This window comes from Lactuca saligna, chromosome 6 (assembly GCF_052625555.1).
Source record: "Lactuca saligna cultivar CGN05327 chromosome 6, ASM5262555v1, whole genome shotgun sequence".
Lineage (NCBI taxonomy): Eukaryota > Viridiplantae > Streptophyta > Magnoliopsida > Asterales > Asteraceae > Lactuca > Lactuca saligna.
The window spans coordinates 180,978,963-181,051,051 of record NC_136422.1 but is presented as its reverse complement, the minus strand read 5'-3'; the positions used below and the strand labels follow the sequence as shown (position 1 = coordinate 181,051,051).

General features: G+C 34.4%; 4 protein-coding genes and 1 long non-coding RNA gene across 6 annotated transcripts; 2 read left to right on the top strand and 3 right to left on the bottom strand.

Moving 5' to 3' along the window:
• The first annotated feature begins 6,991 nt into the window (after positions 1–6,991).
• LOC145000944 (tropinone reductase homolog) lies at positions 6,992–8,604 on the top strand. Its single transcript, XM_078960247.1, has 5 exons — positions 6,992–7,242; positions 7,381–7,588; positions 7,692–7,908; positions 7,992–8,098; positions 8,311–8,604. The coding sequence occupies exons 1-5, from the start codon at positions 7,166–7,168 to the stop codon at positions 8,497–8,499; spliced, it is 798 nt and encodes a 265-aa protein (XP_078816373.1). The 5' UTR covers positions 6,992–7,165; the 3' UTR covers positions 8,500–8,604.
• Positions 8,605–18,161: 9,557 nt separating this feature from the next.
• On the bottom strand, positions 18,162–20,484 carry LOC145001928 (AP-2 complex subunit alpha-1-like). The gene is made up of 8 exons (XM_078961255.1): positions 20,134–20,484; positions 19,658–19,755; positions 19,485–19,547; positions 19,298–19,395; positions 18,925–19,204; positions 18,747–18,839; positions 18,536–18,637; positions 18,162–18,424 (listed from the first exon to the last, which is right to left on the bottom strand). The coding sequence occupies exons 2-8, from the start codon at positions 19,721–19,723 to the stop codon at positions 18,377–18,379; spliced, it is 750 nt and encodes a 249-aa protein (XP_078817381.1). The 5' UTR covers positions 19,724–19,755; positions 20,134–20,484; the 3' UTR covers positions 18,162–18,376.
• A 9,202-nt stretch (positions 20,485–29,686) lies between these two features.
• LOC145001882 (AP-2 complex subunit alpha-1-like) lies at positions 29,687–32,207 on the bottom strand. Its single transcript, XM_078961213.1, has 8 exons — positions 31,655–32,207; positions 31,183–31,280; positions 31,010–31,072; positions 30,823–30,920; positions 30,450–30,729; positions 30,272–30,364; positions 30,061–30,162; positions 29,687–29,949 (listed from the first exon to the last, which is right to left on the bottom strand). Exons 2-8 carry the CDS (start codon positions 31,246–31,248, stop codon positions 29,902–29,904), a joined length of 750 nt encoding a protein of 249 aa, XP_078817339.1. The 5' UTR covers positions 31,249–31,280; positions 31,655–32,207; the 3' UTR covers positions 29,687–29,901.
• Positions 32,208–33,564: 1,357 nt separating this feature from the next.
• On the bottom strand, positions 33,565–34,195 carry LOC144999925 (uncharacterized). The gene is made up of 2 exons (XR_013661051.1): positions 33,880–34,195; positions 33,565–33,790 (listed from the first exon to the last, which is right to left on the bottom strand). It is a non-coding gene; the product is annotated as an uncharacterized LOC144999925 (long non-coding RNA).
• A 12,246-nt stretch (positions 34,196–46,441) lies between these two features.
• Positions 46,442–68,712, top strand: LOC145000635 (uncharacterized). 2 transcript variants are annotated; one of them, XR_013661322.1, is made up of 18 exons: positions 46,442–47,432; positions 47,662–47,688; positions 47,798–47,824; positions 47,933–47,959; positions 48,072–48,098; positions 48,200–48,226; positions 48,431–48,457; positions 48,562–48,588; positions 48,689–48,715; positions 48,806–48,832; positions 52,984–53,103; positions 60,255–60,361; positions 60,612–60,963; positions 61,430–61,651; positions 65,754–65,869; positions 67,861–68,047; positions 68,118–68,241; positions 68,332–68,461. XR_013661322.1 is itself a non-coding variant. In XM_078959897.1 (17 exons), the coding sequence occupies exons 1-17, from the start codon at positions 46,521–46,523 to the stop codon at positions 68,534–68,536; spliced, it is 2,658 nt and encodes an 885-aa protein (XP_078816023.1). In that variant the 5' UTR covers positions 46,446–46,520; the 3' UTR covers positions 68,537–68,712. The 2 variants fall into 2 exon arrangements, 1 of the variants encoding a protein (XP_078816023.1); XM_078959897.1 differs by having other exon boundaries at positions 46,446–47,432; positions 67,861–68,241; positions 68,332–68,712.
• The last annotated feature ends 3,377 nt before the right edge of the window (positions 68,713–72,089 follow it).

The window sequence follows — 72,089 nt, the reverse complement described above, 5'->3', positions numbered from 1 at the left end:
CAGGGTCGACCTACATACAAGGAGTAGCACCAACGCGTACTCATAAAATCCTACTACCAAGACGGGAGAATAGCAACAAGTTCTAATCACTACGACCCTTCTTTGACGGAGGCTGCGATGATGTCGATGCGCCCTGTAGTTCCGCCAATTTGCGTTCTGCTGCAACCATTCTCTCTTCGAGTGCCATGTATCTTTCCCGATACTCTCTTGTTTCTGCTTGAGCCGCGAGAAGGTCTCGAATGAGTTGGTCTCGGTGGTGGGAGTCTCGTTCCAGGTTTCTGGTGCGATCCGTAGTAGACTGTACAATGGCACTTAACTCCCGGACCTGATCTGTCGTTGTCCTACCACGATCATCCATTCTTGCCATTCGTTGTATCGTGACGGGGAGAGCCCTGTCAGCCGGTCCACCATGAGTGAGATCATAGTAACCTCGTTGGTAGCCATATGGTGACCGTTGGCGTTGTTGTCGGCTCCATCTTTCGATCGTTGTTACCCAAGGGGGTTCAGGTCCATTGTAACCAAAACGGTGCGCAGGTACCCTCGCGATGTAGGGAGGGTTGAATACTTCTGGTGGTTCCTCCGCTTCGTTCCCAACCATGACTACCTCATCACCTTCCTCTTCTTCCTCTTCTTCCTCTTCTCCCTCTTCTTCTTGGTCGTCTTCCTCTTCTTCCTCTTGTTCGTCTTCCTCCTCGGGCTCCTCCTCGGGATCCTCTTCGGGATCCTCCTCGGGTTCCTCTTCGGGATTCTCCTCGGGCTCGTCTTCGATCCATCCCGCGTTTCCCTGATTGGGAAAGTAGGGGTCCCCAGGTATGTGAAATCCTGCCATGTCGTCTGCACGAGAAACGGGGTTAAGAAGTACGTATCGGAAAATAATAATTTGGCGCTATAGAAACGTACAAATACTCCTATAATATATATATTTTTTAAATGTTTATATTTGGTTCTTAGCGTGTTCTTTATGGAGTGGTATTAGGTTTTCAGATTTGTCGCTCATTACGACTATTCCTTAGTGTGCGTAAGTTACTTCTTGGACGGATATAGTTGATCAGGCTATATCCTTCCCAGAACTGATTTCACATGCTAAGGCGTATTAATAATGTTCGACTCCTCCTCTTTCAATTTATGTTCTCCTAAGTTATGACACCATGCTAGTATAGAATGCATGCAAGTATACTTTAAAACAAGAAATTATTTGTTTTCTAAAAGTACAACTCTTTAAATCACTTTAAGAATCAGAGACTTTTAGTCCCAAATGTGTTTATAGTTTGTATATCTTATGTGGTTGACATACTTAATTCACTATAAACCGTGCTCTGATACCAATCTGTCACACCCCCAAACCAAGGATGGCGGAAACGTCCGGGGGTGGAGGACTTCATGTATAGCATCATAACCACAATTTTAATAGTAATTTAAGCAAACACAACCAACATATATATAATTGAAAAAGTTACATCACTTGTATGAATTACATGTTTCAAAATCAATTACAATATGTTGTCAAAATGTGAAAAGTTTGACGCCTTAACGTCCCATCCTCAAAAGCACTTGATAACTTGATTAGTGTTTTCCTGTGAATACAAGTTGTTTGAAAAGTGTCAACACAAAGGTTGGTGAGTTCATAAGCTTTTATTAATAAACTTAGTAGAAGTATTTCACATGTAAATGTCGCATTTGTTTCAGAAAAATCCGATATTTCCCTTGAAATCCGAGAAATGTAGCCTTATAACCAAAGACTAGAGTGTATGAGAAATCATCGTTTCTTAGTAAAAATGTTGTGAGTTTAAAATGTTGTGGAAAGTAAATTTCTTTTATCAACCTAAAACCTACTTCGGTTTTATGAAACCCCGTAAACTTCACGAATTGTTATCCCCCTAAGTGAGTCGCTATAATCATACTGTGACTATGTGAACCTGCCACAACGTTTCTCAGGCGTCGCGAAAATGAAATGACATTTGTCACCCGTAGACCTGCAGGTCCCACTGTAGCTAGCAGCAAGGTGTGGGGTGTCAAACCCAATATAGATCTATATACAAGTATCACGTTCTCCCTCAAGGAGATTCTGATTATAACTACCAGGAATTATATCCCGCACTCGGACGTACGGGGAGAGAGAGAGAGAGAGTCTCACAACATAGGTTAACAAGTTTACTTGAAATGTGTGTGAATATAAATCTTTCTTGTATGAATGTACCCTTTTTGTACGAGTGCGTTGAGTGATGTATCACAAACTATACCTATTATAGTTTATCTAAAGTGTATGTAATATGTATGAACTCTTTTATGGAAATGTATTAGTGTTATGAATTTATCAAACTATACTTTTTATAGTTAAATAATCCGTGTTCTAAAATGAATGAATAATATTTAATATGAATGTCTTAGTTTCAGTTCATAATGATAAACTAACATGGAAACACATTCAAATATTAGAACTTATGATTATACACTTTGCTCAACATAATACAAAGTGTTATGATGTTTACATGCTGCTGGCTAAATTTAGCCATTCTGCCCTGTTTTTGGAAAAATCATAGAAAAATCATACGAAGTCAAAAACTAGATCCGTAAATTCTGAGAGTTCACAAAATGTGTCTAGTTTACTCATAATTTTTATCACAATTTTTAATGACCTCCAACTTGGGTGAAAAAGTCCAAAATCACAGACTGGTCCGGATTGTTGTTTGAAATGATAGGCAGTTTTGTAAAAATCACCATAAATTGTAGAAAGATCGTATGGAGATGTGCAAGTAGCCATTTTAAAGCTAAAAACTTGAACTATTTGCACCTTGTACAGTTTTGAAAACAAAAATGTTTAAGATGCCCAAAACAGTCCGTGAATGGAGTTGAACTTTTCTGATGTAAGCTGTTAGCAAAATTTAGTTATGTTCTTAGTGTTTTAACTTGTATTCCCCCCCCCCCCCCCTAAAAACTTGAGAAAACATGAAAATGTAGGGGTATGAACTCACCTTGAGTGATTTCAGTAGATGATGGTTGAAGAATGGAAGTGTTTAATTCAAGAACACTTGGAGATGATTTGGGAGAGATTTCACATTCTTGAAGAGATTTCCCATACAAAGAGATATTTGAGAGAGGTTTCACATACTTGGAGAGATTTAGGAGAGATTTGACATTCTTGGAGAGATTTCTCATACAGAGAGATATTCGAGAGAGATTTCACATACTTGGAGAGATTTAGGAGAGATTTGACATTCTTGGAGAGATTTCTCATACAGAGAGATATTTGAGAGAGATTTCACATACTTGGAGAGATTTGACATTCTTGGAGAGATTTCTCATACAGAGAGATATTTGAGAGAGATTTCACATACTTGGAGAGATTTAGGAGAGATTTGACATTCTTGGAGAGGTTTCTCATACAGAGAGATATTCGAGAGAGATTTCACATACTTGGAGAGATTTAGGAGAGATTTGACATTCTTGGAGAGATTTCTCATACAGAGAGATATTTGAGAGAGATTTCACATACTTGGAGAGATTTAGGAGAGATTTGACATTCTTGGAGAGATTTCTCATACAGAGAGATATTTGAGAGAGATTTCACATACTTGGAGAGATTTAGGAGAGATTTGACATTCTTGGAGAGGTTTCTCATACAGATAGATATTTCGGTTGTTTTTAGATGAAAACTTTTATCATTTGTGGGTTAGGGTTTGAGCTTAATCTCTTTAGGAAGGGTATTAATGGGTAAAGTTGGAAACTTTAGCCTTTTAGAGGCATTTCCAGTTAGGATATTGAGTATAGAGTTTAGATCTAAAGAATAAGGAAATAATGCATTAAGAAGGGACTAACATACTATAGAACTGGATGAGTTCATGGAGGGACTCGACGATTTAATTTGAAATTTCCCGATTTTGTTGAAAAGGAAGAACTTGACGAGTTGGAGGAAAACTCGACGAGTTGGACTGTGATTTCACGATTCCGTGATTCTTCAGAACTCGATGAGTTGAAGGGTAAACTCAACAAGTTGAGTCAAACCCAGAGTGTTGACTTTGAATTTGACTTTGACTTGGACCAAATTTGACACTTAAGGGGTTATGACTATGAAAGGGTTACTTAAGGAAATCTTTTATGTGTAGGGAATTGAGTTGGGTTGATATTCGGAGCCAGAGAATGTTTAACTACTTCCAGTTTTTGAGGTGAGTTACCTTCCCAGTATGAGTGAGTCAAAGGCACTAATGCCGTCTTACTAGTAGTTGTTTACAGTAGAGTTGATTATCTTTGTGATAATTGTCTGGTATGACACTATCGGTTGAGGTTTATGTGCCAGTATGCTAGGATATTATGTGGTAGTGGTAGGGGTGAAATAGACCCTATAACCGGTTGAAAGAGACCGAAGGGGTAAGCCAACACCCATATATGCTAGGCAGTAACTGGTTGAAAGAGACCGAAGAGGTAGGTCAACACCCAAATATGCTAGGAAGTGTGTGATTTATATGCTTATATGCTAGGATATTATGTGGTAGTGGTAGGGGTGAAATAGATCCCGTAACCGGTTGAAAGTGACTAAAGGGGTAGGCCAACACCCATATATGCTAGGCAGTTACTGGTTGAAAGAGACCGAAATGGTATGCCAACACCTGGTTATGATAGACAGTACCGGTTGAAAGGGACCGAAGGGCTAGGGCAACACCCAGATATGCTAGCCAATGACCGGTTAAAAGAGACTGAATGGGTAGGCCAACACTCGGATATGCTAGGTAGTATGTTGATTGTATGGTATGTGGTATGATGGGGGAATTCACTAAGCTTCGTGCTTATGATTTTTAGTATTGGTTTCAGGTACTTCTATTTCGAAAGGAAAGGATCCGACATGATCACAACGCATCACACTATGATTTTCTGCACATGAGATCTTTGGGAGTTGACTCTGATGATGTTTTCTTATAACATGTTTTGGTTATTGACATAATGGTTCTGCTTATGATATGAGATGACACTATTGATGTTTTTAGATTACTGGTTTTTATAATTACATAATTAAAAATGAAATTTTTTATCATGAATTTTGGGATATTACATCCGACCATAATGTACACCAGCCACCTTTTTCTCAGCTCCAACAACCACCACCTGTTATCATCGACATCTCCCCCTTTCACCTCTAGCAAGCACCACCAGGTAGATCTACAAACGGAAAAGATAGAGTTTTTTTTTATTTTATTTTTTTATTTTATTTTTTTTTAATTTTTTTTATGGAATGTAGTTCTACAAACCCCAGATGATGTGGCAACGATAGTCAAACAGAGAAGGTCTCTGACTTTCAAATCAAAGAAGATATCTGAGAAGATAATCTGAATAATGGCGGTGTAAATCTTAAAAGATTGAGCCGTTTTCGAAGTGCAGATCCAAATCCATAGTGGTGAGAGGGACCTTGCGATGAAGGTGGGGATACAAAAATGTGCAGGTGGAGATGGCCAACAGTGTGTAGGTGAAGATGACAACAAATATGCGACGAGGACGATGTCGAGTGGTATGAAGGTGAGTGAAGCGATGTTCTTTTATTTTTTTTCTCTGTCGGGGTAGCTTCGACGACGACTGTCGTGGAGATGTGGGTGGTGGCTCCGGCCCCCCGTATCTCTCAAGCTCCAACGACCCAAGTGAAGAAGAGGAACTAATGAATGATTGGAGTCTATGGGTAGGGCTAGGTTAAGGATAAGTGTTTGGGGTAGTAGGTCTTTTTACTATTATATTTTATTTATTTTATTATTTTTATTTTTTTACTTTTTTAAAATTATTAATAACAAATAAATAAATAAAATATATCAAAAAATAAAAAGGGTAAGTTAGTCGTTTTATGTTTGTCAGGGAAGGTCCGTATGAGAAAAAAGATTATAAGAAGAGTCTGGGTTAATTTTTGAAATTAAAGACTAAACGTATAATTTGACATTTAAACGAGTGATCAATCGTGTAATTTACTCTGTAACTTTCCAACTAGTGTGATAAATGCCTCCAAAATAGATCAATAATAATATTATAAAGTCATTATTCTAATTATCATCTTAATTTTTGAAATATAAGAATGTATTATTTAATATATAATTTTATTAATAATTAGAGTACATAATTAGTAACTTGTGGTTTAAGTGATACATATGGACAACTTTTAGCATTCAAAGCCAAAAGAAAATTCACGGTTTTTGTTTCTGAAAAAATTATAAAATATGCGTCATTATTTTTTATGATTTTAAATATCTGCTTTTTTTCTAAGAAAATCATAACTGTTATAGTTGAGTATTTTAATTAAAATATATTAAAATTTCTGAATTTGTACATATACTAATATTCTCGTAAGAATATTATATATAATTATATTATTTTAAATAATTTTCTGATTAAATTATTATTAAGATTTATAAAACTGTACGGCAAACCAATATTCATTGTTATGAATAATACTCTAATACCAAAGTTCTTCTAATCTAGACTAATGTTAACCGGTGTTGCTCTCTCTTATTGAGGTTGGGGTTTTTGTTTTAAGTTCCCTTGTGGAGATATATAGGTGGATTTACGGAGTAGTTTTGCTGTTTTGAAAAAAATAATAGTAATAAAAAGCTAGATTATATATAACTAAGACCATGATTTTTGTTTTTTGAATGCTAAAAACGACCAAATCAATCTCGAATATTTCTTTTTGTTAATTTTTTAAAAAAATCTGAATTATTGATCATACGTGTGGCTGGTAATCGTTCTCTCCATTTTTTGATCAACCAGATATAAAATTTAAAATTTTGCGGCATCAGACTTTTTGTATGTTATTTATGAAATTTACATTAAGATGAGAGATGCTTGGACTCCTTGGCGTATCAATCAAGCTTATAAGAACCAGACAAAAACGCTATAGTTAATTAACATTTTGTCGAACTTTGAGAGTTATGTTATCAATATTATTTAAGATTAATAATATTATAAGTTTTTATTACTTAAAATATAATAGACGAGCGGACTGCGGAGTAGACCTAACCGACTAAGCTAGTTCTTCACTTCCCAACTTCATATCATGACCAAATAATTGTCATTATTATTTAATTAATTGAATTCTATACGGCTTGATTTTGACCTCAATTGGGGATTGGTTATGAATATGTACCACACAACATGGTTAAGTTGAAAGAAAACTAATTCGTCGGAAATTCCGAGGATGGCTAGTACCCGAGAGCAGAAATGGTCTCTTAAGGGCATGACTGCTCTTGTCACAGGTGGCACCAGAGGCATAGGGTTAGTCATCTTTCTTGCCATCGATATGTTTCTAATATGAACTTATTTACTTTTCAAACAACTGTTGTTGAGAGCTTCTATAATCATGTTATATATGGTAATTGTATTTGTGTTTTAATTCATTTTTGTTTGCTGTAGTTATTCAATTGTGGAGGAATTAGCAGGATTCGGTGCATCTATACATACGTGTTCAAGAAATCAAAAAGAGATCAATGAAAGGCTGGAAGAATGGAAAGGCAAAGGGTATCATGTTACCGGTTCGGTTTGTGATTTGTCTTCTAAAGAACAAAGGGAGGAACTCATGAACACCGTTTCTTCCATTTTTGATGCCAAACTCAACATCCTTGTAAGTCAGCTTGTAACTAAATCAAACTTTTAAAAAAGAAACGAATAGAAAACACATGTTTTTTTTTTAATTAACATGTATTATGTGTGTGTGTGTGTATTAGATAAACAATGCTGCAGTATCTCGACTTAGAGATGCAACAGAATATACAACCGAGGATTGTTCATATATAATGGGGACAAACTTCGAATCTCCTTTCCATTTGACTCAACTCGCACACCCACTGCTCAAGTCATCAGGGAATGCAAGCATCGTGTTCATCTCTTCTGTTGCTGGTGTCACGGGTCTTCCTTCCATATCTGTATATGCAGCTTCTAAAGGTCTTTTATCAAACTCCGAATAGGTTTTTCAAAATAAAAGATGAGCTAAAGATCATATCGTTTATGCCATGATTCATGCGCAGGTGCAATCAATCAATTGACCAAGAACCTGGCTTGCGAGTGGGCTAAAGACAATATTCGCACCAATACTGTTGCACCATGGGGTGTCAGAACCACCATTATGAACTTCGTAAGATCCTTAAAAATTTCCCAACACTCTTACAAGACCATTTCTGAATATATTTACATTTGAATTTTTTCCATGGGCGTTTTGGCTTTACCTGAAACATAACAAAGGGATGCATGCTTTGAACTTGCTGTGGTTCATTATGGAAGTTAGAGAATTTAATGTTAGGAATGCACTTTTGATCTGATCGTTTAATGTAACATATTATGGAACAGGAGAAGGTGGATGATAAAATTATTGAAGCATATGCCCCATTAATGGCTCGAACTCCAGGCCGTCCAATAGCAGAACCTGATGAAATATCACCTTTGGTGGCATTCCTTTGCCTCCCAGCAGCATCATATATTACTGGACAAGTTATTGTTGTCGATGCCGGATACACAGCCGGAGGTTTTAAATTCTAGAACCATGAGGCTGATGTTACATTAATTTCTCAAAACTAATGTATTTGTTTATGAATTTCTTAAAGTCTATCATTATCAAGAAAGTATTATGCAACATTAATATCACCATCTTCTTGTCCTTTTCCTTGTATTTTCTTTCCCTAACCTCACGATCTTGGGCGGATAAAATACCATTTTTATAATAACATTGTATTATTGCTGGTTAAGATATTACTAGAAAGAAAGAGACCGACAGATTAATTAGGTCGCTAATGTCCATCATCATCCGATTACCTATTCCATATTCCATGTAGGAAGTAGGATACATTATTCTGATTTTCTAACATTGCAGGCATACATAATATATTCTTAATGCATTTCACATTTAATTATGGTAATACTTTTCATAATTAATAGTTTTTATATACATATTAAAAAATCTATAGGTTATTATCACTACTTATTTTCGTGCATTCGTATTTTACCAACAACCTTTTTTTTAAAAGGAAGAATTAAGGTTTTTATGAAATGGTTCAGAAAAACCTACACAAATAGTAATTTCAGTTTTCTTCAAAAATAATCATAGACTATCTAACAAAAAAATGATCAAAAAAGGTAACTTGTCCGTAAAATTTAAGACCAAAATGTAAATATAGTAAATCAGCTATATAATTTTGCCAAACACCCTTTTAGACCTAGCATTCTTTTGCGATCCCTTTAAATCATGCATTCAAATATTACAAATATGTTTAGGCCTATATAGTAACAAAAAACCTTGTTTTTTCCTCCTTTGCGAGACAAAGCTAAAACAAGAAAAACATTACTTTATTTAACAAAGTGATAAATACTACCTTTCCTCAAACAATCCTCTGATTAGGATTTATTGCTACTATCAGACTAATCATGCTTAGATTAAGATAGTTTATGCTTTGAACTTTAAATAAATGTAAAAATCTCTTATAGTAATGATTGGCAACTTAAACCATTTAACTCATGATTCCACAAGTTAGAATCGAAGAAATAGTAGATATGTCAAGTCAATCTATTCTCATGAGCAAAAGAGCACTTTTATGGTCATGTGCTCGTTCTAATTTTATAAACATCTATAAAAGCAAAGGAGATATTTGCATACTCTAGAACGGAACCGGTCCTTATGTCTACATAAGTGAAACTGGAAAATGGTTTTCCAGAATTGATCAGCTGAAGATTTAATGGGGTCAAAGATATGGATTTTGAGGAACACCATACGCCACGACGTGGTAAACGGATGACCACGATGTGGCATGACATGTATTAGGTGGATCTATAAATGGACACCACAATGTGGCAAGAGGGATGCCATGATGTAGTGGTTGTTGCAGCTCAAACCCATGACTTTTAGGGTTTTTCCCATATTTAAGCACCTTAATTCTTGGATTAGATCTCCTCCACCATCCTCCATTTCCTCATTTCGAAACCTAGCCATCATTCCATGATTATAAGCTTAGTGGCTTCATTTTGAAGTCGTTTTCTTGAATTGGCGATGCAACACCCGGTTTTGAAAGTGTTCGATTGTGTCTTTGGAGGCAAAGGGTATAAGTGTAATATGATGATTCGGTCTTTTATGGGTCTTAGGTTTTATTCGAAAGGTTTTAAGGCTTGGGGTGTAGCTAGGAGCATAGGCCTTCTTGCTACATTTTCGTGGATATAAAGCTCGTCGGAAATGGACTTAGAACGCAGAAGTTATAGTACTTTGAAGTTGTAGGCAGAATTGGTCCCTGAATTGAAAAGCTTGCATTTCAGCCCATGCATGCAAGGTGGCAGCCAGGTGAGTACGCCCAATGTAAGCTGGGGTACGCCCAACGTAGTGTTGGATAATGAAACGCGGGTGCTGAAGACGTACGCCCAACATACATGGATTATACCTTGTGTACGTCCAGGATCTCCAAAGCCCTAATTTTTAGCGTTGGCTCACTATTTAAAGCACCTTAAGTCCAAGGGGGTGCGCCTCCCTTTCATTCTAAGAGCCTTAAACCCTAATTTCGAGTGGTAGCTTCATCCAAGAGTGTTGTGAGCTTTGTGGGTGCATTTTGGGTGGGTTTTGGTGCATTTCAAGAAGATGGGAATCAAGGAGGAACTTATGGATCTGGCTTTTGGGACTTATTCTCAGCTTGATGAAGGTATAAAGCTTTGAACTTGATCATTCATCTCTTAGATCTACCAGTGTGAGTTTTAGTTCATTTTGGTCCCAAGGATGAAACTTTATGGTTGAAACCCGATTCTTAGGCTAAGAGTTGCCACTCTCTGTGTTAAATGAGTCCATAAGGTAGAAAGTTTCCATCTTGAAGGTCTTAATGGGTTCATGTGTAACACTTTAACAATCCAAGCCAATTTAAACTTTTCAAAAACAACCCAATTTCATTAAGTTATTACAAAAAGGTTTCAATACATTTATTATCAAGCTATTCCCAGAACCATATCATAAAACAAGAACATGAGGAACGGTACGATCACGCCTTCGCCTTGCCACGGTCTCCTGAAGTACCTGAAAACATTAAACCACAACTGTAAGCCCGAAAGCTTAGTGAGATACCCCTAAAATACCAATTACATATACCATACACATAACATATCATAATAGAATAGAACAACAATGCACTACGGGTCCACTGTGTAACTGGTCCGTCGTACCGGGCCTTCAGTCCACCTTGTCCACCCTCCGAGTCTAGCCAAATCCATTGAGTCTGCAGCGTGGTTGGTTCGCCCACATCGGGCCTTCAACCCACCTGGTCTACTCTCTGAGTCTACAGTATGACTGGTCCGCCCTCCGGGCCTTCAGTCGGCCTGGTCCACTCTCTGAGCCTCGGCACATTTGGTCTGCCCTCGAGTGGCCTATAGCCTATCCGGACCACTCGCTGGGCCTTCGGGATATCCGGTCCGCCCTGGGTATGTTGGCCTACAGCACAAAGTAGAACCCGCCTCAACCTAACCCCAGTCAACCAACCATGTGCACATAAACATGTAACCATATAACAATTAATCATCAATCAACCGATCTAGCAGATCACATACATAACATACTCTAAACAGGATACTGACCTAACCGGTTACTAATATAGCCTCATCCTACGTACTAGGATACCGACATTAACCAGGTCTTTAACATATACCATCCTAACTACCAGGATGCAAACATAGCAAAGCAATAACATAACAATACCCGGATTACAATCCGATAAAGGGCCGGCCTTGGTGCCTTAGACCCTGTCGATATAGTGAGGATAACTCACCTCGCAACTGCTGGCTGGAAACATAAGATCACGCTGCTCCAACCTCCGACATGAACTCCACCAATGATAATACCAAAAGACTGAACTCAATAAATACCAATAATTACCAAATTACCCCTGGAAGTCAACTGGTCAACTCTTGGTCAAAGTCAAAGTCCTCAGTTAAAGTCAACCTGCCTTACTGACTCTACTCGCCGAGTCAGCCCGCTGACTCATCGAGTCCCTATGTTCTGAAAACTCCCACATCGCGACCCAACTCGCCGAGTCCCACGAACTCTGAGTCACTTCCTGCTCAACTCACCGAGTCATCCATCGACACACTTATTCACAGCTCAACCAAAAAGGTTAGGACTTCGCGACCAGACTCGCCGAGTCCAAGAACAGACTCGCCGAGTCCAAGGCAATCTTCAACAGACTCGCCGAGTTGTTCTTCCAACTTGTCGAGTCCGTGCCTATCTTTATCCAACTCTCCGAGTACAACCATGTGACTCGCCGAGTACCTCTAGTTCTTAATCCATACAGTGGCCTTCCAAGCCATGCCGGGGATCCAATCCATAGATCTATCCTTCTACAAGCTATTCTTCACGTAAAGTTGCAAACTTTACGTGAATCCAAAGAGATCTAAGCATAATACACTCTTGAGCTAAGGCTAGGGACAAAAGAACTTCACCTACATCTCTTGATCATAGACTTTATGGCTCCTAGGGTCTTTACAAGCCTAGATCCGAGGTAGCAACCTCAAATCTTACACCAAACTCGAGATGGACCTCATTTATGCTCCAAAAACCCCACTATTGATAAATCTAGATGCACAAAAAGCTCAAGAACATATCTCTTACCTCCAATACAAGCTCCCACTGAAGAATGAACCAAATCTCTGCAAAGCCCCTTGCTCCAAATCTTCTTGCTCTTCAATTCCCCTCCAAGATTCCCTTCTACAAGGCTCTAATTTCTCACAAAGGAAAGCTCACACGAATCTATGGCTTCTGGAACTCAAATGGAAGGTAAAGAGGATGGGGAAAAGGTGTTATGTTCTTTATATAAGGCACAACCCCCGGGATTAGGGTTTTCTCTCTTCAGCACCAACTCGCCGAGTACAGCCTCCGACTCGTCGAGTTGGTCACTTAACGTGTGACCAGAATCGCGACTTGACTCGCTGAGTCTATCCATCGACTCGCCGAGTCAGCCTTCCTTATTTACACTAAGAACCCTGAACTTGCACTTCTGAACTCGGCGTGTTACAATTCTCCCCCACTTAAATTAGGCTTCGTCCTCGAAACCTGCATCTCTATCCCCGCCCCCCCCCCCAGTTTCTAAACTTTATTTTACCAAAACCACCTAGAACAACTATTGAATCGGCCCTAAAAACCATCTTAAACATCGGCCGGAATATGATCACCTTTCCATCTCCGTTGTCGATGGAGAAGATTTGGGTTCGATCTGAACCCGCTTCTTTGATCTGAATCTCCATCATCTTTGATTTATAAGTTTAGGGTTTAGTTTGGTTTCATTTGTAGGTTTAGGGTTCATTTTTTGAGGTTAGAGTGATGACTAGTGTTGATTGCAGGAGGTGCTGGCGGTTTGTGAGACACAGTGAGAAAGATGACCAATTTAATTCAAAGAAGAAGAAAGGAAATTGGGGAAAGGATAAATCGTAGATTACTTCTCTCTTTTTGATCTTCTAATTTGCTGCAAATCGAGAACAGTAAAAACGAGAGGCGACTTATGGTTGAGTGGAGATATGAGATGGTGGTGGTGATTGTTGTGTTGTTGATGATTCCACCGGAGATGGTGGTGCTGTTGATGATTCCATGTACAGTTCGTTCTTGAGTTCTAAGGTTTGATAGAGGCGATTGGAGGAGGATGAAGATCGATTGGTCCGATTTTGGTTTATCGCTTTGGGGTGAAGGTGAAGGTGGCGGTAATTGGGCTTCGCCATCGTTGGAAGTGGCTGAGAATGGGGGGACAAAGGTAGCGGAATACGTAGGAGGGGGAAGTGGGGAGGGGTGGCCTCATGTATGTACATTTTTTTTTTAAATCTAAAAATAATAAACAAATAAAAAGAAAATTAAAAAAGAAATAAATAAGGGCAAAATGGTCTTTTACGCCTAAAGGGATGAAACATGCAAGTTTTATATGAACGAGGGACGGTCCGAGTTAATTTTTGAAAATAAGGACTAAACACGCTTTCTGGCATTTGCACGAGGGACGAATGTTGTAATTTACCCTAATAAATAAGAAACTTGTAGACTTGAGATGTTTAAGTGTAAACAGTTGAAAGTTAAATATTAAAGATAATTACCAAACTTATGGTTAATCACCTAGTGACCAAATAGTTATTCCATAAGGCTTTCTAAACCCCCGACAAATAGATGAGTGCTATGGATGAATTTTATATGAATGATTTTTAGATGATTAAAATTGTAGAAATTTCTTTTTCCTCTCCAACTCTCTCAATATCCTGAAAACCATTCCATTGCGACACAACATTTCTTCGCTTGCGCTGCAATTTACGATTAGAACTCTATTTGTTAAGGGTTTAGTGTTTTGCGGTTTTGGAGCTTGTGAAGGTTGCTACATATGCTTCTTGGGCATCACTACAAAAGAGGAGTTTTGTATTGCACTCTTAACAATCCTATTTATGTCAAGATCTAAAAAGGTTTTAAAGGGCAACAAAGGTATGTTTTCTTATTTCTTCTTTTTATATTTTGTTGCTTTAGATCTTGCTGAGCATTGATCTGTCATTTGGCTTATGAGGGTACTTGTTGAGTGTTTCCGTTGTGCACCATTATGGCTTTGTAAGATCCTACATAACCCAACAATCATCACCAATGTACTAATAATTATGCAGTTCCACATACATAATTGGTCGCTATACTTTGTTTTCATTTTCGACAACACTATGATATTGAGATTCACTAGGAGTGATAAAAGTGCATATTTGGTTGTTGCTCCCTTTTCCGCTAGATATGTTCGCATCATACGTTTTTCTTCAATCGTTGACTTAGTTAGCACCATCACATTCATCAACCACAACAAACACATACAAAATTTTACCTCCAACCACATTGATTACCTTGATCGATTGTTTAATATCACCACCATTAAATATGGCACAATAACATTGTTTTTCATGATGTCAGTAAGAAAGACTAACAATTGATTTATCTTCCAAACCTATTTTACTTTTCACCAAATGCATAAATTCATTAAATTTGGTGTTCTCATAAAATGTTCATTCTAATTAAACTTTTTGAAATATAACCCGGTGACCATATATATGGTAGTTAGGAACCATCTAACTATCATATCCCATCAATGATAATCAAAACGAAATATTCATTACAACTCTTACTTTGATACTCGAGAAACAAATAACACTACCATTTCATTTTTTGAAAATAGTCTCGTTATACTTGTACTAGTAAGGATATGTATGAAATGGTAGTCAAAATGTCACAATCGTAGTCAACTTGTACGGAACCTTAGTAAAAAAATAAAAAATAAAAATATATATATTTCGTAAAACTTTAGCGAATGCGTGAAACCGCTGTTGGCCTAAGGCTAACACTACAAGGAAAAAGATCAATAGCGGCGACTTTTGTCGCCGCTAAATGGTCAAGTTGTCACCGGTAATAGTAATAGCGGCGACGCATCGCCGGAAATAAGTCGTCGCTACTGCTTCGTCGCTATTGATCAACATGTCGCCAGTAATGAGAATTGTCGCCGCTAAAAACCAAAGTAGATTGAGACCAATGCCTCTAATATGGCCACGTCGCACTCCTAATACTTTCTCAAACTCAACTCTTTCTTGAGCGGGTGTTAACTCACTTTCACATTGAGTATGTTCTAACAGCTCTTCAACCAACCGATTAGGTAACTCCCAAAAGTGAGTAACAATTAAGTATAAATAAACATTTAATTATATGATAAGATTATAATTAAATACTTACATATTGTTGTTCCGCCTCAGCAGTAACAAACACACCATTCTTATCGATATGAGCTTTGCGAAACGTTTCCACTCTTTTAAGGTTCTGTTTAACTTTAAAAATTAGATTATATTTTAAATAAATAGTTACATGTATCGTACGTTACCTTTTTATAGCAAGTACTGCTATACGAGCTCGACCCCCATGATTCACATTTGTTTGCATTTCACGTACTTTTTTGTTCCTTTCTGAAGCAATTTTGTGTTCGTTCGTTTGGAAATACTCAACTGCTTTCTTCCAGTTATCAACTTCCATACCCTCTGGAGGGTTGACTAATGGTCCCGGGATATCTTCATACCCTCCTACTAACTTAAAATATTCTTTTGCGTCAGCTTTACGTTCTCGATAACCTTTTAACAAAGCTGCTTGAAAACTCTCTGTCAACATATTAGCTTGTACATCCTGGTACATGTGATCCAAATCAAACATTGTCTACAAAAAAAAATTAACCAAGTAAAAACCAGCTATAGTTAATCATATAAAATATTTTTAAATAAATAATTACCGTTAAATGTTGTAATACAGTGTCCTTTATTGCAGGAGAAACTTTTTTCCAAGTCCATTTATCAAAATGGACCATTTACCACATTGTTTTCCCAATTTCTTGTGAAAACATGTCTTTAAGCTCTCCTACAGGATCAAATGTGATATCCCTATCATATTTCATGCTAATCGGTTTGCTCTGATTCCGTAAGATCACTTTTTCAAGGTTTATATTTTTGTCTTTGCCTCGAACTTTCCTACGTGCACGTTGCTCAACTACAAATGTAATAAAATCATTAGAAACGGTATTTAATTTATAATAATTGAATAAAAATAGTAAATAAAAATTCAGAATAAGACTTACCGTCCTGCTTGTGATGACCAGCACCTCTACCACCTGGGAGAGGTGGGTCCTCAGCTCTATCACCCTCGTGTCCACGACCCATAAGAGCAACCATGATATACTTTCCTACGTGCACGTTGCTCAACTACACGTTTGTTTTATTTATACTAGATGTACAAATATACTCATGATTATTGAAAAAAAATTGTTTGTTTCTTTTAATATGTTTAGCAATTAGTTTTTAATAAATAAAATATTAAATAAAAAAAATTAATAATTTGATATATCCATAAAAAACATTTCTTACTATTGTACCTTTTTATATATATTTTTTTATTTATTACATTTTTTGTTTTTTTTTCAATTATACCATTGTACTTTAAATAATTATATTATGTTGTAGTGTTATTCTTTTTTACCATCGAGATTAATATATATATATATATATATATATATATATATATATATATTATTTATAACTTTGTATAAATATGTTGCAAATAAAAATTTTAAAAAACTAAAAAAGACATGAAAATATAAATATGAAACTATAGAAATATAACATTATAAGTTAATTTGAAGATTATAAGTTAACTATAGAATTTATTGGTTAATTTGGGGTTAGCTTGGGAAGAAACTAGAAACTTTCTAGTATTTGTATATAAGTTTTTAAACAATTTTATAACATTTTTTGTGTTTTTTTTTCCAATTTTAAAACAGTTTTATAACAATTTTTTTTTTCAATTATAGCATCCTACTTATACCAAAACCACATACTTTTACATAATACATAAGAGCATGAAATTCACATACTTTCACATACATATACCATATATACACCAAATACAAATACATTCACATACACACATAATAACATCCTACTTAAACCAATACACATACTTTCACACACACACACACACATATATATATATAATATCTTATTTATACCAAATACACAAATTTCACATTCATATACGACATTTACAACAAACATACATACATTCACATATGTACACAATAACATCCTACTTATAACAAACACATATACTACAAGAAATGAGACCTATAGGGATGACATTTGTCGTCCCTAAAGGTACTAAAGTCGTCCCTATAGATGGTGGCGACGACAAGTCGTCCCTATAGTGTTCGTCCTTATAGCCCCGTCGCAATAGATGTTTTTTATCGTCGCTAAAAATATCGTCGCAATAGCTTCCCTATAGAGACGACATATCGTCTCTAAAGGATTCGTCGCTATATGATTCCAATTACCATAGATGAAGCTATAGAGAGGACTTGTCGTCTCTATAGAAGCAACTATAAAGACAACATGTCGTCCCTATAGATAAAGTTATACACGACATACCACAACCTATAGAAACAACAAATCATGGTAGTAATGCACCTATAGAGACGATTTGGCGTCCTTATACATTCACCTATAGAGACGACATGTCGTCTCTATAGGTATGCCCACAGGTTTACACCCTGTTCTTTTTTCTGTTTATTTTCCTAGTTTTCACAGTTCCAAAATAGCTAAAGCAGTATATTTACAAAATAGCTACAACAATAAATTTAATTGCAACAAATCGTGCTAAATGATTTTATTACATGTTTTAAAATGGTACAAATTGAATGAAAATTCTCAAGCATTACATGTTTTAAAACTATACCAATTCAGATTTACCAAACTTTGCATCAAATTCTTCAGAGAGCAGCTTCCTGAAATTTGGAAAATATTGTAACTGCTGCAGCATTATCATAACAACTTCACTGTTACACTTGTAAAGAAAAATGATCATTTTGTCCTTTTTCTATTTGATCTTTTCATCTGTAACCATCAACATTCGAGTCATATTCTCCTGCATAAGCCATTTTTATTAACATCATATTCACCAATAAAGATAAAACATTATATACTGCAAGTCTTCAAGGGCAAAAAGGGCAAAAAGGGAAAAAAGATTGTAACTTACCAGACCTAAATACCGGATATTAGGTTCACGCACAACTATGAATTTTCCAAGAAGAGCCACACATTGTGACATCATCTCTTTCTCAGAGTCAATATGCATGACCTGTATTAGTCCCAATTTGTTTGTTAGATTTGATAATGACAAGTTTTAATAAATTGTGTTACTCCAAATCTGTTTGTTAATTTGATGAGAAAAACTTGTATAAACTTACAAGAGCAAGAGCTTCAAATAACACAGCATGAGAAGCATTGTTCTTGTTAACATTTTTCACCACATCTGTTCCCATGAGTATCCATTGTAAAACCTAACCACAATTAATAAGCTTTATATTAGTGTTTCTTATGTAAAGAGAGAGGATTTTTTATTTATTTTTTAATAAAATATATAACCTCAAAGAGTGCTCTTCTTGTGGTTGGATCTTCAACAGTTGGGAAATACTGAAGGGCTCTCATTGTTTTGACTTGAAGCCATGGAGAAGGGATACCATAGTATGTGTATTCTTGAGGAACATCTTGATTTCTAGAAAGTCTTTCTAAAATTTGAACACATTTTGGAAGACAACTTGAGTATGCTTCATGGTTGTTGGCTACTAAAGCAACAAAAAGACTCATTGATGATGTCAAAACACCAAGATCACATTCATCTAATAGTTGTGCCATTCTATCTGACCTGAAAGTTTGACCGAACAATAAAAAGTCAAAAGTGTAGATTAAAAAAAAATAAAAGGGAAATAGTAAAATGTAAAGGTGGAAACAAACATACCAGCCATCTACATTCACAATATCAGAATTTTTCCTAAAGAGTCTTAATAGACATAGTGCAACTTTCTTTCTCACTAGTGGTCTGCAACTACTTGAAAGCTGAGGTAAATAAAGTAAGTAGAAAGTAGCAATTGAAATTATAATTGAAAAACAATTAAATTATATTCCATGTGTATTTTTGAACTTACAAGCAACTTCTGAACATCAGGTGCTAGTGATTCAGCAAATTCTCTGCCACCAATATTCCCCACCTGTATATTAACTAGTTATTATTTATCGAGTGATAAGGATTACCATTGTTTGTTGTTATTTTCCATAAAACCTTTAAATTCACAATCAAGAAACCAAATATATTAATCACCATGTGTGATGTGTGATGTTGATTACATCCTCTAGCTCTACCAAAATCCTCCTCTATCATGAACATGTCTGAGAAAACATTAGCACAATTTTTGCAGCCTATCATAAAAAACAATAATTAATTAATTAATTAATTAATTAATTAATTAATTAATTATATTCTTCACAAGCAAAATTAATTGTTTCTGTAGAGATGTTAATCTACTCAGAAATAAAAGGAATTAGAATATATGAACAGCATTACAGCTCTGTCTCGAAGAAATTATTAGATAAGTGACACCATTATCATAAACAACTCGACCTTGAGAATCTTATTCAAACCCTCTCGATTTACCAATACCTAACTCGAAATACAAACATCTTTGCTTAATCAACCTACTTTATGAGCACATATTGTTTTACTTATCGTGTTTTGGTTTCTAACCAAGACAAACAACATAAAAAAGCTATCTGAAAGAAAGGAAAACATGAAAATACCTTTTTTCAATCAGTTTGGTGAAGAAACGTTCGGCCTGATCAACTGCAGACACGTCGCCACGGTAGTCGCACCACACCAGAACACGACCTTTGATATCGAGGAGGAACAGCGCAGAGGCCTCCCCTGCCATCAATTATCCGGAGCCACGTAGATTAGATCTGTGTTGATTCCGAATTAAGATCTGGTTTCTGGTCGATCGATAAAGAACCAGAGGTGAAAATGAAGCCAATAGTTAGAATCGTCAGTGTTGAAGCTAATCGTCGTGGTCTTCGACAACTAGCATGAGGATCGAGAGAGAGGAAGAAGATTTGCCGGGAGTGGGAGGTGAGGAAGTCGCCAGGGGAGAATTAAGGTTTTTATGAAATGGTTCAGAAAAACCTACACAAATAGTAATTTCAGTTTTCTTCAAAAATAATCATAGACTATCTAACAAAAAATGATCAAAAAAGGTAACTTGTCCGTAAAATTTAAGACCAAAATGTAAATATAGTAAATCAGCTATATAATTTTGCCAAACACCCTTTTAGACCTAGCATTCTTTTGCGATCCCTTTAAATCATGCATTCAAATATTACAAATATGTTTAGGCCTATATAGTAACAAAAAACCTTGTTTTTTCCTCCTTTGCGAGACAAAGCTAAAACAAGAAAAACATTACTTTATTTAACAAAGTGATAAATACTACCTTTCCTCAAACAATCCTCTGATTAGGATTTATTGCTACTATCAGACTAATCATGCTTAGATTAAGATAGTTTATGCTTTGAACTATAAATAAATGTAAAAATCTCTTATAGTAATGATTGGCAACTTAAACCATTTAACTCATGATTCCACAAGTTAGAATCGAAGAAATAGTAGATATGTCAAGTCAATCTATTCTCATGAGCAAAAGAGCACTTTTATGGTCATGTGCTCGTTCTAATTTTATAAACATCTATAAAAGCAAAGGAGATATTTGCATACTCTAGAACGGAACCGGTCCTTATGTCTACATAAGTGAAACTGGAAAACGGTTTTCCAGAATTGATCAGCTGAAGATTTAATGGGGTCAAAGATATGGATTTTGAGGAACACCATACGCCACGACGTGGTAAACGGATGACCACGATGTGGCATGACATGTATTAGGTGGATCTATAAATGGACACCACAATGTGGCAAGAGGGATGCCATGACGTAGTGGTTGTTGCAACTCAAACCCATGACTTTTAGGGTTTTTCCCATATTTAAGCACCTTAATTCTTGGATTAGATCTCCTCCACCATCCTCCATTTCCTCATTTCGAAACCTAGCCATCATTCCATGATTATAAGCTTAGTGGCTTCATTTTGAAGTCGTTTTCTTGAATTGGCGATACAACACCCGGTTTTGAAAGTGTTCGATTGTGTCTTTGGAAGCAAAGGGTATAAGTGTAATATGATGATTCGGTATTTTATGGGTCTTAGGTTTTATTCGAAAGGTTTTAAGGCTTGGGGTGTAGCTAGGAGCATAGGCCTTCTTGCTACATTTTCGTGGATATAAAGCTCGTCGGAAATGGACTTAGAACGCAGAAGTTATAGTACTTTGAAGTTGTAGGCAGAATTGGTCCCTGAATTGAAAAGCTTGCATTTCAGCCCATGCATGCAAGGTGGCAGCCAGGTGAGTACGCCCAATGTAAGCTGGGGTACGCCCAACGTAGTGTTGGATAATGAAACGCGGGTGCTGAAGACGTACGCCCAACATACATGGATTATACCTTGCGTACGTCCAGGATCTCCAAAGCCCTAATTTTTAGCGTTGGCTCACTATTTAAAGCACCTTAAGTCCAAGGGGGTGCGCCTCCCTTTCATTCTAAGAGCCTTAAACCCTAATTTCGAGTGGTAGCTTCATCCAACAGTGTTGTGAGCTTTGTGGGTGCATTTTGGGTGGGTTTTGGTGCATTTCAAGAAGATGGGAATCAAGGAGGAACTTATGGATCTGGCTTTTGGGACTTATTCTCAGCTTGATGAAGGTATAAAGCTTTGAACTTGATCATTCATCTCTTAGATCTACCAGTGTGAGTTTTAGTTCATTTTGGTCCCAAGGATGAAACTTTATGGTTGAAACCCGATTCTTAGGCTAAGAGTTGCCACTCTCTGTGTTAAATGAGTCCATAAGGTAGAAAGTTTCCATCTTGAAGGTCTTAATGGGTTCATGTGTAACACTTTAACAATCCAAGCCAATTTAAACTTTTCAAAAACAACCCAATTTCATTAAGTTATTACAAAAAGGTTTCAATACATTTATTATCAAGCTATTCCCAGAACCATATCATAAAACAAGAACATGAGGAACGGTACGATCACGCCTTCGCCTTGCCACGGTCTCCTGAAGTACCTGAAAACATTAAACCACAACTGTAAGCCCGAAAGCTTAGTGAGATACCCCTAAAATACCAATTACATATACCATACACATAACATATCATAATAGAATAGAACAACAATGCACTACGGGTCCACTGTGTAACTGGTCCGTCGTACCGGGCCTTCAGTCCACCTTGTCCACCCTCCGAGTCTAGCCAAATCCATTGAGTCTGCAGCGTGGTTGGTTCGCCCACATCGGGCCTTCAACCCACCTGGTCTACTCTCTGAGTCTACAGTATGACTGGTCCGCCCTCCGGGCCTTCAGTCGGCCTGGTCCACTCTCTGAGCCTCGGCACATTTGGTCTGCCCTCGAGTGGCCTATAGCCTATCCGGACCACTCGCTGGGCCTTCGGGATATCCGGTCCGCCCTGGGTATGTTGGCCTACAGCACAAAGTAGAACCCGCCTCAACCTAACCCCAGTCAACCAACCATGTGCACATAAACATGTAACCATATAACAATTAATCATCAATCAACCGATCTAGCAGATCACATACATAACATACTCTAAACAGGATACTGACCTAACCGGTTACTAATATAGCCTCATCCTACGTACTAGGATACCGACATTAACCAGGTCTTTAACATATACCATCCTAACTACCAGGATGCAAACATAGCAAAGCAATAACATAACAATACCCGGATTACAATCCGATAAAGGGCCGGCCTTGGTGCCTTAGACCCTGTCGATATAGTGAGGATAACTCACCTCGCAACTGCTGGCTGAAAACATAAGATCACGCTGCTCCAACCTCCGACATGAACTCCACCAATGATAATACCAAAAGACTGAACTCAATAAATACCAATAATTACCAAATTACCCCTGGAAGTCAACTGGTCAACTCTTGGTCAAAGTCAAAGTCCTCAGTTAAAGTCAACCTGCCTTACTGACTCTACTCGCCGAGTCAGCCCGCTGACTCATCGAGTCCCTATGCTCTGAAAACTCCCACATCGCGACCCAACTCGCCGAGTCCCACGAACTCTGAGTCACTTCCTGCTCAACTCACCGAGTCATCCATCGACACACTTATTCACAGCTCAACCAAAAAGGTTAGGACTTCGCGACCAGACTCGCCGAGTCCAAGAACAGACTCGCCGAGTCCAAGGCAATCTTCAACAGACTCGCCGAGTTGTTCTTCCAACTTGTCGAGTCCGTGCCTATCTTTATCCAACTCTCCGAGTACAACCATGTGACTCGCCGAGTACCTCTAGTTCTTAATCCATACAGTGGCCTTCCAAGCCATGCCGGGGATCCAATCCATAGATCTATCCTTCTACAAGCTATTCTTCACGTAAAGTTGCAAACTTTACGTGAATCCAAAGAGATCTAAGCATAATACACTCTTGAGCTAAGGCTAGGGACAAAAGAACTTCACCTACATCTCTTGATCATAGACTTTATGGCTCCTAGGGTCTTTACAAGCCTAGATCCGAGGTAGCAACCTCAAATCTTACACCAAACTCGAGATGGACCTCATTTATGCTCCAAAAACCCCACCATTGATAAATCTAGATGCACAAAAAGCTCAAGAACATATCTCTTACCTCCAATACAAGCTCCCACTGAAGAATGAACCAAATCTCTGCAAAGCCCCTTGCTCCAAATCTTCTTGCTCTTCAATTCCCCTCCAAGATTCCCTTCTACAAGGCTCTAATTTCTCACAAAGGAAAGCTCACACGAATCTATGGCTTCTGGAACTCAAATGGAAGGTAAAGAGGATGGGGAAAAGGTGTTATGTTCTTTATATAAGGCACAACCCCCGGGATTAGGGTTTTCTCTCTTCAGCACCAACTCGCCGAGTACAGCCTCCGACTCGTCGAGTTGGTCACTTAACGTGTGACCAGAATCGCGACTTGACTCGCTGAGTCTATCCATCGACTCGCCGAGTCAGCCTTCCTTATTTACACTAAGAACCCTGAACTTGCACTTCTGAACTCGGCGTGTTACAATTCTCCCCCACTTAAATTAGGCTTCGTCCTCGAAACCTGCATCTCTATCCCCGCCCCCCCCCCAGTTTCTAAACTTTATTTTACCAAAACCACCTAGAACAACTATTGAATCGGCCCTAAAAACCATCTTAAACATCGGCCGGAATATGATCACCTTTCCATCTCCGTTGTCGATGGAGAAGATTTGGGTTCGATCTGAACCCGCTTCTTTGATCTGAATCTCCATCATCTTTGATTTATAAGTTTAGGGTTTAGTTTGGTTTCATTTGTAGGTTTAGGGTTCATTTTTTGAGGTTAGAGTGATGACTAGTGTTGATTGCAGGAGGTGCTGGCGGTTTGTGAGACACAGTGAGAAAGATGACCAATTTAATTCAAAGAAGAAGAAAGGAAATTGGGGAAAGGATAAATCGTAGATTACTTCTCTCTTTTTGATCTTCTAATTTGCTGCAAATCGAGAACAGTAAAAACGAGAGGCGACTTATGGTTGAGTGGAGATATGAGATGGTGGTGGTGATTGTTGTGTTGTTGATGATTCCACCGGAGATGGTGGTGCTGTTGATGATTCCATGTACAGTTCGTTCTTGAGTTCTAAGGTTTGATAGAGGCGATTGGAGGAGGATGAAGATCGATTGGTCCGATTTTGGTTTATCGCTTTGGGGTGAAGGTGAAGGTGGCGGTAATTGGGCTTCGCCATCGTTGGAAGTGGCTGAGAATGGGGGGACAAAGGTAGCGGAATACGTAGGAGGGGGAAGTGGGGAGGGGTGGCCTCATGTATGTACATTTATTGTTTTTTTTTAAATCTAAAAATAATAAACAAATAAAAAGAAAATTAAAAAAGAAATAAATAAGGGCAAAATGGTCTTTTTACGCCTAAAGGGACGAAACATGCAAGTTTTATATGAACGAGGGACGGTCCGAGTTAATTTTTGAAAATAAGGACTAAACACGCTTTCTGGCATTTGCACGAGGGACGAATGTTGTAATTTACCCTAATAAATAAGAAACTTGTAGACTTGAGATGTTTAAGTGTAAACAGTTGAAAGTCAAATATTAAAGATAATTACCAAACTTATGGTTAATCACCTAGTGACCAAATAGTTATTCCATAAGGCTTTCTAAACCCCCTACAAATAGATGAGTGCTATGGATGAATTTTATATGAATGATTTTTAGATGATTAAAATTGTAGAAATTTCTTTTTCCTCTCCAACTCTCTCAATATCCTGAAAACCATTCCATTGCGACACAACATTTCTTCGCTTGCGCTGCAATTTACGATTAGAACTCTATTTGTTAAGGGTGTAGTGTTTTGCGGTTTTGGAGCTTGTGAAGGTTGCTACATATGCTTCTTGGGCATCACTACAAAAGAGGAGTTTTGTATTGCACTCTTAACAATCCTATTTATGTCAAGATCTAAAAAGGTTTTAAAGGGCAACAAAGGTATGTTTTCTTATTTCTTCTTTTTATATTTTGTTGCTTTAGATCTTGCTGAGCATTGATCTGTCATTTGGCTTATGAGGGTACTTGTTGAGTGTTTCCGTTGTGCACCATTATGGCTTTGTAAGATCCTACATAACCCAACAATCATCACCAATGTACTAATAATTATGCAGTTCCACATACATAATTGGTCGCTATACTTTGTTTTCATTTTCGACAACACTATGATATTGAGATTCACTAGGAGTGATAAAAGTGCATATTTGGTTGTTGCTCCCTTTTCCGCTAGATATGTTCGCATCATACGTTTTTCTTCAATCGTTGACTTAGTTAGCACCATCACATTCATCAACCACAACAAACACATACAAAATTTTACCTCCAACCACATTGATTACCTTGATCGATTGTTTAATATCACCACCATTAAATATGGCACAATAACATTGTTTTTCATGATGTCAGTAAGAAAGACTAACAATTGATTTATCTTCCAAACCTATTTTACTTTTCACCAAATGCATAAATTCATTAAATTTGGTGTTCTCATAAAATGTTCATTCTAATTAAACTTTTTGAAATATAACCCGGTGACCATATATATGGTAGTTGGGAACCATCTAACTATCATATCCCATCAATGATAATCAAAACGAAATATTCATTACAACTCTTACTTTGATACTCGAGAAACAAATAACACTACCATTTCATTTTTTTAAAATAGTCTCGTTATACTTGTACTAGTAAGGATATGTATGAAATGGTAGTCAAAATGTCACAATCGTAGTCAACTTGTACGGAACCTTAGTCAAAAAATAAAAAATAAAAATATATATATTTCGTAAAACTTTAGCGAATGCGTGAAACCGCTGTTGGCCTAAGGCTAACACTACAAGGAAAAAGATCAATATCGGCGACTTTTGTCGCCGCTAAATGGTCAAGTTGTCACCGGTAATAGTAATAGCGGCGACGCATCGCCGGAAATAAGTCGTCGCTACTGCTTCGTCGCTATTGATCAACATGTCGCCAGTAATGAGAATTATCGCCGCTAAAAACCAAAGTAGATTGAGACCAATGCCTCTAATATGGCCACGTCGCACTCCTAATACTTTCTCAAACTCAACTCTTTCTTGAGCGGGTGTTAACTCACTTTCACATTGAGTATGTTCTAACAGCTCTTCAACCAACCGATTAGGTAACTCCCAAAAGTGAGTAACAATTAAGTATAAATAAACATTTAATTATATGATAAGATTATAATTAAATACTTACATATTGTTGTTCCGCCTCAGCAGTAACAAACACACCATTCTTATCGATATGAGCTTTGCGAAACGTTTCCACTCTTTTAAGGTTCTGTTTAACTTTAAAAATTAGATTATATTTTAAATAAATAGTTACATGTATCGTACGTTACCTTTTTATAGCAAGTACTGCTATACGAGCTCGACCCCCATGATTCACATTTGTTTGCATTTCACGTACTTTTTTGTTCCTTTCTGAAGCAATTTTGTGTTCGTTCGTTTGGAAATACTCAACTGCTTTCTTCCAGTTATCAACTTCCATACCCTCTGGAGGGTTGACTAATGGTCCCGGGATATCTTCATACCCTCCTACTAACTTAAAATATTCTTTTGCGTCAGCTTTACGTTCTCGATAACCTTTTAACAAAGCTGCTTGAAAACTCTCTGTCAACATATTAGCTTGTACATCCTGGTACATGTGATCCAAATCAAACATTGTCTACAAAAAAAAATTAACCAAGTAAAAACCAGCTATAGTTAATCATATAAAATATTTTTAAATAAATAATTACCGTTAAATGTTGTAATACAGTGTCCTTTATTGCAGGAGAAACTTTTTTCCAAGTCCATTTATCAAAATGGACCATTTACCACATTGTTTTCCCAATTTCTTGTGAAAACATGTCTTTAAGCTCTCCTACAGGATCAAATGTGATATCCCTATCATATTTCATGCTAATCGGTTTGCTCTGATTCCGTAAGATCACTTTTTCAAGGTTTATATTTTTGTCTTTGCCTCGAACTTTCCTACGTGCACGTTGCTCAACTACAAATGTAATAAAATCATTAGAAACGGTATTTAATTTATAATAATTGAATAAAAATAGTAAATAAAAATTCAGAATAAGACTTACCGTCCTGCTTGTGATGACCAGCACCTCTACCACCTGGGAGAGGTGGGTCCTCAGCTCTATCACCCTCGTGTCCACGACCCATAAGAGCAACCATGATATACTTTCCTACGTGCACGTTGCTCAACTACACGTTTGTTTTATTTATACTAGATGTACAAATATACTCATGATTATTGAAAAAAAATTGTTTGTTTCTTTTAATATGTTTAGCAATTAGTTTTTAATAAATAAAATATTAAATAAAAAAAATTAATAATTTGATATATCCATAAAAAACATTTCTTACTATTGTACCTTTTTATATATATTTTTTTATTTATTACATTTTTTGTTTTTTTTTTCAATTATACCATTGTACTTTAAATAATTATATTATGTTGTAGTGTTATTCTTTTTTACCATCGAGATTAATATATATATATATATATATATATATATATATATATATATATATATATATATATATATATATATATTATTTATAACTTTGTATAAATATGTTGCAAATAAAAATTTTAAAAAACTAAAAAAGACATGAAAATATAAATATGAAACTATAGAAATATAACATTATAAGTTAATTTGAAGATTATAAGTTAACTATAGAATTTATTGGTTAATTTGGGGTTAGCTTGGGAAGAAACTAGAAACTTTCTAGTATTTGTATATAAGTTTTTAAACAATTTTATAACATTTTTTGTGTTTTTTTTCCAATTTTAAAACAGTTTTATAACAATTTTTTTTTTCAATTATAGCATCCTACTTATACCAAAACCACATACTTTTACATAATACATAAGAGCATGAAATTCACATACTTTCACATACATATACCATATATACACCAAATACAAATACATTCACATACACACATAATAACATCCTACTTAAACCAATACACATACTTTCACACACACACACACATATATATATATATAATATCTTATTTATACCAAATACACAAATTTCACATTCATATACGACATTTACAACAAACATACATACATTCACATATGTACACAATAACATCCTACTTATAACAAACACATATAACACTACAAGAAATGAGACCTATAGGGATGACATTTGTCGTCCCTAAAGGTACTAAAGTCGTCCCTATAGATGGTGGCGACGACAAGTCGTCCCTATAGTGTTCGTCCTTATAGCCCCGTCGCAATAGATGTTTTTTATCGTCGCTAAAAATATCGTCGCAATAGCTTCCCTATAGAGACGACATATCGTCTCTAAAGGATTCGTCGCTATATGATTCCAATTACCATAGATGAAGCTATAGAGAGGACTTGTCGTCTCTATAGAAGCAACTATAAAGACAACATGTCGTCCCTATAGATAAAGTTATACACGACATACCACAACCTATAGAAACAACAAATCATGGTAGTAATGCACCTATAGAGACGATTTGGCGTCCTTATACATTCACCTATAGAGACGACATGTCGTCTCTATAGGTATGCCCACAGGTTTACACCCTGTTCTTTTTTCTGTTTATTTTCCTAGTTTTCACAGTTCCAAAATAGCTAAAGCAGTATATTTACAAAATAGCTACAACAATAAATTTAATTGCAACAAATCGTGCTAAATGATTTTATTACATGTTTTAAAATGGTACAAATTGAATGAAAATTCTCAAGCATTACATGTTTTAAAACTATACCAATTCAGATTTACCAAACTTTGCATCAAATTCTTCAGAGAGCAGCTTCCTGAAATTTGGAAAATATTGTAACTGCTGCAGCATTATCATAACAACTTCACTGTTACACTTGTAAAGAAAAATGATCATTTTGTCCTTTTTCTATTTGATCTTTTCATCTGTAACCATCAACATTCGAGTCATATTCTCCTGCATAAGCCATTTTTATTAACATCATATTCACCAATAAAGATAAAACATTATATACTGCAAGTCTTCAAGGGCAAAAAGGGCAAAAAGGGAAAAAAGATTGTAACTTACCAGACCTAAATACCGGATATTAGGTTCACGCACAACTATGAATTTTCCAAGAAGAGCCACACATTGTGACATCATCTCTTTCTCAGAGTCAATATGCATGACCTGTATTAGTCCCAATTTGTTTGTTAGATTTGATAATGACAAGTTTTAATAAATTGTGTTACTCCAAATCTGTTTGTTAATTTGATGAGAAAAACTTGTATAAACTTACAAGAGCAAGAGCTTCAAATAACACAGCATGAGAAGCATTGTTCTTGTTAACATTTTTCACCACATCTGTTCCCATGAGTATCCATTGTAAAACCTAACCACAATTAATAAGCTTTATATTAGTGTTTCGTATGTAAAGAGAGAGGATTTTTTATTTATTTTTTAATAAAATATATAACCTCAAAGAGTGCTCTTCTTGTGGTTGGATCTTCAACAGTTGGGAAATACTGAAGGGCTCTCATTGTTTTGACTTGAAGCCATGGAGAAGGGATACCATAGTATGTGTATTCTTGAGGAACATCTTGATTTCTAGAAAGTCTTTCTAAAATTTGAACACATTTTGGAAGACAACTTGAGTATGCTTCATGGTTGTTGGCTACTAAAGCAACAAAAAGACTCATTGATGATGTCAAAACACCAAGATCACATTCATCTAATAGTTGTGCCATTCTATCTGACCTGAAAGTTTGACCGAACAATAAAAAGTCAAAAGTGTAGATTAAAAAAAAATAAAAGGGAAATAGTAAAATGTAAAGGTGGAAACAAACATACCAGCCATCTACATTCACAATATCAGAATTTTTCCTAAAGAGTCTTAATAGACATAGTGCAACTTTCTTTCTCACTAGTGGTCTGCAACTACTTGAAAGCTGAGGTAAATAAAGTAAGTAGAAAGTAGCAATTGAAATTATAATTGAAAAACAATTAAATTATATTCCATGTGTATTTTTGAACTTACAAGCAACTTCTGAACATCAGGTGCTAGTGATTCAGCAAATTCTCTGCCACCAATATTCCCCACCTGTATATTAACTAGTTATTATTTATCGAGTGATAAGGATTACCATTGTTTGTTGTTATTTTCCATAAAACCTTTAAATTCACAATCAAGAAACCAAATATATTAATCACCATGTGTGATGTGTGATGTTGATTACATCCTCTAGCTCTACCAAAATCCTCCTCTATCATGAACATGTCTGAGAAAACATTAGCACAATTTTTGCAGCCTATCATAAAAAACAATAATTAATTAATTAATTAATTAATTAATTAATTAATTATATTCTTCACAAGCAAAATTAATTGTTTCTGTAGAGATGTTAATCTACTCAGAAATAAAAGGAATTAGAATATATGAACAGCATTACAGCTCTGTCTCGAAGAAATTATTAGATAAGTGACACCATTATCATAAACAACTCGACCTTGAGAATCTTATTCAAACCCTCTCGATTTACCAATACCTAACTCGAAATACAAACATCTTTGCTTAATCAACCTACTTTATGAGCACATATTGTTTTACTTATCGTGTTTTGGTTTCTAACCAAGACAAACAACATAAAAAAGCTATCTGAAAGAAAGGCAAACATGAAAATACCTTTTTTCAATCAGTTTGGTGAAGAAACGTTCGGCCTGATCAACTGCAGACACGTCGCCACGGTAGTCGCACCACACCAGAACACGACCTTTGATATCGAGGAGGAACAGCGCAGAGGCCTCCCCTGCCATCAATTATCCGGAGCCACGTAGATTAGATCTGTGTTGATTCCGAATTAAGATCTGGTTTCTGGTCGATCGATAAAGAACCAGAGGTGAAAATGAAGCCAATAGTTAGAATCGTCAGTGTTGAAGCTAATCGTCGTGGTCTTCGACAACTAGCATGAGGATCGAGAGAGAGGAAGAAGATTTGCCGGGAGTGGGAGGTGAGGAAGTCGCCAGGGGAGAATTGTCGATCGATCGAGAGAGACAGACTGATGATTGAGCGTGCATGAATGAAATGAAGGGGCTGCTCTCCTAATTTTGGGCATAAAAAGCTATGGGGACGACAAGTCATCCCTATAGTTATCCCCAAAACCACGTCCCACCTTTATTTCCATGAAGCGATTAAAAAAATATTTTATTTTTAATTTTCGTTATTTGTTAGAGCGATAAGTCGTCGCTACAGGTATTTCAAGAACGCGGCAAATCCATTTCCTTTCCCGCTTAAAATGCTAAGACGAGAAGTTGTCGCTATAACTTCAAAAGTAAAAAAAATCCATCAACCCTATGGCGACGACATGTCGTCCCTGTAGATCTCGTCCCTATAGATGTTTATTCTTGTAGTGTAATTTCACACACACACACACACACACACACACACACACACATATATATATATATATATATATATATATATATATATATATATATATATATATATATATATATATATATACTTCTACCAAATACTCATATACCACATATACATCAAACACACATACATTGGCATATATTCACCAAATTCACATATATTCATACAAATATCAATTATACACACAATTTTCACATATGGCAACTTTCACATAATTTCACATACAAATACCAAATTCACAATGAAATAATAGAACCTGTAGTGCGGAAATCAACGGATATGTCGGCGGAAAAATTGGTCTTCACCCGAAAATACCCTCACCCATAAACCCAAAGACAATACCACCAAAAACACTGAAATTGAACAATTTCTTGCAATTTAATCATCAAATGCAGCTAGAAATCGAAGTTAACATACAAAGACAAAGAGATACAAGAACTTCAACTTACCTTTCTTTAATAGATAGAGCTAGAAATCGGTCACAGGAAGCCCTAACCACCATTGATCCCTAATCTCACACAATGTAGGGAGATATGTTGTTGGAATCAACGAATCGAACACAAAATCGGGGGAATTTGGAAGAGCAGCAGCGTAGTAGCAGTAAATAGATTGAAAATGGGAAGAAATGAGAAGATTGCGTGCGTTTTTTTTTTTTTTTTTTTTGTCTGCGAGAGTCTTTAGCGGCGACAATTAGGGTTTTACCAGCGACACGAGTCAATAGCGGCGACAATCTGAAGGGAAGGGTACTGCGTCATTTTTTAGGTAACTATTAGCGGCGATTTTTTAGACTTTTAGCGGCGACACAAATATCGCCGGTATTAGGTTTGTGCGGATAAGGGACCCCAACCGTTGGATTAGATACTTGACCGAATGGTTGAGATGTATCAGATGGGGAAAACGCGGATTCGGATGATAAGCCTTTAGCGGCGATGCTATTACCAGCGACTTAGGCCTTTAGCAGCGATTTGTCGCCACTAAAAGCCTAAGTCGCCGCTAAAGGCTGATATTCTTGTAGTGTAACTACGGTATTGTTCTTCAAAGACCCACTAATCGGAAATCACCATACAGCAGTTGAGGCGAGAGCATACCACAGATTATGGGCTAATCTTAATTGCGGTTTAAGTGGCTATTTTTGACTAATGACTAATTTTAGATAATTTATTGCAAAGTAATTCACGATAATGACTATATTTGTAAATTTCACAAATAATTTTGAGGGTCTTAATTCGTTACATTCATTCTAATTTCTATGCTGCCATTCGTTCCAAGTTCCATTCGTGTACTTTCAATTCATGTTTCATTACTGCACTTCCTTTTCCAATCCAAGGAGCCTAGTCTAACTATTTGATCCTGCCGTGCTGCCCGTGCATTTTTTTTACGAGCCTTAAACAAAATACAAAGGAGTAAAATTCAAGAGAATATATAACTCATAAGATATATTTCGTATTACCAACAGAACCGAAAATGCTTACAAACTCAGCACCAATCAAGCCATAATGCAGAAGATAATCTTTATTATCAAATATATATGTTGAAGATATACAATTGTTTCCACAAGTTGATGGCAAGCTAATATCAAGACTCGATTCGCCTGTGTCCACCTTAGGTTGACCACAGACTTGATACAAGTAAATGAAAAAACACAAGAAAAACTGTGAGCACCATAACATCTTGTAAAATATAACCAAGGAAAAGACTTCCTTCTCTAACTCTTCCAATCCAGGAGCATAGTCCTATAACTAGATCACACTTTATACATGTATAGCAATCTTGATTCATGAACATCACATGACTGCTTGATGGCTGAACTCCAACATTGATGATCCAATATTCGGACGATGGGTGGTGGAGGATGGCAAGGGTGAGGCTGAGCTCCGCCCCTGGTCTGACCGAAAAACATTGATAAGGGAGGACTGGAACCGACCGGAATCACCAGTAGGAAGCCGGACATATGAAGAAGGGGCGTCCTCGTTCTTTGGTTGCATGATGGCCCTATACACAAACGGAATTAGCCCTTCCATGTCTTTGCTTTCTTTATTATCCCTATGATTTTAGTGGGGTGTGTGGGGGCGGGGGAATAGATATGAAGAATGGGGAGGCATCCAATGGGGATATAATAGGCAGGGGTGTTGATGACGTGGCATAATAACGACGTTGAATACCACCTAAATTACTCTTGGACACGTAAGCAATGAGGGAGACTTAAACGCGCAAACCCTCACGAAGACTCTGAAAGTTACATATGAACAAACACCTAGTAGCACCTGAATTTAGATCTCACCAAATCTCACTATTATAATATTAAATACATTTTTTTAATTTGATAGCGGGTTTATTGAAAATGTCTTTTTTATATTAACACATATTTTTTTAATTAGGTAATATTATAATAATAGACAAGAAGAAAAATTCAATCATATAATACATAATTTTGATGAAATTATATTATTATTTTTTAAAATAGTAACACCAAAATACATTTTAAATAAGCTGATGACACTTTTGAAAATTAGAAAGTCAATATGTACTGATACCATCCTTTCTTATCGATAACTTCCGAATAGTATTGACATTCGGAGATACTTTTAAATGACAGGTTTGTTAATACGTCACATCGATTTACGCCTGCCCTTATTATAGTATTTACATTTATTTGATCTTATCATTTTTGACGTGTTTAAGTATCCTATATCCAAAGACTAAAATCAACCATTTAAATTACAAGAGGAAAAACTTTAATTTTATTTTATAAATTATTTGAAGGCACAGTGGTCCCCGGAAAACAAAACGATGTGAAAACAGCCAAAAAGAGCAAGGGAACATGCACTTAAGCCGATTGGTTAGACGCCAATTTTTTTAAATATTTATCATGATCATATTTTTGTACAATTTTACGATATTATCGAGTTAAGTCGATCTCCATCATTTAAATTTGGATTATTTTTGGGTAAGATGGAAAGTAAGAATATGAGATCAATCTATCATAAGATTGTTAATTTCTATTTTTTTAATTCATAATACTTCATGTTGTGCTAATTAAGACCTCTAGAAAGTCTTTTTGAAATGTTTATTGTTAAAGACAATATAATATTATGTTGTTTTTCTAAAGTATATATGAAATTTTCAAAATTTTAATTTAGGAGTTTAATTCCTACACATTAATTTTTTTCATACATAACAATTACATGATCTTTTGCATATTGTTCAGCCTCTCTAAAACATATATATATATATATATATATATATATATATATATATATATATATATATATATATATATATATATATATATATATATATATATATATATATATATATATATATATATATACACACACAAATGAGCTACTTTTTAATTCATGAAAGTCATTTTTATGATCATCACTTATTCTATTTACTTACAGGACCCATTGATATATTCTGCTTCAATTATCTCACATTCTGTCTTGTATAATAATCTAATGGAATGTAAAGAGATCCAATATAAATGAAGATCGTATGAGCCAAGGACCTAGGTCAACTACGATGTATGTAGCTTTTATAAGGAAATCTTAAATAAACCTACAATCATACGTCCCATTGGTTTGTTTTAGCAACTCCCATTTTATTTTACTAATAAAAATATTTATAATCTCATTTATTTTTTTCTTTAAACTGAAATCTAGATACATAATCACATTTACCATCTAGAAAAATTATTAAATGAGAAAAAAATTAAATGAGATTTTGTAATATTCGAAAAATCATTCATGGATTTATATTTTTGGAGCTTTTTTGATATTACTATTATTATTATTACTAAGTGTGAGATCTATGTATTATTAATGTTTTAAAAAGAAAGATTTAATATAAAAAATTGTAAGCATATATATACATATTTTTTTATAATACCAGAAATATTGAAATTTGTATCATGATCTTGTAAAATTATTTAAGGTTTGTATATAAATTATTAAGAGAGTTTAATATAATTAAATACCTTATGTATTTAATTCTAGAATTTTTAATTTAAGAAAAGTGAAAAAAAAAACAGAAAATAACAAGTGAAAAATAAAAAAATCATAATATATAAGAAAATTACATGCGGCAAATATATTAAAAACATTACATGTGGTAAAATTCATTTTCATTTGATTATTATTATTATTATTATTATTATTATTATTATAATAAATGAAGATCATTTGAGCTTTTTTATTGCGGACTCTTAAATAAACCTATAGAGATGGAAAATATTTATGTAAATCAAGCGAACCCCACATGTTTGATGAAAATATAATTATTTAATTAAAATTATAACTTTCAAAAAATTGTGGTTTAATATTAATACATGAAAAGTTGAAAACCAATATCAGTAGCAAAAAAACTTATAGTTAATCTATTGGTTTTTATTAACCGTCATAAGTTTATATTATTTGTTACTTCTACTATTAATTGATGATTTTATAGAACGTTTTAAGTTTTGTAAATTATATATCAAATGTATGTTGATTTTTATATATAACAAATAACCAAGTCCAACCTTATGTGTTATTAAGTTAAGTTAGGGCTTAGGGCCCTCCGAATGTTGATATCTCTATTTCTCCAACCCGATTCGTTGATTATCGATACATACATGCCTCCTCAATAATCAAAAGCAAGACTTTTGTTTTTCTTCCTTTCTTATCCGTCCTCATTGTCGTTGATTTCTTAATTAACTAGAGTGATTATCGATCTAGGCTTCTGCAATCTCGATTCTTGAACATTGAATGGCTGCTTGAACTGTTGATTATTGAAATACCTTCATTGTTCTTCTTCCTTCTCCATTCTTGGATTCTCTGATTAATATATTTAATTCTCCATTGTTTAAAAATCTTAAATGATTCATTCAACTGATTCAAGGTATGTGTTGTCATTATTTTCACTTGACTTTTTCATTATTGGACTACCTATTAAGGTTAATAGCCGATTCAGGTTATTATTATTTTTCCATTATCTAATTTTTCCATTATTCTTTGTTCATTGATTAATGCTCGGTTTCATTGTTTCTGTTTGATTTTTGTTTTTTGAGTTGGTGTTTCCATACGGTTTTCGCGTTTCTAGTTTACTGCTTGATTTTTATGTTTCCCTTTTTAATTATAAAATCATGCAACTTGAGTTCCACTGCTTTTACATCACAGTATCACACCTAAGCAGAGTAAAGGCCAAAAGGTTCCAAATTTTTATAAAATTAAGTATACTAACGGCCAAAGGGCCCCAAATTTTTGGCACGCTTAGAACCCCCAAACTAGTTGAACCATCACTACAAATAAAAAATCAGATTGAAAAAAGTACTAGAACTTTTGAAAATTTTATTGACTGTTGACATCAGGAGCACATAAAAAAGTCCAAGTGCCCGAGGTTGACATTAGGAGCGCCAGTAGCGGCACCAGCTCCCGCAACCCAGCGAATCACAAATGGCCGATAGAGCAAGACAGATGCTTCATTGGTGAGGAGTCGAGCCTTCTAGCTGACCAACAAGGAGGCATGTGCCGCACCGAATGTGGTGATGGGTATGTTTTCTTCTCCCTAACTCTTGGTATATGTCGTTTATGATATTTATGTGCTATGTTTTACGTGTTGTTTAGGATCGTTCCACGTGAATGGTATCCTAGTTCAGGTATTATTCGATTTGTTTCCCTTTCACTTAGCAAGAGGTTTTCTGAGTCTTCGGGGTTGTTGGATTGTCCTTTAGAGGTTGAGATTGCTGACGCCCGGACAGCGTAAAAGGTTTTCAGAGATTACGTCTTGAGGGTGTAAGACGAGCGATACCTAGTGGATTTGGTTCCCATTCTGTTGCGTGGGAACAAGGTTATCATAGGCATGGATTGATTGAGCCCTAATGGGACAGTGATCAACTTTGCGCAGCAGTTGATACGTGTCATGAACCCAAGTGGGGTAGAGTTGGTGAATCAGGGCGAGAAGCCGTAGTATGGACCAGCTATGTGTTCAGTAGCAAGGGTTAGACGTTACCTTTAGCAGAGTTGTGCAGGGTATGTCGCCTACATTATGGATACTCGGGAGGCGGGTAAAGTGACTATGAGTGATGTACTAATGGTGTAAGAGTACCCGGACGTATTTCCAGAGGAGCTGCATGGGATACCTCCGGAGAGAGGTGGAGTTCAGGACGTGCGGCTCCGATAGCCAAGGCACCATATCGGTTGGCTCCTCCCGAGATGAGGAGTTGTCTACACAGCTGCAGGAGCTGTTAGACAAGGGATTCATTAGGCAGAGCAGTTCGCCTTGGGGAGCCCCAATTTTTTTGTGAAGTAGAAGGACGGGTCGCATCAGATGTGTATAGATTACAGGGAGCTGAACAAGATAACAGTGAAGAACCTTTATCCACTCCCAAGGATTGACGATCTCTTCGACCAACTACATGGGGCATCTTGGGATTGAATCTAGGATATATTCTTGTGTGCTTTGAGAATTTAGTTGATTCAAAGTGGGAGAGAATCATCCCGGGATTTAGAAGCAGGAGCGCTTTTGAAAATGGGATAAGTTTCGCATCCTCGTCGAGAAGAATGACTGCCCAAGAGGCTATTGGGATTGAGGATTGTGTGAGTTGGAAGTCCGGGAAAATTACCAACATTGAGATCGTGCTCTATTGGTGATTGATATCAAGCTTCGGAGAACTAAGTCGGGGTCCCAAACGTAGCTCGAGTTCACCCCGGGGTGTTCGATCGAGTGTATGCTCGACTCTGAGTGTATTTGAATTAATAGATTGGGGGTAAGGCATTGGGTTGCGATTATGGTGAGGTGAAAGTGTTGTAAGTCTACGAGGGAGCCATAGCATTTACTAGTAGTCAGATGGAGTGATAGTGTTGTAAGACTACGGGAGAGCCGTAGCATTCACTAGTAGTCAGTTGGGGTGAGAGTGTTTTAAGACTACGGGGGAGCCGTAACATTCACTAGTAGTCAGTTGGGGCGAAAGTGTTGTAAGACTGTGGGGTAGCCGTAGCATTCACTAGCGGCCAGATAGTGTGGGAAGTGTTATAAGACTGCGAGGTAGTTGTATCATTCACTAGCGGCCAGATAGTGTGGGAGGTGTTGTAAGGCTGCGGGATGACCCATAGCATTCACGGATTCTTTAAAATGATTAGGCCAGGGTGGGCCAGTTCGCAAGGTTGTGAGTAGTTCATAACGTAATTGGAATCAGGAAACGGTAGGTCGAAGGAGACCGGGCGTGATGTAAGACTAAAGTTATTTTGGTAGTATTCACCTTTTTACGTCGGATTCAATGGCGACAGGTTGTCAGCCTATCATGATCGGATGGATCAAAAGGATTGAAGGAGTTATGAGTACGCGGTATAGATAGCGTAGTTATTGTTAGACGAGGTGTCCTTCGTAGTTCGCATGGGGAAAATGCAAGGTTGCTTGTTGGCTCAGCAATCGGGTAGGAATCTGATATTTCAGATAATGGCAGGCAAGATTGGGATATACAGAGTTGCTTGTTATGCGGGGTATATGCGAAGTTGTTTATAGTTGGACTAAATAATCTGATAGTAGTTGATTAGACCCTGTTGTGCAGCTCTCATCTGAGTCTAACCGTGTACAGGTGAATCTTTTACTCGAAGGATTATTTGAGCCTCCTGACAAGTTAAGCGTTTTGTAGCCGTATCTGACCAGTGTTTTGTTCTTTTCAAAGCCTCAAGGTATTATGCATGGAAAATATTTTGTTTTAGGCTCGTTTTCCTATGTGTGTGTGTGTGTATATATATATATATATATAAGCTAGGTTCATGTTAGACCGCTATATTTTGTGAGACAAGGAGATACAATCCTAGTCATTTATTTTGTATATAAAAAACATTTTTAAAATGTAAAATAATTGAAAATTAAAAAAAAAAATTAAAATATTATTTTTTTCATTTATATTTTCCAAAAAAAATAATAAATAAATACATAAATAAAATAAAATAAAAAAGTTTACCGTTTTTTTTTTTTTTTTGAAATATGTGTTAAATATTCTAGTAGAATATTAGAATATTTTACATATCTAACAAATCTAGTAGAATACTAGAATATTCTAATATTCTAAAAATCATATTAGAATATTTACAGTGTAATATTTATTAAAATGTTTCATTATTTTTCAAAAAAAAAAACATAATTTTTTTTTATCTTTTATTTTTTATTAGGTTTTATTTTTTTTAGGTAAATAAATTGACGAAAATAATAATTAAAAAAATAATTTTCGGATTTTTCCTTTTATTTTGCATTTAAAATTTATTTTTAGATTGCGTCACACTGTCTCACAAAATTAACATGGTCTCAAGTGAACATAAACACACACACACACACACACACATATATATATATATATATATATATAAAAGTTCAAATAAAAGCAATAAATAGTGGGAAAACGTAAAGACGTTATGTTTATGTTATTATTCTATAATGAATATTGTATATGTATATTGTTGACGTAATTCTAATATGAATATTAACGCTTGATTATTCATATATTTATTAGATTGTTATTATTATTATTATTATTATTATTATTATTATTATTATTATTATTATATATATATACACACACACATACACACACAGATATATATATATATATATATATATATATATATATATATATATATATATATATATATATATATATATATGCATTTTTGTATTAAATTTTAATTTTAGTTTTAACCTGTAACTATTTGTTTATACGTTGTTGAATAATAATATAAAGTTGTGGATACAAAATTCATTGCAGAATGACAACATAAAAACAATGTTTTAGCTTTTCACACTATTTAATATATATATATATATATATATATATATATATATATATATATATATATATATATATATATATATATATATATATATATATGACTAAAATCAACATGACTAAAAAGTGTCATGAAAACAAAATAACCTATGAAGAAAGTAGGTTATCGTAACATTTATCAAAAAACTGATTAAAAAACGATAAAAATTGCAATCATATAGTGACGGTTTCTACGTTAATAGTGGGTTTTAATGGGTTATAATCACCACAATTAAACATAACTATAACTTATAAAAAATGACGCAACATTTCTTTACGTGTATAATGAAAAAAAATGTCATAAAATGTCTATAGTGATGGGTTTTTGTGTGGCTAATGTCGATTTTTATAGTAGTGATAGTTTTTCTGTCCGACTCGAAATCTTGCCAAGATCTTAAATCTCGGTGCAAAATAAAAAATTTGGCAAGTTGCTTCAGAATTGTCTCATATATGAGTAAATATGGCAATATTAGGTATCATCTAGATTTTCTATACCAAAATAAGAAATTCCAAAAAGAACACCAAAAACAAGTTTCTCAATTGAGAGAACACAAGATTATATATAGAATTTGTAGTTACATCTATGGTGGAGAAGGAGGTATTCGATTCTGACATTTACAGTGACGATGTTGAAAATTACATCGGTGGTGGAGAAAGTCGATAGTGAGTCCTACGATGATGGAGAAATCACAGTGGGGTCAGGGAATAGTGGAGAAGGCAGCGGTTGCAAGGTAGTAGAAGGAAGCAAGACGAAGGAAAAGGTTCTTGTGGAATTCCGTCGATTGCATAAAATTAAGAAGCGCAGTCCAAGTGTGAAAGGGGAGAAATACGTAGTAGAAATAATATATGGTGTACGATGAATTAAATAAGCCCGGAATAAAAAAAGTTGGGGGTGGAGGTGTTTGGTTGAAATTTGGTTAAGAGAAAGGGATGGAGAAGGTCTCGATTTGTGAGGATGAAAAAAGTGTCTCATTTGGGAAGGAGAAGGATTAAGTTTAGTTGAAATGATTTAGGGGAGTGAATTAATTCATAAGGAAAGTCGTCACGACGTGAATTTTCAAAACAACTTTTAATTTTTAATCATATAATCTTCATAACACATTTTAGAAAACATCATTCATTTAGTAACATAACATAACTCTAATTTTAATCAGTTAATAATCTAGGATCCTCGAAACATAATTTTTTCTTTGGTGTGTACAATCAAGTCGGTGTCGTCTCGCGATCTGAGAAAACCTGAAACACGTAACACATAACACGGTAAGCACGAAGCTTAGTGAGTTCCCCAAAATACCACGCACAAGTAACTAGCCACTCGAGGATATAGCTCTGTAAGACCTTCCGGTCAATGTGTCTCAGTGGAACCCTCCAATCTCATAGCTCGTTGGGCCCTCTAGTCCGATCATAACTCGTTGGACCCTTCGGTTCGGTCTAGCTCGTTGGACCCTCCGGTTCGGTCTGGTTGAGAGCCTTCCGGCCTCATAGTTCGTTGGACCCTCCGGTCCGGTCTTTATAGCACATAGCATAAAATCACACAGACAAAATGCATAACTCAAGCAAGCACATAAGACCCTCTGGTCACACATAATTACCACTCTAGGTAAAGTGTAGTGAGAAGACTCACCTCGGGTGAACTCGGATGATCTCGTACTCGAAACACTGATCTAGCCTCCGCCTAATCACATACAAAAGTTACCTCTAGTTAACAATGGATCTTAAAGGCTAGACTATACTCTTCCTATGCTCTCTCTCAGATGGGTAAAAGACCATTCTACCCTTCCTGACCTCTTACACTCATCTTGACCAAACCCTAAGGTCAACAAAAGTCAACTCCAGTCAACAGTCCAACTTTTGACCAGACTCATCAAGTGCACTCGGGCAACTCATCGAGTCCATTCGATTCATGGCAACCCTAGCAAGCTCCAACTTGACGAGCTAAACCCTAACTCGTCGGGTCACCACCTGACTTAGTTCATCAAGATAAAACCTTGCGCTACTCGCTGAGTCAGCGACTCGACTCGGCGAGTCTATTCAGACTCTTTTTGCATTTAGCCATTTTAGTGCAAGATACTTTCCCAAACATCAGATCTATGCACTTAAGGCTCATTAATCACGTAAAGGTTCGACCTTTATGACCATGCATTACTCATCTAGGTCCAATTAACAAAATAACCCTCAAAATGGTGTCTTTGGTTCAATATTCTTATGTAACTGCATAAAGTTGGGTTCTTGGGACTGTCTGGACCTCTCAAGGTTTAGATATGATGTCTAAACCTCAATGGGACTTCATATGCTTCATATCTCAACTTAGAAGACGGTAAAGAAGCCCTAAATTCATGACATCTACTAATCATATGGAAACAGGTATGGATTCATACCTCCAATGACATCCTTGAATGAAATAGTGGAAGATCTGAGCCCCTCTTGTCAGTCAAGCTTGAACCTTCTCCTTCTTCCTTGCAAGAATGCACCAAAATGAAGCAATTAGCTCCCTCTATCTCTCTAAGCTTTCTGGATCGATTTAGGGTCTCTCAAGGGGAAGTGTGGCCGCAAATGAAGCCCATAAGAGCCTTTAAATATGTCACAAACCCGAGCAATTAGGGTTTTCCTCAGCAGTGCTGACTCGGCGAGTCAGATACCTGACTCGTCGAGTCCATTCATTAAACATGTCACCAAGTCGCGACCCTACTCGGCGAGTTGAGGCACCACCTCGTCGAGTCACCCACACAAACTTATACTTGCATATAGAAATGTTATACCTCAGAAATCAAGATGTTACAAAAGTAATAGCAACAATAGATATGTAACCGATAAGAGCTCATGTCATTGTTTTTTGGATTAGCAAGGGATATTGTCTATTGTCGTTTCCGTAGCATATCTCTCGTAACTCTCTTGATAAACGGATACAACTTTGGTAATCCATATGCGTATAAAATTCGTCATGGATCCCTCATAAGCCCGTCGCTAATTGCTAAAATTTAGCTAAAGATATTTTTCGTTGCTAAATCCATCACGTTCAAAATCATGTTTCTAGTAGTGTTAGCATAGGTCACACAAATATAGGAGATCTATCTAGGCTATGTTTAGTGTATTATTGAAAAGCTAGTTGTTAGCTGAAAAGCTAACTGATAGCTGAAAAGCTAGTTGTTAAATAAAAACCTAGTTGATAGCTGAAAAACTAACTGATAAAAAATAACGTTTGGTAAAACTAACTGAAAAGCTAGCTGGAATATATAAAATGACGTAAAAAGGCATTTAAATTAATGTGTTTCTATAATTGATTAAGAATTATATTTGGAAATTTTATAAAAATCTCCAAAAAAAAAGTTAGTCTAAGTAGGTTTTTAAAAAAAGTAACTTATAAATTATTTTTCGACTTACCGAACATGATCGCATAAAAAAGCTCGAAAAATAAGTTAACTTATTAATTAGCTCTGGCGTTCAAAAAAATAACCTTATACTAGGGATGTGATTAAAAACCGAAAAATAATCGGATCGAAACTTGTTGAACCGATAGATGCTAAACCTGACCGGTTATTGGATTTAAAATATAGCCTTATCTAGATACTGGGTATCCCGGATATGGGTCCAACAGTCCAGGTAAACCAAAACGACATTGCTAAAGAAGAACCGGATAATGGGCCGAAAGCAGGTTTGGGTAATTAAAGAACCGGAATTTAAAGCCTTGGTTTTTGTTTATGTCAACCAAGTCCTAGACTCCGGATACACTGGGTGGGGATCTACAAGCAAAATAAATGATTAAATAAATAAATGGTACGTAATCGACGTCTACAGACTATTGCCCTCGCATCTCTATTTTTTTCTCACGTGAGTCACGTCCACCAAAATCCTCCAAATGATACTTGACAAATAGTTTTTTATTTATATATATTATGAAGTACAAAAAAAAGTAAACATTGAGGTTTTTTATTTATTTTCCTTCGCGTGTTTTATTTGACATTTTAATTTTTGCAAAACAGTACTAATCTGTAGCTATTTTTCTTTTTATTACCAATAGTGGGCGGCCAAAAAATAAAGAAAATAGATGTTTTATGCCTTTCCATTGCCGAGGGCTTGTACGAAAAAAAAAAAAAAAAAAAAATTCCCTTCATCAAACCCAAAGGAAAGCTGTCGAGCATGAAGCAACACAAAACGAGTACTTTTTTGCATTTCTATTTCCAGGTTTCGGGGTCTATTCGGGTCTAATACATAAAACTGGCTCCAATTATCAATTTCCGGTTACCCACTTTACCCGGTCCATAACTGAATCGGAATCAATTCCTCCGGTTCGGTTTCCGGGTCTCCAAATCCTTCAATTCCTCTTTTCAGGTTTTTTGGGTTCGGATTTGGACCCACTTTCATCCCTAATTTATACTAGTAAGTTGACATAATATCTATTGATAAGCCCAAGCCTGGAAATTTTGACAAATCTGGATCATTGTGACATATATATGTATGAGCTGCCGCCATGATGCATGATCCTTATTGTAATCAATGGTTTTGGTTCTTTGTTTATTAAATAAAAATTGACATTTCAAAGAGAATAAATCAACAGCACAAGATGACAAATGTATGAGCTGAAGACATGATGGATGATCCTTAAAATAATAAATGGTAGCGAGTTTATATCGAGTAATTCCCAGAAACGATCGATGAATCTTGAAACTGTTAATTAAAGAAAGAGAGTTGTTGGAATTCACAAGAATATTAAACAAAGTCTAACTACCAGTGAATATAATGGCAAAATATAATATAGTAATCATGAACAAGTTGACCTCCCTTTTTCTTTTTTTGGGATAAATATATAGGTAACAAATATTGTTATGTATATGTTCATCGATCCAAAACATCAGTCATCTTTGTCAAAATTATATCCACCCAAACCTCTCGTGTATGCTTTTTGTTGCCTAGGTATCCTATCTATTTCTTTCTTTATCAATATAAATGTTGACGGATAATACAGAATCAAGCACCAGCACAAGATGACATATATATGAGAAATCATTTCCCCTGTAATGATGAACCGGTATATCTAAATAAATGAGGGTTTTTTGGAATTTATAACAATGTTAATTAAACAGACCATAGGTGAATTAATAAAACAACAAAATAAAATAAAAAGATTAACAACCGTGAGCAAGTTGACATTTCTTTTTCATTTTTGTGATTGATTAACAGGTAATCTGGTCTTATCATATTTATTATTTCTGTAGGTTTCCCCTTTAAAACAACAATAACTTTCCTGCTACTTCCTTCCCCAACCTGGTTGCTTTTATCTTTTGATCACACTTCACACACAAAATAATGTCATTCATAAAAGACTCAGAACACCTGAGAATACCCCTTCTAGATATAAAAGTAGGCACCAAATTTTTCGAAAACATCATCGGACGAGGTGGATATGGCCCTGTCTATAGAGGAGAAATCTCACTTTCTGGTAATATGACCTCTGTCGCTGTAAAACGTCTACAAAATATTGATCAGTCAGGTCAAGGGCTTAAAGAGTTCTTAACAGAGATAAACTTGCTCTCTCGTTATAAACATCCAAACTTGGTATCCCTTCTTGGTTACTGTGAGGAAGGCAATGAAAAAATCCTTATTTATGAGTATGCAAAGCATGGAAGCTTCGACAGGTACCTGATTCCGATGAAAACCAAATGTCCATTCACATGGAAGCAACGTATGAACATATGCGTCGATGCAGCCCGCGGTTTGGATTATCTTCATAACCACGTTGCAGAGAATCATAGAGTTATCCACAGGGATATAAAGAGTGGAAACATTCTTTTAGATAACAACTGGAAAGCTATGATTGCAGATCTTGGACTTTCCAAAATAGGTCGTGCTAATGAAAATGAGACTTACCTCATTACTAATGCTGTTGGAACATATGGTTACTGCGATCCGGCGTACATTACTACGGGAATATTGACCAAAGAGTCAGACGTTTATTCCTTTGGTGTCGTATTACTCGAAGCATTATGTGGGAGGTTGTGTTTCATGAATGTAACAGGTATGCAACGAAATCTGGTCCCACTGGCTCGAGACTGCTACGAAAAAGGAAAATTAAATGAGATCATGGATCTTGATTTGAAGGGCGCAGAATCCGTAAAAGAGTTTTCTAAGATAGCATATGAGTGCGTGAATGAAGATCAGAAAGCACGACCCTCGATGGATGTGGTTTTAGAGAAACTTCAGAAAGCCTTGGAATTGCTAGTAAGTTTACATTAATTTGTTGAAAAATAAATTATGTTCTTTTGTGTCTATATATGTTAACCAATTAGAATGAATTTAATTTTTTGTACAAAAACTTGTGAAACATTGCAATGGCAGCAGATGAGCTTTAATTGGTTGAAAAATAGGAAGCTCTCTATATTATGTGCATACATTCTAATTGTAGGAATAAACTCGTAACACCTTTTTGAATATTTATTTGCTGGTACAGGAAACTGAGGAAGCATACGAACTGCAGGTAAGTTGAAATTTATTGAAAATGAATTTGTTACTTTGAATCTATATGCCAAATTAACTATATATGAATTAATCTATACGATTCTCTAAAAATGTGTTTGATGGTGCAGAAGCATGAAGAAGCATTGCGAATGAAAGTATGTACAAATTGACTAAAAATTAAAAGGTTACTTTGTATTGATGTATATTTGTTTTAACTAAATTTAACTCATATAACCTTTTGGAAAATTATTTTTTTTATACAGAAATATGAGGAAGCATGTGAATTGCAAGTAAGTTTAAATTCCTTGAAAATTAAGAGTTTCCTTTGAGTCTATATGCATGCCAGATTAACTACAATATATGGATTGATATTCTTTTCTGAAAAATGGTTTGGTGGTACAGAAAGTTGAAGAGGCATTGGGATTGCAAGTATGTAGACATTTTTCAAATCTTAAGAGGTTATTTTGTGAGTATATATGCTAAATTAACCATAATGAACTCATACACTGAAATTTTGATTTGTGGTATAGAAACTTGTGGAGGCGTTTCAAGCGCAGGTAAGCTCACTATATATATATATATATATATATATATATATATATATATATATATATATATATATATATATATATATATATATATATATATATATATATATATATATATATATATATATATATATATATATATATATATATATATATATAAGAATGAACTCATACATTTTTCTGAACACTTTGGTTGCTGGTCTGGTGCTACAGGAATTTGTCGAAGCATTGGTATTGCAAGTAAGATCATATTTGCTGAAAATTAATCTGTTCCATTGTGTCTATACTAATAAATAACTCTAATGAATTATCAAACTCTTCTAAAACTCTATTTGGTGGTATAGGAACTTGATGAGGCCTTCGAATCTCAAGTACGTTAGAATTTTATGAGAGTTAATATGTTTTTTTTTTTATATATGTTAAAAAAATTAATTAGCATTAACCCATCTTAAAATATGTTTGGTGGCACAGGAGCTTGTAGAAACGCTGGAATTGCATGTAAGTTGTTTCAATTGAAAATTAGAATTATATACATGTCTAAAATAATAAACTCATAAAGTTTTTGTGATGATTTGATTTTTGTTACAGAAACTTGGGGAGATATTGGAATTGCAGGTAAATTAAAAAGTTATTGTAATTTTTACGATTAGCATTTTTAAGTATTCTTATCATTAATGCAAGTTTAGTTACTTTTGTTACGTTGTTATTTTTGTGATGGGATTTATATATTAAATAGTTCAGTCATAGCAAATTCGCCGTCGAGCATAGATATGATCTATGTTAGAAGTGCCGTAGAGAGTGGCGGAGCTACACTTTGTGAAGTGGGGTGTATGGCCCCACTTGGAGAGGCTAAACCTTTTATATACATCTAACTTTTATGCATCTATAGTTATTATATATATATGATTGGTCCCTATTTTACAAAAAGACAGGCACCACTTGCATCAAGAAATAAAAAATTTATTCATTTTTAACCTAATCTAGCTGCCAGTGTGCTCAAATACGTTAACATACAACCGCCAAGTCACCGGAAAACACTCACAATCACTGCAAACCGCTAATAACGGCCAGAAAACTGCTCAAACTCGCCTGAAATTGTCGAAAACTGCTACAGTTGTCGATAACTATCGGAAAACGCTCCTACTAGCAGACCCCAATGACCTTCAGTCTGGATCCGTCACTAGTGGTAGAGGATGTTGTAAGGATGATGTCGTCTACATAAAGGAGCATGTAAGCCATGTATTGAGGTGTGTGATAAGTAAAGATAGAGAATTTGATGCAAGTAAGCCTTTTAATGAGGCTTGCAAGTAAGATTGGGAAACATGATACATAGAGGAATTGAGAAGATTTAGGTGCTAAGTTGGTTTGAAGATGCCACTTTTAGCTATAGTAGCAATTGAATAAGATTGAATAGGAGCTAGAATGGGTTCAACTTGTGCCAAGACCGGCGATGAGGAGGGAGTTGGGTGTTTGAGCGATGAGGGGTTGCCGGTTCGTATAAGGGGTGGTGGCGTCTATTTGTTAATGACCGAGGGGTTTAAGGGTTGATTGCAAAGAGATATTGGCGAATAATTGGTTAATGTTCGACATGGAAGAAAGATTGAGGGGGTGAGACACGACGATCGGAAGTTATAAGATGGCGAGCCTGTCGGAGTGACCAAGCCATTGGAGAAAGATAGATTCATCAGATTTTTCAGAAGTGGATCAATTTATTTATGACGCCAAACTTTTGTTTTAGTGGATACATCCAATGATAGTGAGGATAATGATCTAAGAAAATCACCTAATAATGTAAATGACTAACACACTAGGACCATGTGATGTCCAAATATCATAGTGAATAATATCGGAAGCACTAGAAACATTTAAGATTGAAGAGGAAAATGGAAACAAGTGTGTTTTCCAAGTTGGAAAGCTTGACATAACAAATTTTGATTGTTTGTTTTGCATGAAATTGAATTGCTAGAAATGAAATACTACAAAACTTGATCTTTGGGGTGACCGAGCCTTGGATGCCACATAGATTGACCGGAAGAAAAAACACTTAATGAGACTATGATTTTAGCCTAATCGCCACTCTTGTTCCCCATAGAACCCATTTTTCCCCATGAATTACCTCAATAACGATATTCCAAAGGGGACCATATTTAGACCTAAGCCTTCATTGGCTTTAGTATTACAATTCTTCCAAGCAACCCACGTAATCTTTTTGTTCCTTGTGAAACAACAATTTTCAAATACTCTCAAATTTTTCAACACTGCATTTAAGACTTTATATAGGGAAAAAAGATAGTTCATGAGACTACCAAGGATGACTTTTCATAAGGAGTGACTCCTAAAAGATAAGTTGTTTTCCTTCCAACTTAATACATGTATTGGAATTTATCTATAACAGGTGTGGAATTTGAGATTTAGCCATAGAAGCTCCAAGAAAACATGCGAGATATTTGAATGGAAGTGATTCCTTAGTATAAAGCGCTCGTCTAGCCAAGGATAATACCACCACATGTTGAACCCTATACCAATAACCTTGCTTTTGTTTAGATTCACGTTAAGACTTGATACTAGGAAAAGCATTGAATAATCTTAATAAGACTAAGAGAATTTTCCTTGGATCACTCCCTTATGAAGATTATGTGATCGACATAGTGTAATGTAAAGAGAGTGGCTCCATTTAGGGTCGTATGAGAGGGTGGGGTAGCATGGGCGATCGCCCAGGGCCTCCAAATATATAGGACCTATTTTTATGTGTCTACTTATATTATTGTAAGATAAAAAGGTTTTGTATTAATTCGTTGCAGACAATAGAAAAAAAAATGAGATTTGAGCCAAAATTAAGGGAAAGACAAAGAGATTCCAACCTTTAGGAATATAAACAATTAACCATTTTAACTACCAATGATCCTTTTGTATTCATAGAAAGATTATTCCTACCATATAATGAAAAGAATAATAACCTTTGTAGACTTTGATTCATCAAGGGGAGGTCTGGAAGTTGATGAAGATGACAAGAGAGACACAAAGTAGAGTTCATCTTTATGTATTCACCAGGAAAGTGTTAGCTACCAAAGATGACAATCTTATCTTGTATTAAGTATTTCTTAAGCCATTAAGAACTAATACCAAATTTTCCTTAAGGAGAAGCACTCATAAACACTTAAACTTTACACTACACACTATAAGATATAAGAAGGAAAAGAGCTTGCAAGCCTCTAACTTCCCAAACTATCCAATAAAAATTTAATTTTTCAATCACCAAAATCATTTAACCATTTGTTCAAAAGACAATCAGAGTGAAATATGTTTTCAAACATAAGAGTAAAAGTCATAAATCAACAATGCGAAAATAGAACTCTAGGGGATGCAGTACAATTAAGTTGGGCCCTTCACTTTGGAACCAGGCTACTTAAAACATTTAAAACATGAAACCGTAAGCACAAAGCTTAGTGACTCCCCCCCCCCCTAAAATACCACATACCATACATAACAATGGGCCCTGCCCTAGGGCTATGTTTCAACCCATCTACATGCTATTTTTCTACCATAGTCTTACATGCACTTCTCATGCTATACCCATGTTATAGTCTCCCTTGCCATGGTCTTACATACATGTATTGTGATCCCACCATAGTCTTTCATAGATATGTTGTGATCCCACCACATTCTTTCATGCAAAAGTCATAAAGACAATATAGCATACAAATGACACCCCATGTCCTATATAGTATAGTAAGAAGATTCACGTCACACATGAAGAAGGATAACCCAAAACTCATATAGATGTGAAACTGGTTCTATACCCCACCTAATGAAACATCCAAGGTCAAACCTCAGTCTACCTTCTAAAACTAGCAATTTGACCAAAAGCCAACCAAGTCAAAGTCAAGGGTCAATGACCACCACGCCGTGGTTAACCATTGACCATGTCGTGGTTAACCATTGACCACGTCGTGGCTATCTAACTCAGTCATGACCTAACTCTGCCACCACGTCGTGTCATGCATGTCATCATGTTGTGGTAGCAAACCAACAAAATAGTTATAGAGCCTTTGCTCACCACGTTATGGTTAATGTCTGAAGACAACTCTTAACGTGTAAAGTTCTTTGCTCAAACTTCCCAGAAGGCTTCCTTGCTTCATAAGGGACCATAAAAATAATTTTTTTTTGCAGGCATTCCTGTCTAATGCAAGTAATTCACTTATCTACGTCAAAAATGGAAAAAATGGGGTTACGATCCCATACATAAGCTCAAAAACATGATAAAAATTCAGATCTAAAGCTTGGGACCTCAATGATCAATAAAGCTGCAAACTTTATAGAATCATTCCACTTAAATCATCAAAACATGAATAACATGCATCAAAACCTAGATCTAGAATGAACAAACCAAAAAGATGGGAGCTTGAAAATATAAATGGAATTTACAACATTATAATAAGATCGGTGAAGCATTAAGCATATCAAAAACTTTTAGTGAGTAGTCAATTAATCCTTCCCATTTGACAGTCGTAGTTAAATTTCAGATACAAACATAATATATATATATATATATATATATATATATATATATATATATATATATATATATATATTACTTTATAGTTGAAGATAAAATATGACTACATATTTGATCTCTTATACACTTTACATTAAATATTTTTTGTTTACATTTTTGCCTAAGAAACTAGTGTTCTTCCATAAGAATGCAACATTTCACTATATCAAAACAAGTTAATATTTATTTTCATGATATTATTGAACTGCAGAGGGACTATGCTGTCGTAAAAGCCTTACAAATGATGATAAATACCCCCCAAGAATATGTTACAAAAGAGGAATTACACGCGCATCTCTCTTCTGGATTCCTTACAGACGAATCAAAAGTGGTAATTTACTATCATGTTGTATATTTTACCTTATTATTCGTAACTCTGATTAATTGGTCTCTCATACTCTAATTATGATAAAGAAAACACGTGGAGACTCATACAAAACATAGTTCTTTTTAGGCTCATTTTACTCTCTCTCTCTCTCTCTCTTATAGTTACACCTCACTCCTATAATTTTTTTTCTTTTTATATTCATGTGAGTGAAGATGGGTTAGCGAATATGATTAATAAACTATAAATATTATACCACATGTTATATATAAGCCTTAAGGGGGAGTTAGTTTTAACATGGTATATCTAATAGTTACATCAACAATTTCATATAATAAAGCATAATAAATGGCAGAAAAATAATCACTAATACTTAAAAAAGAGAAATTAAATTGTCGCCTACCTTTTATTCTTACAATTATTCCTACCCACTAAAATTATGACAAATCACCATTCAATTTAATTGTATTTGATATATTCTTAATATAGTCTTAATGATTTAGTTTAAAAAAATATGGAAAGATGACACTTGTTATAATTTTATTGGCTAAGAACATTTGTAGGCATAAAAAATAGGAATCAATTTAATTTCTTTTTAAAAAATCATGGATCACTTGGTTAGTAAGTTGAAAGTAATTACCATTATTATAATGACTTTATGGGGATTTTTGAATTCTTAGAGAAAAGTTATTAGAAACCATGGGAAAGATATTAGGAACCTAAAAGAATAATATTGTCATTAACACATACAATAATACTATTATAATTAGTAGAAGATTAAGAACCGTTGTTTTTTATTGCCAACATCCTAGGTACCCATGTTTCTCCTACCTGCAGCAATAGGATCATTTTTGTAACTGTTACTTGATTTAATAATCATAAACAACAATTAGCATAAAGTCACACAAAAATTAGTGAATTGAGATTTAAGAGCCATAAGCATGTTCCAAATTTCGAGATAAACATGTCAAAAGATTCACTTGAATCCAGTGCGGACCTATGTGGAGAATTGGGGGTCACGGGCCACTACTCAATTTCCAGCTCGTAGTGTAAAAAAAAATTAATTAATTTTTTCTATTAGATGCACTCGCTTGAAGTATGAGGGACACCCCTACTAAAATAGTCTGCATCCGTTACTGCTTGAATCAAGAAACAAACATTCTAACAGGAACACAATTAGCAAATCATTTGATTGATTGCCATACCTCAAAAATGTTATGTCAACAATTAACTATGAAACTTGCATCTACAACCATAAAGAAAAAATACCATATAATGGGGAGTTGGTCACGGTACCTTGTTAATGTCTCTATGGATAACCATTTGGGTCATTGGCTCTCTATACATTGTAGATGGATCATTACTAACTACAACTGAAATAAAAATAAAAAAATAATAAATAATAAATAAAAAAATAAAAACAAATTTAAGTTTTCAGGCAATTTTTGCACTACTCTAATCCTATTATAGTTACTTATGAAAGAAGCATCAACGAAATAAATTAAACGAAATTTGAGTAATTAAACATAACCATAGGGCTGTTCACTATTTGGATAAAACCGAATTATCCAATCGAACAATTTGGATTGAACTATTTGGTTCAGATAGTTCGGATTTTTGGATTGGATTTCACCAAAACCAAATTATTAATTTGGATTTTGGATTGGTTTTGGTTTATAAAATAAGAACCGAATAGTCCAAAAAAAACCGAATAACAATTTCTTATTTATTTATTTTTAATATATTTATAATTGTTTATTAATTTTATGAATTATTTTTTTTCAAAAAGATCAAAAAGTTTCGCCAATAAAAAAAATTAATATGATTTTCTCTCAAAAGCGTTTTATCTAATAAATATTAAATTATAATATACTTTCTTAGTAGTTGTTTAAAAATTATAAGCTACAACTAAATAATTTGTTTTTGCTTCTTCTATAAAATTGGATAATATTATAATTATATATCGTTTTAAAATGCTATGTCTTTTGAAACCGAATTATAAAAACCGATCCAACCGAATTGTAATTGGATTGGATCGGATCGGATTTGAATTTACTTTGGACAATTCGAATCCATATTTTAAAAACCGAAATCAATTTGGATTTACTTAATTGGATCGAATTGAACCGATAATGGTTGGGATCTTGCTTAGTGAAATAAGTAACTTTATTGCCTAGTCATTATTGCATAGAGTAAAAAAACCAAAAACAAAAACAAATTTTATACCGCAACATATTAACTAAAAAAAAACCGCAAGCATCAACCTACTACAGTTAAAGGGTGTTTGGCAAGCTTAAATAAATAAATAAAATAAAATAAAATAAATGTTTTTTGACGCATTACCGGTTCCACACCTGTATAAGTCAAAAAAATGATTGGGTAAATAGTTTTCTAAAAAACACCTTATAGCTCTTTGGAACCTTCAATAAGTCAATTTTTTTTAAAACGGCAAATCTACTCTACTTTTAAACTACTCCTAATTCAACTTATATTTCCAATGAGACTTGAACCCTCGACCTATAGAAAAGAGGGCAACACCCAATACCGCTGGGCTAGAAGCTCTTTGGTCAATAAATCATTCTTTGATAAGTCACTTACCCCTTATATACTTATCAAAAACTCCTTATTTCACCACTCAAAAAGAAATTGTCAAATATACCCCTTAACCTAAACCTACAGAAAAATTAAAAAAAAAAAAAAAAAAAAAAAACGTTATAAATTAATAAGTCTCTCGTTTTGACACTTTATACACTTAGCCAAACAATTCTTTAAAAACTTCATTTTGATATTGCTATAAGTTAATAAGCTATAAGTTAAAAAGTTCATAAGCTATAAGTTCAAAAGTTAAAAGCTAATTTAAATAAGCATTACCAAACACCCTCTGAATCCAAAGTCTTTATTTTCTGGAACAAAGGTTTTACACCTAAAATCTAATAATTATAGAAGAAACAATGTATTAGAATTAAAATCGAAAACCCAAGAACAACAAGTTAGACGAGAAAAACGAAAATCAGATTAAAAAAGCTACAACTAATAACGTGTATTAATTTTTTCGGTGGTGCGAGGAACGAGGGAGTGGGTGAAGGGTTAAGTTGCAGACACGATCTCTTCAAGCATTTTGTCAGGCAGTTTTTGTGTATCTCTAAACAGGAAAGATATTACACTAACATTGAAAAACATTGTTGATGAGGTAAACCTATGATCGATTGTTTGAGGATACAAATGGGTTAAAAGAAACTCAATATGATTATGATTTGTATAGAAGAGTGATTTGAGTGTTATCAGGGAAAGTGGAAGGAGGACAACTTCCCACTCTTTCATAGATAAAATTTCATTTTCTACCTAAACCGAAGATGATCGGGTAAAACCCAACAGCAACAAGTGGAAGCAGGTAACAGTGGTGAGTTGTGGAGGCTGAGTAGTGGCAATTTTTTTGGAGGCTATAGTTAGAATTAATAGCAATGTCGATAGCAATGGAGATTAGGTATTTACGGGATGGGTAGGAGATAGTGTGACTTGGAAGCGTTGGAGGCAACTAGAAGTCTATGGTTGAAATTGAAATTTTTATTCTCTTAACTAATGCCTATACAACTATACATTTAAAATAAAAATAAAAGATGGAGAATTGTTAATAGGAGGGAAATCAAGTGCAGTAGGGTTTTGTAATTTTTTGGGAAAACATTTTCCCTCTGGCAACAAGGAGGAGAGGTTTTTTTAAAATTTTGGAGATGATTTTCTCAAACACGGTCATTTGTTCTTTATGCCACTAATAGTTGTGTAAAGTTTCATAAAATGATTAATGTCACCAAAAATAGTCTAATAGTGTCATAAGATATAAATTGCCACTGTGTCTCTTAAACCTTATACCAACACAAAATCAATGTGCCACTAAAATAAGGCTATAGTGGAACAAAAATAAATTTTTGCTAAAATCGTGTCACTAAATGTAATTTAATTGTAGTGACATCACACATACACACACACACACACATATATATATATATATATAGGCACACACATAGAGAGAAAGGGAGAACGAGGGAGTCAGGGAGGGAGAGAGAGAAAGAGGAGGAGGATAGAGAGAGAGAGTGTGTGTGTGTGTGTGTAAGAGAGAGAGAGAGAGAGAGAGCGAGAGAGAGAGAGAGAGAAAGAGAGAGAAAGAGAGAGAGAGAGAGAGAGAGAGAGAGAGAGACTTCTCCAACCAACACAATCCATTATGTTAACCATCGCACCCTGATAAGGAATATCCTTGACCCATTAAGGCCACTACTGCCACCGAGAATAACAAGCCCAAACCATGGGTATAGTTGATTTGTAGGGAATTGATAAGAATATTTTTACTTTATGAATCAGCAATATTTCTTGTGCACGATGAAAAATCATTAGATTTCTTTCTCTCAATGTTAATACATCAATTGAAAGAATATATTATCTTCTTCAAATTATCCATTTTACATTATAACCATTTTTTTGATCTAATTTCTATTACGAGTTGTTATTCCTATCAATTGGTTCCGTTTCCCTCTATCACCATCAATTATGGTACTACCGAACTACCAACTCACCGCTAGATTACAAGGCCAATTAGCTACTCAAAAAGGAGCGCATCACCAAATTCTCTTTGTAAATGACAAACCTAACCTCGATAGCGTATTCTATTAGAGAAACTGGTGGAATTCATAAACACCGTGAAAAATCTCCTTCATCCACCACCCATAAACCCTGAAAACGCCCCATACTTGAACTAGTGATTCTAGCTTCTATGACCCTATAGTCATCCACATGAGCTATACTAACGATCGAAAACCTCCCAATGGCTCTAAGCCTCCTCCCTTATTGCACAACATTAAACTTCCCCCATATCCCCTTAATTCATCTCTCTTATCACTTTTGAAATTGAAGCGTCCCCTCTTTGACGGTGTCAATCCCAAAGGATGGTCCATCTGTTAGGGAAAACAGACGATACTTGTCAAGACTCATAACAAACCTGATGCCACTTGCCAAGTTATATTTACATGGTTCGGTCAAGGTGACCTTTGTCCACATAAAAGAGGGGAGTATTCTTTATTAATAGAGTTCTCAAACAGAGATTACAAGTACAACTAGCAGAGATTCGTCCTACTCACTAAGGATACAAGACACATCAAATGACTTAACATGCATCCCTGTTTATATTGAAGGGGTCAGGCCTAAAACCCTATATAGGCCCATGAATGGTGTCAACCAATCACAATCCACCATGCTGTAGTTTCTGGAACATTCATCCATGACATACACCACAAGATTAGCAACAATGCACATGATAGAGCACAATGAGCCATAGTGGAGCATCATGATGCACATGTGGTGCGTCATGAACATTAGTGGCCCAACATCCATCATGGTTGCACAACATTGTGTATTCCTTAAGCATCAGCAACTTCTAAGCATTCTTGAACAATCTTGAGCATCATAGAGGACTTGATAACATATGTGGATCATCAGGGATACCATGGTTAATCAAGGAACCAAAATGGTGCATCTTGCATGATGATGCCCCATATTATGCAAGGATGGTGTAACATCCTTCAAGCTTGGCACAACTTCCTTCTAATTGGCGCAACTTCCTTCTAAGGTGGCGCAAGAGCTTCCAGGTGGTCGAAACTTCTTCCACTTTGGTGCAACATCTACCAGAGTGGTGCAACATGGTCCAAAGTGGCGCAACATGTATGCTAATGGTGCAACATGCTTGACACTTGGCCCAACACTTAATTAAATGGCGTAACTATGCATCAAGTTGCTCCATTCCACCCCCAAGTGCTCCAAACCTCTTCCAAATGCTCCATACCCCCTTTTAGATGATATGTTCCTGTGACACTTGATATGTCCTTTGTCAGATTATTCATTCCCTTCTCAAATGATTCCTTTATTACATGCTCCATGAACCCCAAATGCTCCTTGAATTCAAATGCTCCATGAGAATGCTCAAGTCACATTTAACAATCTCCACTTTGACTTAAACATCATCTAAACTCCACCTTAAACAAGAACTTCCTCTTCGTTTCTTCCATCAAGCTCCTAAGGGCCCTACCTCTTGTGAACATCAAGAAATTCCAAGCAAAGCTTGAACTTCTCTCTAGGGAACATCCTTGTAACCATGTCTTCTGGATTCTCCTTGGCACCAAACTTTTGAATGCATAACCTATCATAGAGCATGATAGGTTTTTCCACCTTCAAAAGAAGATTATGAACGAGACCAACCACCAATGATCTTTTTGTCTCCAAATCACTTTCATGGTCTGAGTCTTCCTTTTTCTTTTTTCTTTTTTTTTCATAGTTTATGGGTTAAATTCTAATAGATTAAATAAGATGCAACTCCTATTTCTTTTTAGGTGATGAAACATTTTACACTTCTTTCTAGAACACCAAACAATTTGAACAATTACCACCAACAAACAATTTTAATAATGATATGTATGTTGAAACAAATTTTGGAATAAACTCTAACACATTGTTTCTGAGTCCAAATTAAAGAAAAGAGAGAAAAGAAGTGAAACGACCTGGAATACAACAATCAATTCATGATCATTAATTGTGTATGTTTTCATTAGAAATATGGTTAAAAAGTAGAAGAAAGCATAAGGTTATCTATGTTACTTTATCGAAATGAAGAAAGAATAAAGGGAGCATTTGCCTAGATGAAACCAGAGCACCTAAGAACCAGTGGTGGCGACAATTACTTACGGGGGACAAGATACAAACAGCAACAATGAAAAAGAAGCAGCCGATGAGGCAGGAGAGGAGGAAATGAAGGAGGGTTTTTTTTTGTGCAGATTATGAAAAGAAGAGTAAAGATTTCATCGAGAATGTATACAACCTGTTGCACTTAACTCATTAGCACCTGAAATAAAATAAAGAAGAAAAAGAAGAAAAAAACATCTATAAGAAAAGCACTTACTTTTAGGATCAATTATCTATGTAAAATTTTTACTGTAGGTTTTTATTGTTATGTGTTGAAAAAGATGCTATATATCTGTAACAGCCTTCTCCTAATTCAACTTGCATTAATAATTTTTGGTGTAGTTTTGGCAACTAGTTGTTCCATTTGTGGTCCAGACGTGACATCGGATAATGCCTCTAAAAGGATATACAATACTAATGTGTGCTTTTATTTACAGTGGTTTTCAGTCGATGAGAACGGAAAGAATCAAGAGATGATATCTGCAATGAAATTCATGCATACAGACCCAAACAAATTCGAAGCGATCTCTTTACCTGGATCTCGGTTATCTTTCTTCTCTTTTGTCAAATTTCTAAAAAAAAGTTGATCTAATGACAAGCCCAAATTTTATAATTTACTTGATGTGTACACATTTTAATGAAATAAATATTGGTTTCTTCTCCCAATTAGATCGGGCAATATCTGTTAAATTGATATAAATTTATAAAACCAAAATCAAACTCCTTTTACAAGGAGAATTTGGTAGACAAATGCTTGAATAAACTAATTTAGTTGTATGTCTTCCAACATGTAGATTCCCAATGGTAGCAAAGGTTTTGAATGCATCAAAGGTTAATATGCAAGTGACGATAAGAACACAATTTCTATCATCTGATGTCACATATGCAGCTTACCTCATATGCAAACACAAATATTCTACTCAAAATCCGGTTATCAAAAGTCTAAAGTACAAACTAAACAACCAAACTCAGTCGTATATTTCATATCAAGGAGATTATAAAAACAGATGGGTGATGATGGAACTATTTCAAGCCAAAGTTCTTTCTAGAAATTTTGAATTCAAACTTTTGCTAGAAGAATTTGCTTCTGATAGCTTCCATGATGAAGTTATTGTCGAAGGGGTCGTGTTTTCGCCGGTACAAAAGGTATGTTATGATATAAAATTTATGAATAACAATGTTGGTAATTTCACCAAAATGTTTTTGTGCAATGAGATTTGTAATATTACCAATGGAGCTCAAACTTAGATTTTATACAAGTTGCCAGGTGCATAGTGTATACTTGTTTAAAACGAATATTGTAAGTGACTACTGCTTGATTATAGCACATTAGTGGTAGTAATTATCTAATAAGGCATTTAATTGTTGAATTAAAAGAGTGGGTAGATGCATATCAGGTATCAAACAAACAAAAGCAAAAGGCAAAGGCAGAAGAAAGAAAGAAAAAGAAAAAGAATGAAAACGATAATTGTTTAATAATATTGTACTTTCTATTTTGTAATTAGAAAAATACAAAATTACTTGTTTGGAAAGATTAATTTACAAATTTACATTGTTATCATTTAGTTTTTGGGGTTTGTGTTAAGATAAAACATTGTCATATACTTCACAGTTTGATGATGAAAATATCGAAACACAAGAGATGGAGAATCCCACAGCGACTGAGATAGAATGGGAGAATAAATTGCCGAGCGACTATGAACAATTCATACATTGTTCTGGAAAACGTTTAGTGAAAAGGCCCTGGAATAGTTTCATCACTGAAACCAAAGAGGAGGCGTACTCCATTCTTTCCAAGGGTATTTATATCAAGGTCAAAAATGATAATGATGTGGTAAGTGAGTGTCTTATCATCTTATCTATTTTTACTTTTTTTTTTTCTCTATTAACTTAAAAACTTCTTAAAATTTCCATCCATAAATGCCTAATTATGCCTTACAATACTGAAATTATGAAATAAAAGACGGAAGATAATTTTCCAAGTTACCATGATAATTTTAGGATTAAAATCAGATTTATATAAGCGTGAATCAGATGGCAAGCAAGTGATACCCAAAGGCTTGTCTACTTCATTTTGAGATCACATGCTTACATATAGAGATTAAACTATTGTTATAACCAACATGTTTACAAATAGAGATTAATTATATAACCTACAGTTCCATGTATCTTAGTATACTTAATGTCAAACTATATTTTTATGTCTACTTTCTGTGATAGGATGCAATTTAATGTTCGAATATATAAAAATTGTTTTTAAAATACGTCAGTAAATCATTAAAGTCACATCAATATATAGAACGACCATTGAAGCCTAAGTGACCATAGTCTCTCTTGAACCCCTTTGGAACTTGACAGTTTAGATTTAGGGGTTGTTTAGTAGAAATTGAATAATTAGTATGAACCATAAAGAGACCTAAATATTTAGGAGGTATGAATGATTTAGTATTGCTTGGTAAAGTTAGAATAGGTGTGTTTAAAAAAAAACATTTTCCCTTTCCAAGAATTTTAATTAATCAAAATCTATAATTTTCAAATTAACATTTATATGAATTTTAAAGATCCATTTTTCTAAATATACTTATTGTAATCATATTTATCCATGTAATTCCAATACACATATATTTTCAAACCAAACATAGTTTAATTTTCTCATACTATATATATAATTAGTAACATTTGTTTTATAAAATTAATCGAAAAATATCGTTCAACTATCTGTCATGAAACCAATAATCCTATTCTAACCCACAAGCACAAGCAACAAAACTATAAATAAAATTAAAAACAAAAATACAAAAATATAAACTATGTTCTTTACAGATAGCAATTTACATATGGATATTTAGGCTTTAGCATATTAGGAATGACAGCAAACCACAACTCTATTCGACTATTCCCATTTCATATTTCTGACAATCTCAGATGACAAAATATTTAGTTGGGAACTTAGTCAGATGTATTTCGAAAAATTAGGGATTCTTAGATGAAGGCAAAAAAAAATTCGAGAATGTAGTCTCCTTAAAAACCTAACAGTGGATAAAACCGGAGTAGGAGAAAGACATTTTGGTGGCTATATTCAATGACAAAAAAAAAAAAAAATGGTTTTAAGAGGAAGAGCATGCTTGGGAAAGAATAATTCAAAGCTTTTAATAGCTCCACCTCTCCAATTGAATCAAAGCTTTTTTCTTTCTACCAGACAATCTAAATAATACCCATTAAGAGGTTACCTCTTAACTAAATGGTTAAGACACTTTACCAAATATTCCCTTAATTAATTTAAATTCTCTTATCTAACAAGATTTGGAATATGATTTGTTGTCTTATAATCAATTTAAAACCAATACATTGGATTAGAATTTACAAATCACTGTCACAATTTAAAATCTTGCAAGGAAATGTTAACTCAAATTCAGATTCAAAGACCATAAATTTGTTGATCGTGAAATTCAAAATTAATAAGATATTATGCAATAACTTACACCTAATGAGACGAATTTCAATAACACAAATTTAAGATCATAATCTAAAAACAGTTAGTTCACAAAGATAGAACCTCATTCAAAAATGAACATATTATCTTACAGTAGCTAGTTTTTGCCATATTTTCCCAATGAGAGTCAAAACACAAAATTAAAAGCTATTATCATAAAATAAACCTATATAAAATCATATTTGAGTTGTAAAGTAATCATTTCTTCACCCAATGTAATTAGATTTGTAAGAGTTTCAAAACAATTTGGAAGCTTAATTTCCGGTAAAACCATTTATGTTATGGAAAAGATGTTGATAATAAAATTTTCATACCTTAAGGTTTTTGAGAGCTTGAAGGTATCATGTTCCACACAATACTTGGCCATAGAATCTAAATTCACCCAAGGTTAATAATTCAATAAATTATTTTCTTGATAAATAAGATTTAAACAATATTTAAGAAAAAAATAAATAAGGGGAAATATATAAAAGGTTGGGAATTTACAGGAAAAGATTGCGTCCACAACTAAGCTGGTTATGTAGCCAAGCTGATTCCTCAACCAAATTGATTTTTTAACCAAGTGATCCGTACATAAAGTGGATCCCCAGCGAAGTTGATCCCCAACCATGCCAAGCTGATCACGCATCCAAGTTGATTCCTCAGCAAGTGTTCCTCTATTTTGACAATCAAGTTAAAAAAAAACACTTAACTTCATGTCACTATCGTCACAGCTAAAACATATAACATTGAGATCCATGTGCATTATCATTTTTTCATATATAGTTTAAAATTTTAAGTCTTTCGAAGTTTTTTTTATTTCCTTTAACTTTTTAATTTTCTTCTTATTTAGAGCAAGCTTATTGTAGAAAATGGTCCCTATTCTTTTAACTCATTATAACAGCTTACTTGCATTTCTCTACCAATGAGTGTTTGGCTAAGCCGTATTAAGAGTTCACATAGGTACCCCTCAGCCAATGGTAGAGGGTTTAAGTCTTGTTTGGGACAAAATGTGTAAACTAGAGGGTGTGTGTATGCCGTTCTAAAAACTCTTACATTTATCTACCTAAAGAAGGGTTAAGTGTCTAGGAATGAGCGGATAGGGACAAAATATACTAAATATTCACATATAATGCCAATGTGCTTATGTTTTACGCCCATAAAAGAAACATGCTTATGCTTTTTTATTATGATAGGATCAATTATATTGATAGCATAATGCAAGTGCGTTGCTATTATCTTAATTCCATATCATAGATGATAGCTTATGTTTTTTTTTCTCTCTTTCAAAAAAAAAAACAATGTCCTCCAAATGAAAAGAAAATTTAAATATCGTATGAGCATATTTTGTAATGTATAATATCCGAATATAAAAGTCAAACTGAAAGGACAATGTTATAATGTGTGTGGGTATATATATATGTATATATATATATATATATATATATATATATATATATATATATATATATATATATATATATATATATATATATATATATATATAATGTATAATGTCCTAATAAAAATCAAACCGAAAGGACAATGTTATAATGTGTGTGTGTGTGCGTGTGTGTGTGTGTGTGTGTGTGTATATATATATATATATATATATATATATATATATATATATATATATATATATATGGGTAAAGTGAATATACCTAACAACCTTATATAAGCTTAGGTACCTAACTCCATAATACTACATCGGTTTGTATCGTATTTACATTGTAATTGTCTAATGTTCTTAAACTTCAACCCCATAGCTTTATTACTTCCAAAATCTTTGGACTTTCACCAATATTTTTCTTTTACATCACGTCTTTTTATTGAATACCGCCTGATAGGCTTCATATCCTACCGCTACAAATGAAATGATGTAGGAGAAATATAATGATGAATTTCCAAATTTTTTTGAAGTAAATCAAGTTTAGGGATGAAGTTTAGGTACCTAACTACATTATACTACATCGTTTTACATTTATATTTTCATTGCAATCATCCAAAGTTCTTAAACTTCAACTCTTAACTTGATTTACTTCCAATATTTTCAGACATTCACCATTATATTCCTCTTACATCATTTGAATTGTAGCGGTAGTATATGAAGACCACCACGATATATTTGACAGAAAGACGTCATTTGAAAGAAGATAATGGTGAAAGTCCAAAGATTTTGAAAGTAATCAAGTTACGAGGTTGAATTTTAAGAACTTTTAACGATTACAATGCAAATATGATACAAAATTACGTAATATGATGTGGTTAGGTACCTAAGCTTATATAAAGTTGTTAGGTATATTCACTTTACCCTATATATATATATATATATATATATATATATATATATATATATATATATATATATATATATATATATATATATATATATATATATATATATATATATATATATATATATAAAATAAAGAATGGAAAATTATATTCATTTATTTTGTAGTTCTTTTGGATAACCAAATCAAACGGGAAGAAATGTTTCATGCTTTCACCAAAGATAATACGACATAATCCTGAAGTTGACAAGTTGGTACCTAGGGAACATCTAAACGAATCAAGGTATGTTTCTCTCATATGGTTAAATTGAACCATTATGTTTATTAATATGCATTTAGGGAAAATATCGTAAAGCCCAATATATTTTAGCTAATTATATGGAAAAAAAATGTGAAGATTTCACAAAAAAAAAAAAAAAAAAAAAAAAAAAAAAAAAAAAAAAAACCATTCAAAGCTTGGGATACTTTCGGAAACGCGTTCTTTACATTTGTTCGACTTACCAACATGTACATAAACTAATATTCTAATAATATGGACGCGAGGTTGACGAAAATCAATGGTAAGGATGAGAATTTGACATAAACTAATGACTTGGAGATGAATGGGATATAACATTCAATATCAAATTGGAAATAGTAATAGGCTTTTATAGTCAAATGATTCAATGCTAAAATAATAATGATTTATGTTAAAAACCTATATCAAACATCGATAAATAGGAAGTGTTGCTCTACATACACCCATCCCTTTTCTAGTAAATCCTACATTAACTCAGTAAAAGTTTGGTGACCTCACCTTTTCCCTTGAGTGGCTCATCCTTCTATACCTTTTTCTTTATTCTCTCCATGGAGAAGATGAGAGATGACCCTGCTATTTTATTAGCTGGAGTTCCAATTATAAAATGGGATTATTTCTTTTTTATTATATAATTGTTTCTAGTTACTACTAATATCGCTCTTTCCATGGTTATATATTTGTTTTGTTATAGTTGAGAAGCCTCTTTTTATTTCATATGTGACATATCTTAAAGATTGTGTTTTTCAGCTATGTTTTCATTTCTCATCATCCTTTTAAATTATCTTTTTCTGCAACTAAGTTTTTAAACAAAAGAGAAAAATAAGGAAAGAGAATACTAGAGTTATTCAAGTTTCAATAGAGGAGAGTGTTGTTAAATATGAAAATCAATTGGCAGTTTCTTCATATAAGTTGTTACTCTAATCTTGATGAAATGAATGATGATTCAAATTAGAAAGAAATATATCATGGACATGATCTCTAGGGCCTTCTTATGGGTTATATGGATGTACCGGAACGGTTTGATCTTTAATAGCAAAGTGAAAAACCATTATCTTCTTGCTTTTGATGTCAAAACTTTAGGGTTTTTTTTGGCTTAAAAATAAAGCTAGGTGGGGGAGATCTTTGTCTTGGGACTCATGGATTGATAACCCAATCTATTGTAGCTTGTAATTCCAGCTTCTTTTTGTTTTTTTTTAATAAAGTCTTGTTGTTAAAAAAGGATGAGGGTTTAGTAGACAAAAAGATGAAATAATCTAGGAACTTTTATTAGAATAAAGATTCATGAAAATGATAATGAGAATAAAATTAGTTAAAGAAGAATCCATGAATGGATGTACAATATTGTACAATATTGGTGCCCTGTTGTTGAATTGGACATGCTAGAAATTAAAAACTCAAAATAAAGATTAACACTAGGATTTTGAATGCAAACCATATAGCCATATGCACACGACAAGTTATATTATTATCGATAGAGCGAGATTACAAGAGGTAGAGAAGTATTTCCTAATGATTTGTTTGTAAACTATGTAATAGAGAAGTTTATGGATTTGTAATATAATAAAAGGATTTTCTAATGTGTGTCCTAAGGGCACATATAACAAACATTAATTATCACAAATATTACTATAATTAAATGTGAATTTCATTTATTATAAGGAATATTGTTATAATTAAATGTGAAATACATTGATAATCTCCATAATAAATACATTTAACATTTAATTATGATAATATGTGTCTTCATTAATGCTTGTTATATGTATCATTTTCATATACCTCAATTACTAACTGGAGTTCATTTGACCTATAAGTGAGTATGATGTCAAATGGACTTTTCGTGAGATAAGGATAGTATAGTCCATTCATACTTCAGATAAAGTTTCTCTAGGTTTTGTGAAAAACAAAGTCGAAATGCATTACGTAGTTCTTTATATTTCAATGACACTAAAAAATGATCCTTTCGCCATATGCAGATTCACATATATATTAGAGTTATCATCTTCTTCTATGGTACGTATGGAATTCAAGATCATAGATCCTCTTCTATCATCAAACACTACCTATGCATGTTACTTCATTTACAAGATATCAGAACATATGGAGAATCCGGTTGAAGTGAAGATTAAACAGTTAATGTTAAACTATCCACCTGGGGTTATGGTAAGTGGCTATACTAATGTTGTGTATTTGAGTACACCTCAAAGTCTGGTAATTGGGTCGGATGGTGCAGAAAGATCTCCAAACACAATGAACAAAAACAAAATGGTAGAATCTCCACGAAGGAGAAAAGATGGTTGGTCCGAGGTTAGGTTGGGGGAATTCGCTAAACACAATATCCAGGATTCTCGACCATGGTATGTCAGGCTTACCATAACATTTATTTTTTCAAAGAAAACACTATTTCTTTTTAAATCCATTTATTTAAACATTACAAGTCCTTGTAGGATATGTAGGTGTATACCCTGTTTACCATATACAAATGACGCATATGATGAGGAAGATTATTATGACACAAAGATTACAAGAATATGGCCTGAGTATGACCCAAACATCAATATATACATGAACTGGAAGAACACATATAATTCGGTACAATGGGCTAGGATCCCAAACCTCAGCGTGCAAGGAATTGAGTTCCGACCTCTATAAAGTCCTTAATTTGTGCCGGAAGAAAACTAGATCCATGCATTGTAATTTTTTATTTTTATTTTGGATATCAGCATCTTGCTTCTTCATTTCACAGCAAATAAGGTGAAACAATCATTAATTATCATGTACTATGTATTGAAATAATATTATCTAAGTAAATATCATTCAAGATCAAACTAGCTAATATCTCAAAAATGATAAACAACTAATGAGAATTTTAAGGGTCTTGGGAATCAACAAAATAATTCATTTTTAGTTACTTACGCAATTAGGCAATTACGCACATCAAACGAATTTGGAAATCAACGTAAGGCTATTGGGTTGGAATTTGTTGCTACTGTTGGGACCTTGGGAAGGTCTAATTTTTTGGGTGTTGGTTGTATGTCTTTTAGTGGGCCTACAATACATATGTCTTTTAGTGGGCTTACAATACTTAACTAGTGGATGTTGGGCCATCTAAATAGGCAAATTTACATATAGGAAAAAATGAAGCTCCTCAGGGATAGAGGTGGGGAAAGTACCACTTTTTTTAAAATAAAAAATAAAATAAATAAATAATCTACTCTAATAAATAAACATCTTTTTATCATATGTCGCATTTTTATTCATTTTGTTATATGTAATTTTATAGTTATTTTAAATTAATTTTTATTCCACATGTCATTTTATAGTTTTTCTATTTTATTAAATTCCACATATTATTTAAATCTACTCAAAGAAATAAAGATCTTTTTGTCACATGTCATATTTTTATTCATTTTATCACATGTAATTTTATGGTTATTTTAAATTAATTTTTATTCTCTATGTCATTTTATGGTTTTTCTATTTTATTAAATTTCATATATTATTTAAATCAAATAGTAAATGCATATCAATTTTATTAATGAACTTTCCTTTTAATTTAAAATTACTAAATTAAAGTTTCATTAATCTCCTTTATTTATTTATCTAGATTATTTGTTTAAATTTAAAAGAGAAAAAAAAAACACTTTAATTTTTATAATTCAATATTTTCTCACTTTTCTTATAAGTTCAAACTTCTCAAATATTTTGAATTTTATATTTAAATTTTCTTTTAAATAAACTCATGTAATACATAGGTCTCACACCTAGTAAATAAATAAATAAACTGAACCAAAACTGGTTTAAGAAAAAACTGGTTTGCATCAAATAAGTTTGATTTAATTCAAACTATCGGTTTCAGATATAATACATGAAATTAGATTTGAACAGGTTTGACAAAAAAAAATAGTATCAAATTAAAGATTAGTTGAAAACCCGGTTTAAAATTATACAGACCGTGATTTATAATGTAGTAGAAAAAAAACATTTAAATCCATCATTTTTTGAAAGTGTTGTTGATTTGTTGATACAAGGAAATAAATGTTTCTAACAAATGTTGACCCCTTAAACGATCTGGGATACACGAGACACTTATTTAAGTAGAAAAATGACGTTTTAACCCTTTAAACGATCCTAAATGTCCAGAAAACAGCTTCTATTATGAAAAAACAATTAGTTTTACTTGTTAGGTCATTTTGATGGGTTTTGAGCATAACATACAATCCTATGTGAACATGCAACCCTAATAAGATCTATGTCTTCTCTAATTGAACATACAATATGAACAACATCATGCAAACCCTAGATCTATGATATATAATCGAAATTCAGATAATAAAGAGTTATGATACATACCTTTGATTGTGATGTAGTAATAACAATCCAATTGTTGGATTAGTGTCTAAGTCCATAACTATCGTGTTGACGTTATCTTGTTTCTGTGCCATTCCAATTGAGTTAATTTTGCATATGAGTTCTATGAGTTCTCATTTGAATGCATAAAAGGCAAGGACCTTAATCAATAATAAGTACATTGACAGGAAAGGGTGAGCTGCTTAACTGCTTGGAAGACATGGTGGGCAGCCGTGTTACCATAAGGCAAGAAATCAAGATTGAGAATGTTCGGTCCATATGAGTTTGGATTTGTCGCAAATCTTGGTTTTGACAAATTCACATGGATAGGAACACACACATACACCATTAAATCTAAGTGTCATAAGATTACCTCCTTCATGAAAATGACTGTGAGGAAATGCTTTCACTAAGAGAAATTTTAAGAAGACAGCAATTGCAAAATTATATTCTCGAATTCGATTATGGTTACGGTATCCCTTTCCATAACTCGAATTATGAAATTTAGTAATTAGTCTGAATTGTTTAAGACACACATATGAGCTGTCTTGGATAAAGGTGTATGAGATTAAGAAGCTTAGATAAAATATTATCAAAGCATTAAGTATTAGAAACATGAACTTAGGAAATTCAATAGGTATTGTTTTTCTGAAAGTTAAGTTGTTTCTGAATACATGTCAAAGCTAGTGGGAGGATAAGTGTTATGTTTATAATAATCATCATGATAGTGGGAGCATAAATGTTATGATTGTATGATTATTAAGGCAAGTATTGCAAGTTAGCAATATTAATTATAGAAAACAAGAGTCATACTTTGCAAAGTTGTAAGGGTTGAATAGTTGTTTTGCTATATATAAAGGAGAGAATATTATGCTTCATTTCAAATCTAAAGGCTTAGGTTGTGGAATGTTAATAAATTTAGTCAAGGATACATAGTGTGTTCTTAAATTTCGATTATGATTACGGGATTCCTCTTCATAATTCGAATTGTGAGAACATAGTGTGACAACCCGAAATTTCCATTCTGTACGAACGATATCTATTCAATAGAAGCCAGTCCAGTTTCAGTGATTTTCAGACTTTTCCGAACAAGTTTGTGTACATTAGGGTTTACGTTTCAGGAGATATCAGGAGAGTGGATGCTCCTAGATTTGTGAAACGTGAACATTCCAAGTTTCATAATGTTATAGTCCAACTTCCGGAATAAAAATATTTTCTGCAAAATATTTCAGGACTATAAATAGATTTCTAAAATTTAATTAATTCATTATTCACAATTCCAACTAGAGAAAAGCCATTTTCTCTCTGGCGGATCTTCGGGTTTTCATCCCGGATTGTGAGTCTACTTTCCTAAATGTGTTTTAATGTTTGTTATATGCTTTATAACATTGTTTACATGTCTAAAATACAAGATCCGGGAGCTTACGGCCCAAGAACGTTCTTGGGGTGTAAACTCCAAAACGAGGCCTAAAAGCTTCCTAGTCCCGATTCCTTGTTAGACAACTAGTTTAGGATTTATTGTAGGATCTTTTGAGTCTAGAAATCATCCAAGATCATAAGGCTTTTGGAGTTTACGGCCCAAGAACTTCTTGGACCGTAAACACCATTTCCAAGGGCCAAAGTGTGCCCTAAATGACCCTTAAGGCTTAAGGCATTTATCCTCTAATGCTTGTAGCTAATTTGGACACCAAAACACTTCAAAATTATAAAGTTCTAGGAGTTTACGGCCAAGAAAAGCTCTTGGGCCGTAAACCCCTTTTTCAAGGGTTAAAAGTGCCCTAAACACCCTTAAAGCTTTAAGACAATTACCCATTAATACTTAGGACTTGAATGGGGATCAAATTACATCAAAATC

Coding starts and splice junctions, on each gene's coding strand:
- LOC145000944 (XM_078960247.1), top strand. CDS start 7,166: ATGGCTAGTACCCGAGAGCAGAAATGGTCTCTTAAGGGCATGACTGCT. Junction 7,243..7,380: donor GGTGGCACCAGAGGCATAGG/GTTAGTCATCTT, acceptor TGTTTGCTGTAG/TTATTCAATTGTGGAGGAAT. Junction 7,909..7,991: donor TGTATATGCAGCTTCTAAAG/GTCTTTTATCAA, acceptor ATTCATGCGCAG/GTGCAATCAATCAATTGACC.
- LOC145000635 (XM_078959897.1), top strand. CDS start 46,521: ATGTCATTCATAAAAGACTCAGAACACCTGAGAATACCCCTTCTAGAT. Junction 47,689..47,797: donor AGGAAGCATACGAACTGCAG/GTAAGTTGAAAT, acceptor TTGATGGTGCAG/AAGCATGAAGAAGCATTGCG. Junction 47,960..48,071: donor AGGAAGCATGTGAATTGCAA/GTAAGTTTAAAT, acceptor TTGGTGGTACAG/AAAGTTGAAGAGGCATTGGG.
- LOC145001882 (XM_078961213.1), bottom strand. CDS start 31,248: ATGTTCATGATAGAGGAGGATTTTGGTAGAGCTAGAGGATGTAATCAA. Junction 30,730..30,822: donor ATTGTGAATGTAGATGGCTG/GTATGTTTGTTT, acceptor TCAAACTTTCAG/GTCAGATAGAATGGCACAAC. Junction 29,950..30,060: donor ATATCCGGTATTTAGGTCTG/GTAAGTTACAAT, acceptor TGGCTTATGCAG/GAGAATATGACTCGAATGTT.
- LOC145001928 (XM_078961255.1), bottom strand. CDS start 19,723: ATGTTCATGATAGAGGAGGATTTTGGTAGAGCTAGAGGATGTAATCAA. Junction 19,548..19,657: donor AACATCACACATCACACATG/GTGATTAATATA, acceptor GTTAATATACAG/GTGGGGAATATTGGTGGCAG. Junction 18,425..18,535: donor ATATCCGGTATTTAGGTCTG/GTAAGTTACAAT, acceptor TGGCTTATGCAG/GAGAATATGACTCGAATGTT.